The following is a 72,089-nucleotide window of genomic DNA, read 5'->3' on the forward strand; positions in this document are numbered from 1 at the left end:
CTGTTGCCCAGGCTAGAGTACAGTGGTGCAATCATGGCTCACTGCAGCCTCGACCTCCGGGGCTCAAGCAATCCTCCTGTCTCAGCCTCCTGAGTAGATGAGACCACAGGTATATACCACCATGCCTGGCTAATTTTTTTTTTTTGGTAGAAATAGGGTCTTGCTATGTTGCCAAGGCTGGTCTCAAGTTCCTGGGCTCAAGAGATCCATCTGCCTCAGCGCCCCCTAAGTGCTGGTATTACAGGCATGGGCTACTGCACCCAACCAAAATTATTCTTATTCATCAAACATGTACATCAGACAATTGGCTCTTCCACTAATCAGAGCTAAGCAGTGTTTTTCATGGAGTGGATCTGATTCCAGTTGAAGGCATCTAATTAGGCTCTGTATTCTAATTAGGCTGAGTGGTATCATGCTCTGTAAAAACACAGGGGCTTCCATTAGACTTTTGGAAATAAGGGGCAAGACTAAAGGCCCCATTGCTGTCTGTGTGGATGCTGAGGTGGAGCCCAGCTTGGGATAGAAGATGTTAGTGACCCTGAAGGAGAAAACTCCAGAAGAAAGGCTTAAAAGCCAGAGTTATTTTGGGGTTGAGGACTTGAAACTTCCACCAGTAAGCACACTATTTTCGTACAACTGAGTGATTAAGTTCTAAGGTTTAACATCCAACTTCCTGGGTGCAAATCTCAGACTTGCCCCTTATTAGTTATGTACCCCTGACCTCCCTGAACCTCAGTTTTCCCCTCTGTAAAATGAGGCTGTTAATAGTGGCAACTTGAACCAGGTGGGGTGCAGGCGGATGCAAAGAACATAAACCCCGACGCAAACAGAGACAATACCTTGTACATTTCCATTTCTACGCAGTATTGGCTTCATCATGACATCAAATTATTATTATTATTATTTGAGAGGGAGTCTTGCTGTCACCCAGGCTGGAGTGCAGTGGCATGATCTCAGTCACTGCAACCTCTGCCTCCTAGGTTCAAGTAATTCTCCTGCCTCAACCTCCCAAGTAGCTGGGATTACAGGTGCCCACCACCACGCCCAGCTAATTTTTGTATTTTTAGTAGAGACAGGGTTTCACTGTGTTGGCCAGGCTGGTCTGAAACTCCTGACCTCACGATCTGCCCGCCTTGGCCTCCCCAAGGGCTGGAATTACAACCATGAGCCACCATGCCTGGCTGACATCAAATTATAATGTGGTTGTCAACTAGTACTGAAGCTATAAATGTCCTCATAGCGAGAAGGCAAGCATGTATCACTTCTGGAAACCCATACAGAAGATTTTTAAAACTCCTTTCCTAGAAGCTTCCATTAAAACCCTCCTCTGGGTTCATTGGTTCGATTTGCAAAGCTGATGTGGTCATTTCTGAATCCATCACAGTCTAGGGGATGAGACTACATTGGTCAGATTAGGCCTGAGCTATCTATCCCTTCTCTAGAGCCAGAGGTGGAGTTAGTCCCAAAGAATGTGCCTGAATGAAGGTTGGGAGACTCACAAAGATTTAGGAATACTTGCAAAGCATTAGGCACGCAGGGAGCACTCCGTAAGTGTGAGCTAATTACTGGTCATTATTGTCATCCTGGTGAAATCTGGTTAATCAAGAGTCCTATTCTACTGAAAATGTTTATGTCCATATGCCTCCATCATCCTCACCATCACCATCATCAACCTCAGCATCATCTTCACCATTCTGTTCATCATCATCCTCATCATCATAACCACTATCATCATGTCATCATATCATCATATGATCATATCATCATATCACTATCATCTTCATCATCATCCTCACCATCAGGATCATCATTATCATCTTTGTCATCTTCACTGGCACCATCATTGGCCAAGTGCCTACTATGTGCTGCTGGCACCATTTCAGACACTTTGCAAACCTATATCTAATCCTTGGGACAACTTGTGAAACAGAATCTCGCTAGTTGCCTACCCCCAATGCATTCTCCCCCTTGTTCCTTGCCATATAAAATCCTGAGATTTTGTTTAATGTGGCATGATACCAAAGATTTAAAATCTACACTAATAAAAACAAACAAAATCCACTCCTCCAGTTGGGCGTGATGATGCAAAATTGTGAAACAGTTAGAAATAGATGTAAAATGTCCAATGCAACGAACAGACAAAGAAGAAAACCCCATACAGTACCAGCTTCCTTTGCAGTTAGGTATGGTCATGTGGCATAATCTAGCCAATGAGATAAGAGAAGTCTGCCAGAGACTTCTGAGAAAATCTCACCTCCCTCTGCTGCAGGCACCATCCGTTCCTCAGTGCTATTTTCCTCTTCTTCCTGCTCGCAACATGGACTCTCAAAGCTGTGGAAGAGAAACTCTCTCATGATCATGAAGATGAAAGTCACTCACTAAAGGACAAAAAGGGGAAGTCTGGGACATTGAGGCTATTGTGGACCAATTCACCAGCCCTGGGATGCATCCTCCAGACACCTTGTTATGTGTTGAGGAGAAGAAAAGCACCCTCTTTGCTGAAGTCACTGAAGTTGGGTTTTTGCTGCAGACAAGTTAACATAGCTTCTAACAGGAGATTGCTGGACAAAATGAGCCCGTCATAGATGAAGAAACCGAGGCACACAGAGGGAAAGCATTACCCCAAGTGTGAAATTCAGGCTCCCAACCCAATGATCTCACCTTGACAAGGAGGGAAATTCTGACACAGGCTGCCAAATGGATGGATCTTGAGAACATCCATCTTGAGATGGTGCAAAGTGAAACAAGCCAGTCAGAAAAGGACATATAATGTATGAGTCCACTTACATGAGGGACTTGGAGTTGTTATATTCATGGAGACAGAAAGTGCAATGGTAGTTACCAGGGGTGGGTGGAGGGAGACCAGGAGTGGGTGTCTAATGGGTGCAGAATTTCAGTTTGGGAAGATGAGAAGGTTCTGGAGATGGATGGTAGTGATGGTCGCAGAACACCGTGAATGTGCTTAGTGCCTCTGAACTATGCCCTTAGAAATGATTAAGATTGTAAGGCTTTTGTTATATGTATTTTACTGCAATAAAAACATATGATGTGGGAAATTTTTACTAAAAACAAAAATAAAAACAAAAATCAATTCTTCCTTCAGTAATGACTCAGAAAAATTATGTTTTGTTCTGTCTTGCCAAGGGTTTGAAACTCTTGTTTCTATTCCTATCCTCTCCTCCTAGGCTCTCTGGGATCCAGTCAACACTCAGGGTGGCTGAATGAGTGTAGTTGAAGTGGCTTCCTCTACCGGGGCATGCACCTCTCTGCCTATGGCAATGACTCGGGACAGATATGACTTCTGCTCATGGCAGTTGAGATAAAGGCTGAATTTCCAGAGTCTCAGGGGTTAACAGTTACAGGCCCCGAGTCATAAGCTCAGAAGTGAAGATAAGCAGCAGCTCCAGACCAGGAGGACCAGGTCTAACATTTCTCTGGGAATAAACTATTTCCAGAGTGCATATATTAACATTCAAGACTCCTCAAAAATACTCACAGTGCTACCAAGGTCCTGACTGGGGAGATTCTCTCCCTTCCCCTATGCGAAAATGTCACTGCTCAGCTTCCTGAGCAGAGTTCGCAGCTTACATCTCCTTTGCCCCAGTATCACTGAGCATCTTAATTAGGTGAAAGGGTCTACACATCTTTCCTTCTGGACTTGAGGTTGTCCTCTGTGTTGTTGTGTGTGAGGGTTCAAGTGTGAGTCATTTACTTCCTTCTTAGCGGGAGGGGGAGTTTTGTGTAGAAGGCTAAACAAAGACAGTTTCTCTCCCTGGTGTTTAAAACAAATCTCTCTAGTATGGGGACAGGTAGAGAAACAGACCCAGGCTCGTTTAGGACAGTGGTTCTCAACCCTCGCTACCTGTCCCTTAAGTCCCCAAAGAACTTTGACAAATGCTGATGTCCAGGCCAAACCCATGACCAATTAAAGGATAATCACTGGGGACGGAACCTAGGCATGCGCATTTTTTTAAGCTCCTCAGGGGATTCCAACAAGCAGTCCAATGTGAGCACCAGTGTTTTGCAATCTGTGTCATTCCACTTGTGTTCTATGGAGCAGCAGCGAAAGTGTTACCTGGGAGCTGCCCAGGAAAACAGAGTCTTAGGTCCTGCTCCAGGGCTCCTGGGTCACCCAGATCACCTGGATCAGAATCTGCATGTCAGCAAGCTTCTCAGTAGAGCTGTGTGCACCTTAGAGCTTGGAAGCCCTGGGTTAAGTCCCCATTGGAAGGAATCTTGATGACTGCTGACCGTTCCAAGTCTTCTCACCCTCCACTCTTGTGAGTTGCTTTCTGACTCCTCCCACATTTAAGGAGACATGGACCAGTGATATTGTCCATCCCAGGAGTGACGTGGTAACCAAAAGTCAACTCTGACTTCTTCACCATTACATGACACAAAAGGGTTGATTGTATGCAGAGCTTTACAACCATTCTAGTACCAAATACTGCCCATCAGGCTAGCTAATGACAAGATAGTAATGATTAGTAATAATCGTCACATTTATTGATAACCTACTATATTAGACAGGGTTCTCCAGAGGGACAGAACTAATAGGTTAGATGTATATATAAAAGGGAGTTTCTTTTTTTTTTTTTTGAGACGGAGTCTCGCTCTATCACCCAGGCTGGAGTGCAGTGGCCGGATCTCAGCTCACTGCAAGCTCCGCCTCTAAATGGGAGTTTCTTAAGGGGCGACTCATACGATCACAAGGTGAGGTCCCATGATAGGCCATCTGCAAGCCAGAGAGCAAGAAAGCCAGTCTGAATCCCAACACCTCAAAAGTAGGGAAGCCAACAGTGCAGCCTTCAATCTGTGGTCGAAGGTCCAAGAGTCCTAAAGCTGAAGACCTTGGGGTCTGATGGTCAAGGGCAAGAAGCATCCAGCACGGAAGAAAGATAGAGGCCAAAAGACTCAGGCAGTCTAGTCTTTTCCCATTCTTCTGCCTGCTTTGATTCTGGCCATGCTGGCAGCTGATTAGACGGTGCCCACCCAGATGGAGGATGGGTCCATCTTTCCCAGTTCACTGACTCAAATATTAATCTTCTTTGGCAATACCCTCACAGACACACCCAGGAACAATACTTTGACTCCTTTCATCCAATCAAGTTGACACTCAACATTAACCATCACACCTACTGTGTGCCAGGCACTTGGCATAGAGTGCTTCATTTAATTCTTCCGGTAAATGTGTAAATAGTATTGTCCCCAACTTACAGATGAAGTAGCAGAGACTCAAAGAATGAAGTCACTTGTCCAACAAGTTCACACAGCTGGAAAGTAGTGGGTGGTAAGTGGTTGGTTTCCTTTTCTTCACCCCGTTGTTCTTAGAAGGCTAATGGTAGGGTGGTAAGGAAGGAGAGAAGGGAAAATAGCAGAGGAAGTGAGGGGAAGGAGGAGGGAGGAGGAGAAGTGCACTTAGATTAATTAGAAATAGTGAGAGAGGGCCGGTTGCAGTGGCTCATGCCTGTAATCCCAGCACTTTGGGAGGCCGAGTTGGGTGAATCACATGAAGCCAGGAGTTCAAGACCAGCCTGGCCAACATGGTGAAACCCCGTCCCTACCAAAAAAAAAATATATAAAAATACAAAAATTAGCAGGGCATGATGGTGCATTTCTGTAATCCCAGACACTTGGAAGGCTAAGGCATGAGAATCACTTGAGCCTGGGAGGCGGAGGTTGCAGTGAGCTGAGATCATGCCACTGAGTTAGGACTTGTGGTTGCAAGTGATGGACCCCTAACATACTCTAATGCAATCACAAAGAGGTATTGGCTCATTGAACATGTCCATGGGCAGGTGGACTTCAGTTTCTTCCTATCTTTTCTCCATCTTTCAGTTCTCCTTTTCTCTGTGATGACTATTTCCCAACAGGCTCTTTCTCGTAATGGCGAAGACATTCTCTGTCAGTATCAGTCCTATGCTGTATTAGTCAATTCTCATGCAGCTATGAAGAAACACCTGAGACTGGGTAATTTATAAAGAAAAGAGGTTTAATAGACTCACAGTTCCACATGGCTGGGGAGGCCTCAGGCAACTTACAATCATGGTGGAAGGCACCTCTTCACAGGACGGCAGGAGAGAGAATGAGTGCAAGCAGGGGAAATGCCAGACACTTATAAAACCATTAGATCTCATGAGACTCACTCATTATCATGAGAACAGCATGAGGGAAACTGCCCCCATGATTTATTTACCTCCACTTGGTCCTGCCCTTGACATGTAGGGATTATGGAACTACAATTGAAGATGAGATTTGGGTGGGGACGCAGAGCCAAACCATATCATATGCTTTGTCAGCTTAGCAACCTAGAGCAGTAACTCCCTAAAACTCTCCTAAAATCATTCAGATTGACAGTGGTTGGCCAGGCCCTGGTCATCCATTTCTGAAAGCAAGAGGTGATGAATCATATGCCTTGAGAGAGTTGGAGGAGCAGTTCCCCCAAGGACGATTGCAGTACTGTTACCAAAACGGGGGAAAGAATGCAGGCCAGACAGGAATCCTTAAACTGGACATTCAGTGCTTTCCCCTCCAGATCTGCTCTCCACCTGTCTCCTCCCTTCTCTCTGTGCCAAGATTGATTTCTATGGCTAACATATGGCTATTTGATATGGTTTGGCTGTGTCCCCACCCAAATCTCACCTTGAATTGTAATAATTCCTTTGTATCAAGGGCAGGGCTAGGTGGAAATAATTGAATCATGGGGATGGTTTCCCCTGTACTGTTCTCATGGTAGTGAACAAGTCTCACAAGATCTGATGGTTTTAAAAATGGGAGTTCCCCTGCACAAGCTCTCTTGCCTGCCACCATGTAAGATGTACCTTTGCTCTTCCTTCATCCTCCGCCATGATTGTGAGGCCTCCCCAGCCATGTGGAACTGGGAGTCCATTAAACCTCTGTTTTTAAATAAATTACTCAGTCTCAGGTATGTCTTTATAGAGGCATGAGAACAAACTAATACACTATTCTTTTCTTAGCTTTAAGGTATAATTTGCATACCTTAAATTCCATCCTTCACAAGTTTACAATTCAACAATTTTTAGTAATTTTATAACGTGCTGCAACTATCACCACAATCCAGTTTCAGAACATTTCTATCAACCCCTAAAATTCACTTCAACCTGCTTGCCATAGCTCCTGGCAATGTGCAGAATTTGCCTTTTCTGGACATTTCATAAACATGGAATCACACACCATATAGTACGTGTCTGGTTTCTTTCACTCAGCATAATATTTTTGAGGTTTGTCACTACTGGAACGTGTATCAGTATTTCAGTCCTTTTCATTGCTGCATTATATTTCATTGTATGGAGGGACCACATTTTGTTTATCCATTCACCAGCTGATGGGCATCTGGGTTGTTTGCAGTTTGGGGCTATTACGAATAAAACTGTTATGAATATTTGTTTACAAGTCTGTGTGGACATGTGTTTTGAATTCTCTCAGATAGCTTCCTAGGAGTGGAATTGCTGGATCATATGGTAAGTTTATGTTTCAACTCTTGTCCAGTGCTGGTGAAAATGTAAAATGGTAGGATAGGTTTGTAAAATAGTTTTAAGAAACTGCCAAACTGTTTTCCAAACCTATGGTACCATTTTACATTTTCACCAGCAATGGACAAGGGTTCTGAGTCCTCCACATCCTCACCTATGTTTAGTTATTGTCTGATTTTCAAAAATTATAGCCACTTACTAGTACATAATAATATCTCACTGTGGCTTTAATTTGCATTTCCCCAATGACTAATAATGGTGAGTGCTTTTTTTTTTTTTTTTTTTTTGAGACGAAATCTCACTCTATCCCCAGGCTGGAGTTCTATGGTGCGATCTCAGCTCACTGCAGCCTCTGCCTCCCGGGTTCAAGTGATTCTCCTGCCTCAGCCTCCCAAGTAGCTGGGATTACAGTTGCCTGCCACCATGCCCGGCTAATTTTTGTATTTTTAGCAGAGATGGGGTTTTGCCTTGTTGGGCAGGCTGGTGCTTTTCAGTCATTTGTATAGATTGGATATCATATACACACACGAAAAAGTTAGGCCCTTAACTGACACCAAAAATAAAAGTTATCTCAAAGTGAATCACAGACCTAAATGTAAGAGCTACAGTTATAAAACTTGTAGGAGAAACTTTAGTGAAATGTTTGTTCAAGTCTTTTGCTTATTTTTTATTTGGGTTGTCTTATCATCAGTTGCAAGAGTTCTTATATATTTTGGGTACAAGTTCTTCATCAGATACATGACTGGTGAATATTTTCTCCCAGTCTGTAGCTTGTTCTTTCATTTTCTTCATGGCATCTTTTAAAGTTTTTAATTTTAAATTAAAATGACATCCAACTTATAATAGGCTCATACTTTTGGTGTAATGTCTAAAAACTCTTTGCTTAACCCAAAGCCATGAAGATTTTCTCTTGTTGGTTTCTCCTAGAAATTTTATAATTGTAGCTCTTACATTTAGGTCTGTGATTCATTTTGAGATAATTTTTATTTTTGTTGTGAGTTAAGGGCCTAACATTGTTTTGTGGGTTTTTTTTTTTTTTTTTTGGTATATGACATCCAATTGTTACAATGCCATATTTGAAAAGACTATCCTGCCCCATTGAATTGTCTTGACATCATTGTCAAAAATCCATTGGCCATATACACAAGCGCTTATTTCTGTGCTCTCACTTCTATACCATTATCAATATCCCTATCCTTACTCCAGTGCCACACTGTCTTGATTACCGTAGCTTTAAACTTTAGAGTAAGCGTTGAAATTGGGTAGGATAAGTCTTCCAGCTTTGTTTTTTTTCCCCCAAATTGTTTCAGCAATTGTATGTCTTTTGCATTTCTGCATTCATTTTAGAACCAGCTTGTCACTTTCTTCAAAAAATCCTGCTGGGATTTTAACAGGGATTGCATTGCATCTACAGATCAATTTGATCTATGGATTGACATCTTAATAATATTTAATCTTCTAATCCATTAACGTGGAATATCTCTCCGTTTATATTTTCTCTCATTTCTCTGAGCAATCCTTTATAATGCTCAGTGTACCAGTTTTTCACCTTTTTCTTGTTAAATTCATTCCAAACTATTTTTGATGCTATTGTGAATGAACTTTAAAAAGATTAATTCTCAAATTGTTCATGACGAGTATAGAAAATTCCATTCATTTCTATATATTGATTTTGTATCCTGCAAAGTTGCTAAATTTATTCATTGTAGGAGGATTTTTGGTGGATTCCTTAAGATTCTCTACATATAGGATGATGCCATCTGTGAATAAAAAGTTTTCCTTCTTTCTTTCCAATCTGGATATCTTTATTTTATTTTTTTTATATATATATATAGGCCTTATTTTACTGGCTCCAATCTTCAGTAAATTCCCGAATGGAAGTGGCGAGAATGAATGTCTTTGCTTCATTTCCAAGCTTTGGGAACCGCATTCAGTCTTTCACCACCAAGTATAATGTTAGCTGTGGGTTTTCCATGGTGCACTTCATCAAGTTGAGGAAGTTCCTTCATATTCCTAGTTTGTAGATGGTTTTTGTCATGAATGGGTGTTGGATTTTGTCAATTGTTTTTTCTGTGTCTACTGAGATAATTCACTACCTGAACATGCCATCTGTTTCCTGCCAGGACCCTAAAAAATAAAAAATGCTCGCTGCAAAGTGAAAACGTACGGGGTGAAGGTGGGTTCTCTAGTCTCTACTCAATGAATTATTGCACTGACTTGATGCCCATTCTCTCAGCTTTTTGGCTTCAAGAGATTTGGTTTTAAAATATATCCACTAGGCTGGACGTGGTGGCTCACGCCTCTGATCCTAGCACTTTGGGAGACTGAGGTGGGTGGATTGCCTGAGTTCAGGAGTTCAAGACCAGCCTGGGCAACACGGTGAAACCCCGTCTCTACTAAAATACAAAAAAAATTAGCTGGATGTGGCGGTGCCTGCCTGTAATTCCAGCTACTCTGGTGACTGAGGCAGCAGAATCCCTTGAACCCAGGAGGCAGAAGTTGCAGTGAGCCGGTATCATGCCACTACACTCCAGCCTGGGCATCTCCAAAAATATATATCCATATATCTATATCTATATCTATCTCCACTAGTAATTTGATACTGCTTCCTTCCAAAATGGAGGCTTGTTCTCTTCCCTCTGAGTGTGAACTAGACTTAGTGACTTGCTTCTAGTGAACAGAGTATGGCAGAAATGATGGCGTATGGTTTCTGAGACTAGGCCATAGGAGGCTTTGTGGTTTCCATCTGTAACTGTCTCTACGCAATCATTCACTCTGAGAGAAACCAGCCGCCATGTTGTAAGGTCACTCAAGGAACTCTATGGAAAGTTCCACCGAGTGAAGCCTCTGTGACTGAGCCACTTTGGAAGAGAATCCTCAAGTCTTCCGACCGCAGCCCCAGCCAACATCTGACCGCAAACTCACGATACACCTCGAACCAGAACCACCCACTTAACCTGCTCCTGAATTCCTGACCCCCGAAACCACAAGGTAATAAACGACGATTGTTTTAAGCCACTGTGTGTCGGAGTGATTTGCTATGCAGCGTTTGACAACACAAGAGACATTGTCACCTTCTCTCAGAATTTGTTAAGCTCTAAAAATGACAAAGATGGGTCTGAAGGAACAAGGATTTCTGGACCTGGAAGCTCTTTCAGAAGTTAGATCCCATGAGGATGGGGGATTGCTCTAAGAAGAGGTTGGTCAGCATTGTATGTGAAAACACTTCATAGGTGATAAGTGCAGTATAAACGTATTATTGTTACTGGAAGGTTTGTTATAGCCTTCAAACTGACACTCAATGTCATCTTAGCCGGCATCCTTCTTTCTATCCCAACACATCAGGTCTTTGATCATTTGTGTTCTTCTAAGAAAGGACCCCCAGGGTCCTGCCCTCCCAGGACTGACATACTGACCAAGCACTTGATGTGGACACATCAGCCCGCCCACATTCTACTTCTATCAGCTGTTTTTTCTAGAATTCCAGCCAGGAGAGATGGTTTCACTCTGAATTTTGATCTCATGTGGGTGGGTGATCTGCTTTCTAATTAGAGTTCCCTGCCCAGCCCCTTCTGCGGAACGTTTCACCCAGGAGAAAAGACCTGAAGCAATTGTGTCAAAGGGTAGGAAAGCATTTACGCAGCAAGGGAGGTCTTGCTTAGCAATTGAGGGGAAAAAAAGAGAGAAAGATTTGCCTCCAGCTGCCATTCTGAACTGTACCATTTGTACAAAGTGGAATGTAAGTTTCTGTTTTCTGAAAAGGGGACAAGTTGCTGTTGATAAGCAGGAGGTCACATCCATCTCCATTTGCATACAAATTACTTTCTCATCTTCTTTCCAAGGGGGAGAAAGAGCTGCTTTATCATTCTCAGAAGGAGCAAACTCTCCTCGGGTGGCCTTGTATATTTGTCAGAACTTTTTGGATGCAAGTGACAGACACCCAACCCAACTCTGAGTAGCTTATGCAAAACTGGTAACTGTTTTGGGGGTTTCACTCTTGTTGCCCAGGATGGAGTGCAGTGGCGCCATCTCGACTCACTGCAACCTCCGTCTCCCAGGTTCAAGCGATTCTCCTGCCTCAGTTTCCAGAGTAGCTGGTACTACAGGCGCGTACCACCACGCCCGGCTAATTTTTGTATTTTTAGTACAAACGGGGTTTCACCATATTGGCCAAGAAGTTCTCGAGCTCTTGACCTTGTGATCCGCCCACCTCAGCCTCCCAAAGTGCTGGGATTACAGGCGAGTCACCATGCCCGTACATAAAACTGGTCATTTTTGACGTATGTCATCAAATCACAAAAGTAGAAAAGTCTTTCACTTAACAGGGGATGCAAATGCCGTCTTCCACCTTCTCTTTTATCTAATCAACTGCCTTTATTCTCTCCCCAAGAGGCTAAACCCATGGCCACATGGATATCTCCAAACTTGAATTCGAGCCTGCTATATCTGGCTCTCTACGTGCTGTGGCTATTGGGATATCTGGTAGAGCTGTCAAGCTGAGTGTGTTGAAGCTCAGTTTAGGATCTTGCTCTTGTGACCTGCTCCCCCTCCTCCAGTGTTTTCCTATCAGAGTAGATGGCTCCACTTGCCACCTCCTTGGGCAGCTGATAAGCCCCAAACCTGAGCATCACCTCTGACCCCTCCCTCCCTCCCTCATCACCACACAGCCAATCAGTAAATATGACTGGGGTCCAGGTGCCTCTTTCTTACCACAATTTTTATATTTTATCTTATTTTTTTTTTTTTGGAGACAGGGTCTCACTCTGTTGCCCAGGCTGGTGTGCAGTGGCGTGATCCCGGCTCACTGTAACCTCCACCTCGCAGGCTGAAGCAATTTTCATGCCTCAGCCTCTCAAGTAGCTGGGATTACTGGAGCACACCACCATGCCCTGCTAATTTCTTTTCTTTCTTTTTTTTTTTTTTTAGAGGTGGAGTCTCACTCTGTTGCCCAGGCTGGAGTGCAATGGTGCCATCTCGGCTCACTGCAAGCTCTGCCTCTCAGGTTCACGCCATTCTTCTGCCTCAGCCTCCCAAGTAGCTGGGACTACAGGCGCCTGCCACCATGCCTGGCTAATTTTTTGTGTGTATTTTTAGTAGAGATAGAGTTTCACCATGTTAGCCAGGATGGTTTCGATCTCCTGACCTCGTGATCCGCCCACCTCAGCCTCCCAAAGTGCTGGATTACAAGCGTGAGCCACCGCGCCCGGCCGCCCTGCTAATTTCTATATTTTTAGTAGAGACAGGGTCTCACCATGTTGGCCAGGCTGGTCTGGAACTCCTGACCTCAAGTGATCCACCCGTCTCAGCCTCCCAAAGTGCTGGGATTATATAAGCCACCGCGCCTAGCCCAGGTGGCTATTTCTAGTCCCCCTGCCACTCCCTAGTCCAGGCCATCATCCCTGCAGTGTGGACTAGGGTAACTGTGTTCCAATGAGTTCTTTTCCCATCTATTCCTGCCTCCCTCTGATTTGTTCTCCATGGGATTGCCATAGATGTCTGGAATAATGCAAATTAGATCCTGGCAAGCCCCTGCTGCACGCCCTCCTCTCACCATTAGGATAAAACCCCAACTCCTCCCCATGACATGATCCCAGCCCTGCCCATCTGAGTCGGTGGCCACTTTCCTCTCCGCTGTCTGCACTGCAGCAGCTCTGCTCCTGTTCACTCCATGGCCTCGAAGCATACCATTTCCCCTGCCCAAAATGTTCTTTTCTCCTCCTTTACCTGCCTAGTTCCCCTTCACACATCAGAGCTAGAATCCCCTAGGACACTTAGGTGGGAGGATTGCTTGAAACCAGGAGTTCAAGATCAGCCTGGGCAACATAGTGAGAGCCCTGTCCCCCCAAAAAAAAAATTCACTGGGTGTGGTGGCACAGGCCTGTGGTCCCAGCTACTCAGGAGGCTGAGGCAGAAGGATCCCTTGAGCCTGCAAGTTGGAGGCTGCTTTGAGCTGTGATTGCGCCACTGCATTCCAGCCTGGGTGACAAAGCAAGACCCCATCTCTTTAAAAAAAAAAAAAAAAAAGTGTCAGTGTTGGCCAGGCATGGTGGCTCATACCTGTAATCCCAGCACTTTGGGAGGCTGAGGTGGGCAGATCATTTGAGTCCAGGAGTTTGAGACCAGCCTGGACAACATGGCAAAACCTCATCTCTACAAAATATACAAAAAGTAGCCAGGGGTGGTGGTGCATGCCTGTAGTCCCAGCTACTTGGGAGGCTGAGGTGGGAAAATGACTTGAGTCCAGGAGGTGGAGGTTGCAGTGAGCCAATATTGCACCATACACTCTAGCCTGGGTGACAGAGCCAGACCTTATCTCAAATAAATCTACAGATAGGCAATAAATTTAAAATTACATGAATTTGTTGACATTCCTGTCTCCAAAATGGAACCCAATTCACCTCTCCTTACGTGGGGCTGGACTTAGGAACTTCTAATAAATAGAATACTTCTAATAAACTTCTAATAAATAGAAGTGACAAGGTGTGTCTTCTGAAGCTAGATCATAAAAGGCATTGTGTGACTTCCTCCTTGTGTTCTCCCTTGGATTACTTGCTCTGGGAGAAGCCGGCCGCCATGTTGTGAGGACACTCAAGCAGTCCTTTGGGGAAACCTCCATGGTGAGGAGCTGAGGCCTCCTACCAACAGCCATGTGAGGGAGTTTGGAAGTGGATCCTCCAGTCTCAATTGAGCTCTGGATGATGCAGCCCTGGCCAGCATCTTGATTGTATCCTCATGAGAGTCCCTGAGCCAGAACCACTCAGCTAAATCACTTGCAAATTCCTGGCTCAAAGAAACTGACATAATAAACGTGTATTTTTTTTAAGCCATTAAGTTTTCTAGCAATTTGTTATACAGAAATAGACAATATAGCAACTTCCTACATTATTCTTATAGCATTTATGACATTTATATTCAAATAATTAACTGTGGAACACACGGTTTGAAAATGTCTGTTGCAGTCCCTGCTGTGCCCTCAGGGTCTTGACCTGGTAAATGCTTATAGAACTGAACGTCATGCTGGGAGACAGTGATACGCCAGGCAAAATAGACACCTGAAGCCCATCATTTCTAATATGCCTCTCCTTGATAGACAAAATTATTTTCTGTCACCATCATGCAACAGTTACTGTTTGAATTCAGTAAAATATCTCTTGTATACACTAATATTTGCACGTATGGAACAAAACATGACATGTCTCAGTTCGTTTTGCTGTTTTAATTATAAAATTAAAACTCCAAATGGTCACAAGGAAAGCCAGAATTAAAGCAATTCAAATTCTCTTTGTCTTCATAATGACTGTGCTATTGTTTATTCTGAATCTACTAAACACAGTTAATATGTAATATGCAATGCCACAGGGGATGAGGACCTGAACTCCACACCAAGTGAGCCCTAGTGATTCAGAATCTTGGCAGACTTCCTCTTCACATGAGCACGTGCTGCTGGCTCCCTGAGTGCTAGGGGTGACTCTACAATCGGGACTTCTCCAAATTAACCTCCACATCGAAGACTATTTGTTTAGAGGACAAGTCATTCAATGTGCTAATCTGAAGCGATATTATTAAAACTCAACAGTAACTGTGGCAATTGTCTAGAAATTAGACCAACAAAGAGACTGAGGGGGAGACATATGTTATCCCTGGCATTGTGTAGAATCGCACATGGCGAGAATGAAGAGCAGATTGACTTTGAGTTGGGGTGTTATTGTTTTAAAATTCTCTACAGACGACACACTCCCAATCACACCCTGTCCAACCCCGAAGGTAGACGGGCTCCTGCCCTTTGGGAGGACCAAGGAAAGATGGATCCATTTGTGAGCTATGAGCAAGACACTGTGTTGGGCACCTACTTTTTTTTTTTTTTTTTTTTTTTGAGACGGAGTCTTGCTCTGTCCCCCACACTGGAGTGCAGTGGCCTGATCTCAGCTCACTGCAACCTCCGCCTCCCGGGTTCCCGCCATTCTCCTGCCTCAGCCTTCTGAGTAGCTGCGACTACAAGCACCTGCCACCACACCTGGCTTTTATTTTTAGTAGAGATGGGGTGGGCACCTGCTTTTAATGAACAGGGCTGGCATCAGCCACATTTAGTGATTTTTGTGGCATTCTTGCAGACATACTCAAGGACAGTGGTCCGGGTAGCAGTTCCTCTGGGATAACACAGGGCCCCCCCAGTGACAGCCCAGGGTGGGGCAGGTCCATCCTCCGATCCAGCTGTAGTTCTGCAGCTCCTGCTGCTCTGATGGAGCCTGGGCCCCGAACGGCGGAACCCTCCCGGAGCAGAGCACGGGCTTGTGAAAGACACTTTGGATCTTGTAGGTTATAGCTCCATTTCCCACGCACAGGTTTTAAAATGTATTTAAATATTTCAAATAGTCTCTAAATTTTTCAGAATTCATAAATCTGGAATAGTAACAAGATCATAAAAGAAAAAGCCCGCTCCCAACCAATAGGAAACAGAACTGAGGTATTTGTATGTTTATCATTTATTTCCATTTCCCACCTGGATAGTCCCCGGAGATTTGATTTCTCGTTTCCTGGAGAATCTAAAGACAGAAAGCAGAACTCCGTGTTAAATAATCTTTACCCTACACCTGTTCAAACTACTGGCAAGACACTAGTCATTTGTCCTGATGCACAAACATCAATCCAGGGGACATGAAATTTTAACTATCAATAAATATTCCGACATCCGCACACATGAAGCATCTAATTCCAGCATCAAAACGCAGATGAGCACGAACAGATATTTGGATTTATGGCAAAAGGAGTCTCATCTGGAAACCCCTCCCAGGAAGGTCTGGCAGGTTGGATGTAAGGAATTTGGGACGATGCCTGCATTTCCTCTGCCCATTTCTACCAAGTCGGTCCTGTAATCCTGTTTAATTAATAATAAACATTGCAGGATTTTTTTCCCCCGCATTTGAATTATGTTTGAAATGTGACGGCTGGATGCTTCTTCTAAAAATGCTTTGAAAAATCAACCGTGTCAGAAATGAGTGATTTATCATCACTCAGAATGCTGGCAGGGGTTATCTCAGAAGAGGGGAGAATTCATGTTGCTTCCTGCTGGCATTTCTGCTACAGAGCCGGTCCGATTTGTTTTCTTCCTGTGCTCATGCATGGGGCAGCTTCTGCATGAGGCACTCCCCTCACTCGTTTTGTGTCTTTTTTTTTTTTTCTTTCTCCCAGGATCTGGCCAGGCCTTTGGAGGCCAGACCTCCCTGATGGCACAGCGGCAGGCAGGGGGAGGAAGGAGAGCCTCTGGGTCCTCGGGGCACTCCCTATGGTGCGCACCAGCCACCAGCCAATGTCAAAGGTAAGGAGAAAGGAGCTCTTGTGGTCTGGATGACTTCAAATAAGCTGCATCACACTGTGAAACGTTCAGTCTGCTGAGCTTCCAGGCCAAGGTTCCTGATCAGATTCTGTTCAATCACAAGGTACAGCTCTGCCATTCATAGTCTGCTCTGTTAGGAATATAAGCAATTGAGCACTTGCTATGGATCATACTTTTTTTTTTTTTTTTGAGACAGAGTCTCGCTCTGTCGCCCAGGCTGGAGTGCAGTGGCGCAATCTTGGCTCACTGCAAGCTCCGCCTCCCGGGTTCACACCATTCTCCTGCCTCAGCCTCCCGAGCTGGGACTACAGGCGCCCGCCATCACGCCCGGCTAATTTTTTGTATTTTTAGTAGAGACAGGGTTTCACCATGTTAGCCAGGATGGTCTTGATCTCCTGACCTCGTGATCCACCTGCCTCGGCCTCCCAAAGTGCTGGGATTACAGGCGTGACCCACTCCGCCCGGCCCTGGATAATGCCTTGTTCTAAGACCTTTATATGCACAATCGCACTTGATTTTCACAAAAGTTGGTATTTGTTGCATCCCCATTTTGCAGATGAGACAACTAAGATACACACACAACAAGCAAGAGGCCAAAGCCAGGAAAGTAACCCAAACAGTCCGATTCCAGAACCCAGACTCTGAGTCATTTCACTGTATTATTTATCATTATTAATAAAACTGGGTGTGGTAGATCATGCCTGTAATTGCAGCACTTTGGGAGGCTGACACAGGAGGATCTCTTGAGTCCAGGAGCTCATGTCCAGCCTGGGCAACGTAGTGAAACCCTATTGCTACAAAAAATAAAAACACGTAGCCAAGGATCTCCATGCCTGTGGTCCCAGCCTTGGGAGGCTGAGGTTGGAGGATCACCTGAGTCCAGGAAATTGAGGCTGCAGTGAGCCATGATTGTGCCACTGTACTGCAGCCTGGGCAACAGAGGAAGGGCCTGTCTCAAAAATAATAGTCTTTCTCAGCACTCTATACCAAGTGATGTGCCGAGCCCTCATAGATAACTGCATCTTTTACTCTTATATGATTGAGATCATTGTCCTTCTTTGACTGCTGAGGGAACTGAGGTTACCAGAGTGAAGTCAGTTGTCTAAGGAAAGTCTTGAACCAACACAAGGACCCAGGTCCTCCCAGACCCACAGCTCATTTTCAAAGTACTTACTTAGTGTTACTCTGCTCAAGTGACATGACAGATGGGTGGTGGGGGCTGCAGTCTTGATGGTGAGTTCTCTGGAGATCCAGCCTTTGGAACAACATAGATGCTCCAGTTTCAGATTTCTCACATCCAGTGTCTGTTCTGGGTTTTGTCCCCTTTGCTGCATTTAAGTAGCCCCAGTAGAGAAAGCCACAGAATGGTGATGTGAAAACAGCCGTGTGCACCGTTCCTCTCCATCACCCGTCAGATGGTTTCCAATCAGGAAGAAAAGCTGGCCCGTAGTAAATGCTGGAGAGTATGTGGGGCAGAGGGAGCGCTCATGACCTGCTGATGCAAATGCAGGTTGATCCCGCCTTGGAGCAACTGGGCAGTACCCGGTGAAGTTGAACCTGTGTGACCCCATGACCCAGAAATTCCATGGGTACATGTAGACCAGGAGACACACATGGCAGACTCATGGTTTGTAAGTGGGACACAGTGGGAGACAACTCCATGTCCATCAATGGGGGAAGGTGGACCAGACGCGGTGCATTCATAAGATAGACTTCTACAGGCAATTGAAATGGATAGACTAGATGTGCATCGATAACACAGGTAATTATAAAAAAATTCAATGTCGAGTGACACAAAACAAGTTCTAGGAACCTCAAAGCAGCCCAAACTATATTATAACAATATTATAGATTGTTCATGGGTACACCTATAAGAGGGTAGAGACACATCCCCGACTCAAGAGAGGGGAGAGGGGCTGACCTTGCATGTGGGGCTGAAAGGGACTTCACTTGATCTGTGATGTTTTGTTCACTATATATATATATTATTCATTTATTTTCTATTTATTTTATTTTGAGATGGAGTCTCGCTGTGTTGCCAGGCTGGAGTGCAGTGGTGCAATCTCAGCTCACTGCAACCTCCACCTCTTCAGTTCCAGCGATTCTCCTGCGTCAGCCTCCCAAGTAGCTGGGATTACAGGCACGCACCACCACGCCCACCTAATTTTTGTATTTTTAGTAGAGATGGGATTTCACCATATTGGCCAGGATGGTCTCAATCTCTTGACCTCGTGATCCACCTGCCTTGGCCTCCCAAAGTGTTGGGTGTGAGCCACCGAGTCTGGCCCACTTTATATTTTTGTAAATATAAATATATGAAATACATGAATTACAGGCTCCTGCCTGTAATCTCAGCACTTTGGGAGGCTGAGGCAGGAGGACCACTTGAGCCCTGGAGTTTAAGACCAGCCTGAGCAACAAAGAAGATCCTATCTCTACAAAGGAAAAAAAAAACCCCACCAAAACAGAAACTCAGCTGGGCATGGTGGTGTGCACCTGTGGTCCCAGCTACTTGGGAGGATTGCTTGAGCCCAGGAGACCCATGTTGCCATGAGCTGTGATCGCACCGCTGCACTCCAGCCTGAGTGACAGAACGAGACCCTGTTTCAAAAACAAAAACAAAAACCCAAAGACAGAAAATGTTGGCATTTGTCAGTTTTGGGTGGTGCGAACCTGGGAACATGTTCTGTTATTCTCCGCACTTTTTGTGTTTTGAACATTTCTAAAAAAAATAAAATAACCCATGTGAAACTACATACTGAATTTCTATGGTCCTCTTCTCCCGTGAATAGGGAATCTGTTTTGGAGTGGGTCTGGTGGCAGAAGGGGGCTGAAGCCAGCTCCTTGAACAAGTGAATTTCCTGCCAACACGCTTTCCTCGGCTGTGGCACAGAGGGAAAGCAGAGAACTGGCTGTGTTTGCAGTTGCATCTAGACCTTTTAAAAAAAATCGGGAAATGGAAGGAAAAACAAACATATACACGGGGGCGGGGGGGGGGGGGGGGGGGGGCGTGGAGAAAGCAAATCAATCAATAAATGCATTTCTTCTGTTCCTGACCTTAGATAATGTGCACGGATTAAGGGGCATGTCACTTGTTTTTAAAACCAGTGTTAAATATTAATTACGAATCATATGGCTTGACCCCAGCAGAGGCCACTGTCCCCCCTCCCTCGGGGCTCTCCCGGAGCTCTGAAAGCAGCCCAACCTCCTCTGCCACCGAGAAGCCAGGCAGATTTACATTAGGAATCACCATGATTCTTGTTCTTTCTATGGTGGTTACCGTGGACAAGACAATTATGGAAACAGAATTCATTGTTCGAACAGGCTGAGCTCATAATATTAGTGTGGATTTATAAAAACTCTTTTCTTGGCCAGGAATTAAAAATAGCTCATTCTCTCCCCACACACCCGTCTCTTTCTCTTGCCAGATTTAGAATCGAGGAACCTTGATAGTTTTCCTCCTAGTTAGTATTCCTGAGGCAACTCGCATTTGCAACACTGTTGAGAATCATTTTATTTTAAACACCAGTTCTTTCCACTATTCCTGCGAGGGAGTTCCAAGTTATTAGCTCAGTTTTAAACACAAGGAAAGGGGAGTGGAGAGGCTTGGGGCCTCTCCCAGGGACCAGGTCAGAGAAGTCTGCATGCTCAAGGAGAGTGGAATTTCAGTCCCTTCTCATCAGCTGCCTTTTCATCTGTCCTCAGTGTGTTCTCTGCCACTTTAGCATGTAAAAGATTTCAATGACCGGCCAGGCACGGTGGCTCATGCCTGTAATCCCAGCACTTTGGGGGGCTGAGGTGGGTGGATCACAAGGTCAGGAGTTCGAGACTAGCCTGACCAACATGGTGAAACACTGTCTCTATTAAATACACAAAAATTAGCCAGACATGGAACACACCTGTAATTTCAGCTACTCTGGAGGCTGAGGCAGGAGAATCGCTCGAACCCGGGAGGTAAAGATTGCAGTGAGCCGAGATCATGCCACTGCACTCTAGCCTGGGTGACAAAGCAAGACTCTGTCTCAGAAAAAAGGATTTCGATGATCATTTTTTTTTAAATGCACATGGAAACAGAACCCCCTGGAGTAGCCCCAGCCAGGAGCTGAACTCAGGAGTCCCAATGCCCTGTCTGTGGTTCTTGCAAGTCTTCTCCTCTGCACTGGGTTAAATGCTGTCCTCTCCCAAATTCATATCTACTTGGAACCTCAGAATAAGATCTTGTTTGGACAAAAGGTTTAATTGCAGGTACTATGAGCTGAGACAAGGTCATGCTGGTCACAGCCTCACATTCCAGGGCCACCTCTTGCAATTCCTACCCCTCTCTTGGTTTGATTTCTCCCAAAGCTGTTTCCTAAACCTCTGCTTCTCAAACATTAATGAGCACATGGGTCACCTGTGCATTGGCAGTTTTGTTTTTTTTTTTTGAGATGGAGTCTTACTCTGGCACCAAGGCTGGAGTACAGTGGTGCCATCTTGGCTCACTGAAACCTCTGCCTCTCGGGTTCAAGCGATTCTCCTGTTTCAGCCTCCTAAGTAGCTAGAACTACAAGTGTGTGCCACCACACCTGGCTGCTTTTTGTATTTTTAGTAGAGATGGGGTTTCACCATGTTGGCCAGGCTGGTCTCGAACTCCTGACCTCAAGTGATCTGCCCACCCTGGCCTCCCAAAGTGCTGGGATTACAGCTGTGAGCTGCCGTACCCTTAGCAGTTTCTGATACTACAGGTCTGGGTGGCCTCATTCTGCACCTCTCACAAGCTCCCAGGTGACGCCAGGCACCTGGTCTGGGGACCATACTTTGAGTAGCCTGGGTCTCACCATCACCTGTGACTCTAGCCCTGGCCCATCAGTGACTTCCTGGCTTCTGGGCTCCCCTCCATCAAATCCACAGGTTGCTAACACCACCTGATGTCCTCAGAGCAAAGTACCTATTGATGGCCGGTGATGGAGTAGGCAAGCACTTCGGGCTTGGGGAATTTAAGCTCTTTTATTGCCATGACTTTTATGTCCTCTCTGCATTTGAGAGCTTTGCAACTTCATTAGTGTACAGAGCACTGCTGAAAAAGTTTCTTGGTGGCCCCTCAGACCTTTTGATAAACAAACATTGTGAATGTAATCATCAGGTTGCCACCATTAAAAATTATAATTAGAGATGATACAAGCTGCCTGAACCTTTGATGAACACACTGCTTTTGTTTGGAACTGTTGTTAAATGAATAAGTAGGTATTTTTCTTGCAAAGCAATGTTCTTCCTGCTTAGATGATTTTCTTTTCTTTTTTGTTTTTTTTTTTTTGAGACGGAGTCTCGCTCCATTGCCAGGCTGGAATGCAGTGGCGTGATCTCTGCTCACTGCAACCTCCGCCTCCCAGGTTCCAGCGATTCTCCTCCCTCAGCCTCCTGAGTAGCTGGGACTACAGGTGCACGACCACGACCAGCTAAATTTTTGTATTTTTAAGAGAGACGGGTTTCGCCATGTTGGCTAGGATGGTCTTGATCTCCTGACCTTGTGATCCGCCCGTCTCAGCCCTTAGCTGATCTTTCTATAAGCTTTTCCTATGATCTTCTTATTTGCTTTCTTCCTAGAAGATCTTTCTACAAGTTTATTCTATTCTGCTGATGTCATTCATTTTGCATGGAACATTGCTAGTGGCGTCCAGGGGAAATCTTTATGTTTAAGGGCTGGGGGACGATGTTAGAAGCTATGATACAACTCAGAAATTATAAGAGGAAATAATTATTACAAGAGAAGAAATATCACACTTGTCTACACTAATGCACTTGACTGTCAAACAAAGAGATCTTTAAGATGATGCAGCACGCACCACGCAGGAGAAAAATGAGCAGAAAAAACTCGGCTACAATTTGTTCTGAGTCATATCTCTTATAGAAGGGACTGCATTCTGCTCTGTAATCATTTACTAAGAAAGTTGTTTGCAAATTAGAGAGGAAGGATTCAGGCTATGGAAACCAGCTCGAGGTCAGGTGTTGTGGGGTTGCCAGGGTTTGAGTTTTACAAAAAGAGTCTCACCCAGTTCGCACCCAGCGCGAAACAGATTCAAGGCACAATTTAGACAGAAGGTGAAAAGGAGATCCTCACTCTGGCATGGGCTGAATATTTGATACCTCCAAAGTCAAAAATAAGAACGGCTATAAGAAGAAAGGCAATAATAGCCCTATCAGAGTAATTTCATTGGGCCCTAATACACGCCGCGGGATAATTTGTATTGTATTTTAGAACTGGGAAAACAAGCTCAGAAAGGATATCTTCATGAGGTTGCTCAACTCATATGGGCAGACTTTTTTTTTTTTTTTAAGATAGGGTCCTGCTCTGTTGCCCAGGCTGGAGTGCAGTGGCACGATCTCGGCTCACTACAACCTCTGCCTCCTGGCCTCAAGCAATTCTCCTGCCTCACCTTCCCAAGTAGCTGAGACTACAGGTGCATGTGTCCACACCTGGCTAATTTTTGCTTTCTAATTTTTTTTTTTTTTTTTTTGGTAGAGACTGGGTTTGGCCATCTTTCCCAGGCTGGTCTCAAACTCCTGGGCTTAAGTGATCCTCCCACCTCGGCCTCCCAAAGTGCTGGGATTACAGGCATGAGCCACTGCGCCCAGCCTAGAGCTTTCTATCTCACATGTGCCTCTATTCAGGATTCCACCCTAGTTTTGGAGAAATAGATTCACATTCTGAGTAGTAAAGTTAAAACCAAGGATCTCATTCATGAATGTTACGTCACCTACAATTATTGCCAGGTTCTCCTTAATGTCATGTGTAGGCTGCCCAATACTTGATGCTCAAAACATATCTTAGGGAGGAGAAAAGGAGAAAAAAGAAGACAGGGAGACAGAACTGGAGAGACAGGAAGTGAGTTTTTTGATGAGGTTGACCTACATTGGTGAGAATACAGCACGGGTGATTTCAAGCTTTCCCTTCACTAATTTCAGCTTTTGCTGAGATGGAGTTTTGCTCTTGTCACCCAGGCTGGAATGCAATGGCACAATCTTGGCTCACTGCAACCTGTGCCTCCTGGGTTCAAGCAATTCTCCTGCCTCAGCCTCCCAAGTAGCTGGGATTATAGGCGCCCGCCACCATGCGCGGGTAATTTTTGTATTTTTAATAGAGACGTGGTTTCACCATGTTGATCAGGCTGGTCTCCAACTCCTGACCTCAGGTGATCCACCCACCTCGGCCTCCCAAAGTGCTGGGATTACAGGTATGTGCCACCATGCCTGGCATTTTTTTTTTTTTTTTGAGACAGTCTCACTTTGTTGCCCAGGCTGGAATACAGTGGTACGATCTCAGCTCACTGCAAACTCTGCCACCCAGGTTCAAGTGATTCTCCTTCCTCAGCCTCCTGGGTAGCTGAGATTATAGTTCCCTGCCACCAATCCCGGCTGATTTTTGTATTATTAGTGGAGACAGGGTTTCACTATGTTGGCCAGGCTGGTCTTGAACTCCTGACCTCAGGTGATCTGCCCACCTCGGCCTCCCAAAGTGCTGGGATTCCAGGCATGAGCCACCGCACCTGACCTTTTTGTTGTTTTGAGACAGGGTCTCACTCTGTCACCCAGGCTGGAGTGCAGTGGCTCAATTATAGCTCACTGCAGCCTTAACCCCTGGGCTCAAGCAATCCTCCTGCCTCAGCCTCCTGAGTAGCTGGAACTACAGGCATGCACCACCATGCCCAGCTAATTTTTTGTTGTTGGTGGTGTTAGTTTGTAGAGATGTAGCGGTCTTGCTATATTTCCTAGTGTATTAGTCTGTTCTTGCATTGCTATAAAGAACTACCTGAGATTGGGTAATTTATAAATAAAAGAGGTTTAATTGACTCACCGTGCCACAGACTATACAGGAAGCATGGCTGGAGAAGGCCTCAGGAAACTCACAATCATGGTGGAAGGCAAGGGTGAAGCAAACACGTCTTACACGGCCGGAGGAGGAGGAAGAGAAAGAGTGGGGAGATGCTACATAAACAACCAGATCTCGTGAGAACTCACTCAGTATCACGAGAACAGCAAGGGAGAAGTCCTCTCCCATGATACAATCACCTCCCATCAGGCCCCACCTGCAGCACTGGGGCTAACAATTCAACATGAGATTTGGGTGGGAACACAGATGCAAACCATATCACCCAGGCTGAAGTTGAACCCCTGGGCTCAAGCAATTCTCGTGCCTTGGCCTCCCAAAGTGTTGGGATTACAGGTGTGAGCCACTGCACTGGGCCAGGCTGCCTTCTTCTCACAAGGAGTGTCTACTCCCAAACCCAGTGCTGACCTTGTGGCCCTGCTCATGAAATGCTCCAACACCCACCCACCTTCCAAGCCAGGACCAGGGGAGCTTCCTGGCTCATTGCTCTCCCAACACACACACATTTCGGCCACCAAGCCCTGGCTCCAAACTTGTCCCTTCACTTTATCCCAGATGCAACATCTGCAAGCGGCAGCCATCCATTGATCCCGACAAAAAAAACTGAGGCATTGATTTCTCCCAATCTGCCCCCAGCCACAGACCAGATTCAGCTGAAACTGGCATCAGCTGGGCGGGATCTTCTTGAGTGGCTCCTTTTGCCTAATGGGCAGGGTCCAGACAGCCTAGCAGGTTTCATCAGGATTGCCACAACCAGGCCCTGTGGATGTCAGAAGCCTTTCGTATTCTCACTGGCCAGTCTCTGGACCGGCCCTGGTCTCCCAGCCACAACGCTTCCTCCTGCATCACCTTTGTGGGTGCCCTTGACAGACGTCTGCACTTTCCCCACCATGTACTTGCAACCTCCCTCCTCCGAGAAGCCCTCAGACCTCACTCTGGCCTGCAGCGAGGGGCTGTGGCTCCTCTAGGCCCCCAGGGCTCCTGCAGCTGCCCCTCCCCTGTTGCAGTCTCCACCTCACCGTGCTCCACTTGCTCCTTTCCAAGCCTCTTGTTCCCACGGCCCTGTGAGTGCCAGGAAGGATGACACACATCTCCCGTCTCTCCCCACCCCGGCCAAGACTCTGCCCCACAGACAGGCCTGATGTTTTCACACACATGGGAATTGCTTTAATCTGAGATGCTAAGACTTTGCAGACACAGGAATGACTGCCAGGAAGAAAGGAGTTTACACTCACTGACTTCTGAAAACTGGAGGCAGCCCACGCAGGGCTTCAGGGGGAAGCACCTGGGTGGGCCAGGAGTCAGAGAGATGGGGGACTAGTGGGGCTGTCCCCTCATTCAGATAATGCTCCCATCAGGAAACCACCATTGTTAAAAGTCCCCTTGTTTATTTCACTTTGCTAAGCCTTCCTTGCATGCATCGTGTATCTTTCAGATAACATTTCCCCATTTGCTTATGTCACAGAGTTCGCTAATTCCAGGCGAGGAAGAAAACATTCCCAATGAATGCAGACACACGTGCCCTCTATTGTGTTCATCCCGGGCTATTTAGTTATTTAATTATCAATTTATTATGCATTCATTATTAATTATTACTAGATATTATTAATTATTATTGCTAATTATTAATAACATAATCATTTAATTAGGTTATCAGGGTTCTCTGTTTTTGTCTTTGCTTTTTTTTTTTTTTTTAGAGACAGGGTCTCACTCTGTTACCCAGGCTGGAGTGCAGTGGCACAATCACAGCTCACTGCAGCCTTGACCTCCCTGGTCTCAAGGATCCTCCCACCTCAGCCTCCCAAGTAGCTGGGACTACAGGTGTGCACCACCACACCCAGCTAATTATTTTGTTNACAGGGTCTCACTCTGTTACCCAGGCTGGAGTGCAGTGGCACAATCACAGCTCACTGCAGCCTTGACCTCCCTGGTCTCAAGGATCCTCCCACCTCAGCCACCCAAGTAGCTGGGACTACAGGTGTGCACCACCACACCCAGCTAATTATTTTGTTGTTTTTTTTTTTTTTTTTTGTAGAGACAGGGTTTCGCCATGTTGCCCAGTCTTCTGGTCTCGAACTCCTGAGCTCAAGCAATCTGCCCCACTCGGTATTGGTGTTTTAAATGCTCAATGTTATGCAAAAATGCTTGGTGGATTGTCATACGGGGGTTGGAGACAACTTTAGTACTTTTTGGAAATTGCTGAGGGTGTTTGAATGGGTTGGGAATGCAGTTTGGTATTTCCCCCCCAATACAATGAAACATGGTATCTCATTATTCAAAAGCGTTGTCTACTTGTGACACGTTTCAAGGAGTAGGTTGGATTGATTTTTCACTCAGCAATCCAGCAGTAGAGTTTCAATTCATTATTTTAAACTGCTACATAGTATTCTATAATATGGATATGTCTAAATGAATCCAGCTACTCTATAGATGAAAATTTACTTTATTTGTTTCTATTTTCCCCCACTCCAAACAATACTATACCATCCTTGGTTGTTGCTTTTTCCTCCACTACAAACCATGCAGTAAAATTCATTCATTTGCCGGCCAGGCACAATGGCTCACGCCTGTAATCCCAGCACTTTGGGAGGCTGAGGTGGGAGGATCACCTGAGGTCAGGAGTTCAAGACCAGCCTGGCTAACATGGTAAAACCCTGTCTCTATTAAAAATACAAAAATTAGCCAGGTGTAGTGGCGTGCGCCTATAATCCCAGCTACTTGGGAGATAGAGGCAGGAGAATTCCTTGAATCTGGGAGGCAGAGGTTGCAGTGAGCTGAAATCGTGCCACCGCACTCCAGCCTGTGCAACAGAGCGAGACTCTGTCTCAAAAAAGAAAAAAAAAAAAAAAAAGAATCATTCATTTTCCTTGTCCCAAACAGTGCTACAATAAACATCCTCCTCTATGTTTTTCATGCGTCGTTGGTTTTACTTGCGTAGGATAGATTCCCAAAAGTGAGGTTTCTTGCTCAAAGAGCATGCATTTTAAATTTTAATAGACATTGTAAGGTTAATTTGTGTAAAGTTTAAAGCAGTTCACACTCATGAACAAGGAATTTGAGTACCCGGTTTCGCATTTTCTTGTGCCATTGCAAGTTACCTACTGTTCTTTTCATTTTCTAGACTAACAGATGAAAAATAGTATCCCATAATTAATTCGCACTTCCTTGACTGTTTGTGAGGCTGAGCAACTCTCTCTAAGCCCAAAAGGCAATGTTGATGTCCCCTTCTGTGAATTGTCTGTTTATATCTTCTTGGACTACTTTTCTCTAAAGTCTCGGTTTTCTCATCCATAAAATGGGGAAATGAGAGTATGTATCTCGCGGGAGTCATGAAGATTTAATGAGTCATTGGCCATAAAGAGCTCTGCAAAGCAGCTTGCAACAGAGAAAACATTATCATTGTCATTACGTGCTGGGTGCCAGACACATGGTGGCTATCAAATCTTTTATCTTTTTTCTCCTTCCTCCCTTCTGTGTGTGTGTGTGTGTGTGTGGTGTGTGTGTGTGTGGTGTGTGTGGTGTGTGTGTGTGTGTATATGTGTGGGGGTGTGTGTGGGTGTGTGTGTGTGTGTGTGTTCTCCATGCAGAGGGTTGGGCTTGGGAAAGAAAAAGGCCCACTTAAGATAAGAGAAAGACCGTATCTTGGGCTGGCTGGAGGCCGGAGCCAGACAGGACCACAGGGGCAGTGGAAATTGTCAGGAGCTAAGGTTGGGGAACGCAAAGTGGGAGTCACTTTGGCAGGAGCAGTTTTGGGGGTTGAGAAAAGAGGGTCTGGGCTGGGCACAGTGGCTCCTGTCTGTAATCCCAGCAATTTGGGAGGCCGAGGCAGGCGGAGAGTTTGAGCTTACCAGTTCAAGACCCGCCTGGCCAACAGGGCGAAACCCCATCTCTACTAAAGAAAAAAAAAAAATACAAAAATTAGCTGGGTGTGGTGGCACGTGCCTGTAGTCCCAGCTACTTGGCAGGCTGAGGCAGAATTGCTTGAATCTGGGAGGTGGAGGCTGCAGTGAGCCAAGATCACACCTCGCACCACTGCACTCTAGCCTGGGCGATAGAGCGAGACTCCATTGAAAGAAAGGAAGGAAGGGAGGAAGGGAGGGAGGAAGGAAGGAAGGAAGGAAGGGAGGAAGGGAGGGAGGAAGGGAGGGAGGAAGGAAGGAAGGAAGGAAGACAGGGAGAGAGGGAGGGAGGGAAGGAAAGTCAGTCTGATCTTGAGTCTTAACCATGGGAATAGTGAGGATGGACCACTTCCCGTGTTCCCAGCACTTTGCCTGGACAACATCCCAGTGATACGGGACGCGTCATTTCTCTCCATCTTACGGCTCAGAGGGGCTAAGCGATTTGTCCAAGGTTGCACAGCATGTGAATGGCAGAGCAGAAATGCAAACGTAGGATTTTCTAACCCCCAACCCCCGCATGCTCCACTACCCCATCTTAAGAGATTGCCTGACTTCTAAGCAGCCCTGCCCTTTGGCGGAGGAACCTCTGAACACCTAGGTCAGGCCGTGAAGCCCGACCGTTGGCATTTCTAGATTTCTCTGCTAGAATTTTAGGAAGAAAGTTGGAAGCCCCCAGAGTCATTGTGCAGCCTTCTGTATTTCTATATCAAGTAGGAGATGCATTTGTTACCACACTAATTAGAGCAGAAATTAACTGAAATGCTGAGTTTTAGCAGAGAGTGAATTGGCTGCAGGTGTCAGTAATTAGCAAAAAATGAGTCATTTGATGTTTGTAGACACACAGCCTTCTCAACTTTGATTCAAAAATAAACTTCGTGGGCACATTGTTCTGAATCACTCCTGCTAATGCATGTGTCTATCTTAATGTGGCAATTCAGTATAAATATTTTAAATAAATCAGTAACGTTGCTTTTCAGTGGCAGTACACACATGACATTTTCTGTACAAAAATGGAGTAAGGATAAAATATTTTTAGTAAGATCGGCAGAAACCTGAAAAACAGCCATACAGAAAGTACTGTTTCCTTGCTCTTGCTTTTTTTCCCTCTCTCTTTCTTTTGGTTTCTTGGAGTATAAATAATTCACCTTCAATATCCTGTCCTGAGCAGGGAATGAGCAAATAAAATAAACAGAATACTGGTGAGTACCTGTAGGGTTTGGGAATGGCATTAAAAATCTCCCTTAAACTAGACATTCTCCTGTTAGTTCACTGCTTGGGAACAGCGTGAGTTCTGAGGTGGGTGGAGTAAAAAGGAAACTTACACAGAGGTAGACGGAGCTGTGTCTTCTAAAGCAAAATCTATTTACTTATCAAACTAGATAAGTTGGCCAATTATGAGATACGAGAGCATCTGTGTGTAGAGCAGGTGGGAACAGAAGCCTGGAAATTATTTTTCCTCATGAACAGCAGTTGTGTGCACGTTGGGGTGTGTGTGTGTGTGTGTTTGATGTGTATGTTTGTGTGTGTGCATTTTAAGGCTTAGGATCAGTGCTTGCATTAACTGTAGCCCAACAGGGGACGTCCCCACCATGAAAAATGGAATACAAGTGTCTCACTCTCTCCTTTTTTTTAGAGACAGGGTCTCACTCTGTTTCCCAGGCTAGAGTGCAGTGGTGCAATCAATCACAGCTCTCTGCAGCCTCAAATTCCTGGGCTCAAATGATTCTCCCACCTCAGCCTCCCAAGTAGCTGGGACTATAGGGGCACACCACCATGCCCTGCTGATTTTTAAAATTTTTTGTAGAGATGAGGTCTTGCCTGTGGTGCCCAGGCTGGAGTGCAGTGGTGCGATCGTGGCTCACTGCAGCCTCAAACCCCTGGCCTCAAGTGATCCTCCTGCCTCAGCCTCCTAAAGGGCTGGGATTACAGATATGAGCCCCTGCATCCTGCCTGGTGTCTCACTCTTGAGCAAGAGAGGTGCCTGGCCCCTCCCACCCCCTGGCTTGGTTCTAGAGCATCCTGCTGCTCTGTCTCTGAAGCATGCATCTGCACACGAGCAGGTCTTGGGTTGACCAGGGTGGGGTGTAGGAGGAGACTCTCCTATGGCCTGTGAAAAGGTGAGGGGACTCTGGCCCCAGCCAGCCTGACAGCTTTTGTGCTTAGAAGTTGGCTGGTCAGTGATGTAGGAAGAGTTGACTCAACACATTCTCTTCCACACCTTGGCATCCTTGAGGTTGACTAGTTGAATGGATTGAAACAAAGTGAATGGGTTTAAGTCCATGAATTCATGATTCGTAAAAAAAGAAGAAAAAAATCCCTCATTGGTCACCTTTGGAGGATAGTAGGATACCCCCTCATTATTTTGAAAACTGGTCAGTAAAAGGGAAAAAAATTTAAGCATTTATCCTACCTTTCTTACGGCAATGATACATCAGCGTGACCAAATGGTTGATAAGGGGAAGGTCCTTGTTATAGAAGTATTCTAGCTAATTAAGGAAGAGGAATGTAGAATTTGAATATCAGCATTTTACATGTCCTAATGAACTAACGGATCTAAGCAATAACCATTAAAGAACGTGAACAACCTCTAAAAACGACACAAACCAAGCACTCTGTGCCCCCCAGTGGAAGGACAGGACACTACACTATGAAATATTCTTGCCAAACCCCAAAAACTGAATGTGATCAACACTAGATCCAACTACTGAGCTACAGAAAATGAAGAGGACAGAAGAACCTGTCAAATGACACCATGGAGATGTCATCATCGAAATCCAGACTGTGGCCTGTAATCCCAGCTCTTTGGGAAGCCAAGGTGGGTGGATCACTTGAGGCCAGGAGTTGGAGACCAGCCTAAGCAACATGGCAAAATTCCATCTGTACAAAAAATATAAAAATTATCTGTGTGTTGGCATATGCCTGCAGTCCCAATTACTCTGGAGGCTGAGGTGGGAGGATCACTTGAGCCCAAAAGGTTGAGGCTGTATTGATCCATGACTGTGATACTGCACTCTAGCCTGGGGCACAGGGCAAGACCCTGTCTCAATAATAATAATAATCGCAGACTGTGCAGGCTGTGGCTAGCTCTATAGGACAAATAATCCAATTTTTTCATTAAGTGAATTGTAAGGAAAAGAGGGAGAGGGTAATAGGTTAAAGAAGGCAAACAGACCCAACTGCCCATCACAACATATGGATCTGATTTAGATCCCAAAGCAGATTTTAAAATAATACGAGAAAAAATATCTATGAGACAAATCAGGGAACATTGAACACTGCACATATGATTAAGGAATTATTGTGAATATCTTTAGCTGTGATACTGGTATCGTGCTTGTGTTTTTGAGAGATGCATACTGAAATATTTACATATTAAGTGACAGAATGACTGAAATCTGCTTCAAAAGAATCGAGGGCTCATCTAAAGTGGGTAGAGGAACAGATGAAATGAGATTGGCCCTGAATTGAAAATTATTAGGGCTGGGCGTGGTGGCTCATGTTTGTAATCCCAGTACTTTGGGAGACCGAGACCAGAGGATCACCTGAGCCCAGGAGTTCCAGACCAGCCTGGGCAACATAGAGAGACCCTCTTCCTGTACTAAAAAAAAAAAAAAAAAAAAATTAACCAGGTGTGATGGCTTGTGCCTGTTGTAGTCTCAGCTACTGGTGGGGCTGAGGCAAAAGGATCACTTGAGTATGGAAGTCTAGGAGGTCAAGGCTGCAGTGAGCCCCGATCACATTACTGCACTCCAGCCGGGGAAAGAGAGTGAGACCCTGTCTCAAAAATAAAAAAAATGAAGAACTACATTTCCTTTCTGGAAACACACACACAGGCAGATGTGTTCCATGAATCCCAATACCTGGGACAGGGAGAGGCGGGATCTCTGCAGTGTGGGATGATTCTGCGCCTCTGAATGACGCTGAGTGGTCTGGGTGGAACTCTGGAGATTTTCCATCTTCCAGAGCGGAAGTCGGCATGCCTTCCGTAAAGGACCCGACAGTGAATATTTTAGGTCTTTCGGGCCTTATCATCTCGGTCACAGCTACTCAGATCTGTGCTGGTTGCCTGACAGGGGCCAAAGACAATATATAAATAAATGGGTGTGTCCCTGTTCCCACGAAACTTTATTTACAAAAACAGGCAGCAGACTGCATTTGCCCTGAGGCTGCAGTTTGACCAGCCCTGTCCCGTTGCTGGACAACAGAACGTTCTGTGATGACAGAAATGTTATTTCTGTGCCATCCAATATGGGAGCCATTAGTCACATGCAGTTACTGAGCACTTTGGATGGGGTTAGTCGGACTGAGGAACCAGTTTTTAATTTTTATTTAGTTTAAATTAGTTTAACTTTAAAAAGTCACATGGAGTTAGTTGCTACCATGTTAGACAGCACAGTTCTAGAGAGCCCAGCCCAGCCATTAAAAAAGAGGAGAGGCGGGGTGCACTGGCTCACACTTGTAATCTCAGAACTTTGAGAGGCTGAGGCAGGAGGATTGCTTGAGGACGGGAGTTTTAGACCAGCCTGGGCAATATAGCGAGACTCCGACTCTATAAACAAATTTAAAAATCGGCCAAGTGTAGTGGTGTGAGCCTGTAGTCCCAGCTACTCAGGAAGCTGAGGTAGGAGGACTGCTTGAGCCTAGGAGTTCCAGATCAGCCTGGGCAACACAGTGAGACCCTATCTCTACAAAAAGTATAAAAATTAGCCGTGTGTGGTAGCATGCAACTGTAGTCCTAGCTACACCCCACCACAGCCCCCTGCCCAGCCCCATCTGCCCTCCCTGTGGCTGAGCCTGACTGAGAGTGAAGTCCATTAAATCAGTGGCCACCTCGTCCTGCGAAGGGAGGTCATTCTCATCCTGGCTACTCTGGAGGGTGAGACAGGAGGATCACTTGAGCCTGAGAGGCGGAGGTTGCAGTGAGCCAAGATCGTGCCACTGCCACTGCCCAGTGAGCCTGGACAACAGAGTGAGACCATCTCAAAAAAAAAAAAAAAAAAAAAAGAGGAAGAGGAGACACAGCCCAGGAGAAAGAAGTGATTTGTCTAGACATGGCTCCAACGTTTGGGTTCATGCTTCTCCCTACACCACGGTGTGAAGTTGCCTGAACTCCAGAACCACCGAGGAATGAGGCGGGAGACCTGGGCTCTGATCCTCAGGCTGGGACCTGGGGAAAGTCATTCACCTTTAGTGTTCTGCTGTGTCTCCATTTGTATGAGGACCACACCCCAACCTCCTCTCCCCGTTCACCTGTAGGGGCTGCCAGGGGGATCACAGGAGACAAAGTAGGCAGAGGCCCTTTGAAAACTTCAAAGGGTCCCGGGAGTTTCCGGATGTTCTGCATTAATTTATCTAATCCAAGGTAGGAAAGCAAAACGTGGGCTGCGAAAGACGAAAGACGGGAGGGAAGTCGGGTGATTCATTGTTTGGCTGGAACTCTCGCGGGTTAAATCTCTCTTTCAGTGAATTTCCTGGGGAGAATTCAGGGCCCTGTTCCAGCTAACAAATTCATCCCTTTGCTTTGACTCTGAACCAGATTCTGGGATGGTATCAAAGCCAGCCTCCCAGGAGTCGCCTGAGAACTGTCTGGTTCCCGAGCTCTCCGACCCTCCTGCCTCCACTCTGCAGATGCTCCTGCTCCCATCTCCCCGGAGCAGACCCCACCACACACCCCTGCTCAGCCCCGTCTGCCCTGCTTGCAGCTGAGCCCGATTGAGAGTGAAATCCTTCATTAAATCCGTGCCCACCTCGTCCTGCAGAGGGAGGTCATTCTCATCCTCATTCTCCTTTCCAGAGAAGGATGTGGGGGAAGGCAGGGAGGGCAAAGGCAGGGAGGCATCCTCCTGTCCAGAACTGATTCCCCTTCTGAAAGAAAGAAAGGCAAAGATGTCCCTGAAGGGGACATTAAAACTCTCAACAAGACCCTCAGCCTGGGAGTCTTCTTCCCAAGGTCACGGTCAGGCCTGAGAGGTGTTCTCAAAGACCCGGCGTGAAATCCTTTTCCTAGACAAAGATGATTCCAAGCGGGAAGGGGAGCGGGGGGCCTTGCACAAGGCAAGTAACTAGGCCTGTGGGATCAAGTTTGTACTGTCTACCCTCCGTCAAACGCTGTGCTTGAAACGGTTCATGTTTTTTAAAAGGATGGCACTCTGACTCCCTCCATTCCGCTCTGCCCCATGATGTAATTTAGAAATCACGAGAGCTCCCAAAAAAAAAAACAACAATGAAAAAAACCAGCAACAAAAATCCCCAGCAAGATGTGCTCAGAGACCTTCGTCTGCAAATGTTTTTGCCAGATGCTGAGAATCTAGGCAGAATCCGGAGCAGTTTTTATAGGGATTTGATGTTTTGTTGTTGTTGTTGTTATTGTTGTTTTTTGAGACAGAGTCTCGCTCTGTCGCCCAGGCTGGAGTGCAGTGGCCAGATCTCAGCTCACTGCAAGCTCCGCCTCCTGGGTTCACGCCATTCTCCTGCCTCAGCCTCCCGAATAGCTAGGACTACAGGCGCCCACCACGTTGCCTGGCTAGTTTTTTTTGTATTTTTTTTTTTTTTAGTAGAGATGGGATGTTTAACTCACCACGGAGAGGTCCCTGAACTCTCCCTGGAGAAAAAGGAAGTCGATGGAGTTGTTTGTAGGGAGAAAACTACAGCATGATGTTGGAGGGATCGGGGATCCTCCTTCAAGGGTTTAGGGGGCTCTGGGTGAGGGCCTTTCTGGACAGTTTCTTCCCTTGGCAACAGGAAGCCAGGATCACAGAGGAAAAGGGTCCAGCCCAGACTTGGAGCTGGCCCCTTTGGAGGAGCCTTAGGGGGTATCTGTTAAACAGGAGCAGGTGAGCCTGTGTTACAGGACCCGATCCGGACCCCAAGAGGGGGTTCTTGGATCTCATGCAAGAAAGAATTCGGGGCGAGTCCACGGAGTAAAGCGAAATCAACTTTATTAGGAAAGTGAAGGAATAAAAGAATGGCTATTCCGCAGACAGAGCAGCCCCGAGGGCTGCTGGTTGCCCGTTTTTATGGTTATTTCTTGATGATATGCTAAAGGAGGGGTGGATTATTCATGCCTCTCCCTTTTAGATCACATAGGGGAACTTCCTGACATTGCCATGGCATCTGTAAACTGTCACGGCGCTGGTGGGAGTGTAGCCGTGAGGGTGACCAGAGGTCACTCTGGTGGCTGTGTTGGGTTTGCTGGGGTATTGCCAGCTTCTTTACTGCAACCTGTTTTATCAGCAAGGTCTTTAGCACCTGTATCTATCGCCGACCTCCTATCTCATCCTGTGACTTAGAATACCTTAACCGTCTGGGAATGTTGCCCAGAAGGTCTCGGCCTCATTCTACCCAGCTCCTCTTCAAGATGGAGTTGCTCTGGTTCAAATGCCTCTGACATCGGGGTGGCGGGGTTGCCCTGCCTGGCTTCTTAACTTCCTGGCTCAGAACCCAAACCTGTTGCCTCTGGCTACCCAGCCAGTGGGACTGTGACAGCTGGGACAGGAGAGCCACTCAGCTTATAAACACCTGTGAGCAGGTATCCAGTAGCTAGGGGGAGAAGCGGTGGGTAGCCACAGGGTTTCCCCGCTTAGGCAGGAAAGGACTGGCTTCCCCACCCACCCCACCCCCACCACCACTTTCTGGAACTTTCCTTAAACAACTGCTGGGCTGTTGCTATTTGCTGCTTCCCTTCTTTTCTTGTTAAAACATTTTATATTTTAAATTTGTTTGCAGACCATTTCCAGAAAAAAAAATAATATGTGTGTGGGCCACATTTGTCATCTTGCAAATCGTATTTATTTTTTATTATTAGAGATTGCAACGTGTGCCTCACCGTGCCTTTTTCTTCTTAGTAAAACTAAACAGTTTAGTTTAATTTGGCTACTTAAAAAACACGTAACTCACATATCTGAGGCACTTAGAGTTACCAAAGTCATAGAGATGGAAAGTAGAAAATAGGTTACCAGGAGCTGGGAGGAGGGTGCCATGGTTCATACTGAGTGTCAACTTGATTGGATTGAAGGATACAAAGTATCGACCCTTGTGTGTCTGTGAGGATGTTGCCAAAAGAGATGAACATTTGAGTCAGTGGCTGGGAAAGGCCGACCCACTCTTAATCTGGGTGGGCACCATCTAATCAGCTGCCAGCATGGCTAGAATAAGAGCAGGCAGAAAAATGTGAAAGGAGAGACTGGCCTAGCCTCCCAGCCTCCATCTTTCTCCCGTGCTGGATTCTTCCTGCCTGCCAAGTTCTTCAGTTTTGGAACTCGGACTGACTCTTCTTGTTCCTCAGCCTGCAGACAGCCTATTGTGGGACCCTGGGATTGTGTAAGTTAACACTTAATAAACTCCCCTTATATATATTCCATTAGCTCTCTCCCTCTAGAGAACCCTGGCTAATACAGAAGGGGAGATGAGAGGTGGCTGAATGGGGACAGAGTTTCAGTTTGGGAAGATGAAAACATTCTGGAGGTGGATGGTGGTGATGGTTGCCCAACACTGAATGAGTTTAATGCCACTCAAATGTGCACTTAGAAATGGTTACAATGGGCTAGGCACAGTGGCTTATGCCTGTAGTCCCAGCTACTCAGGAGGCCGAGGCGGGAGGATTGCTGGAACCCAGGAGTTCGAGGCTGCAGTGAGTTATGATTGCATCACTGCACTGCAGCCTGGGTAACAGAGCAGGATCCTGTCTCTTAGAAAATGGAAATAATAACAATAATAATAATATAAAGAAGAAATTATTAAAATGGTAGATTTTATGTTATGTATATTTTAGCACAATTAAAAAGAGCATAAACATAACCAGTAGGCATTTTGGTGCCTTATTAAGATGCTGTGTGTTTAAGCTTTTGTGAGGCTGGTGTGTGTGTGTGGGTGTGCGTGTGGGCATGTGTGTTTGTTGTTGCTGTGTTTTATTTTCCCTGGCTGACTTGGTGAGCTCTTCATTGAAAAATCAGTCTTTCCAAGCCCATTAATATATTCTTTAAGTCTGAGGGAGAAATTATCTTTTTTAACATTGTATTTTTTAAAAGGAAATTTTTCATGGCTTTCATGAGCTGGACAGTCAAAATTCACACGGGGGCTCTTTGGACCACTCTCCTTTATTTTTTTTTGAAATAGAGTCTTGCTTTGTTGCCCAGGCTGGAGTACAGTGGCATGATCTCAGCTCACTGCAACCTCCACCTCCTGGATTCAAGTGATTCTCCTACCTCAGCCTCCTGAGTAGCTGGGATTACAAGCACCTGCCACCACACGTGGCTAATTTTTGTATTTTTAGTAGAGATGGGATTTCTCCATGTGGGCTTGAACTCCCGACCTCAGGTGATCCACCTGCCTCGGCCTCCCAAAGTGCTGGGATTACAGGCGCGAGCCACCGCGCCTGGCTGCTGGACCACTCTCCTTGAAACAGTTTTGTTCAATCCCTTTTCTCCTCTTGGCAGCGGCCACAAAATGGAGTCAAAACGTTCTTTACTGCCTGCCTTGTTGATTCACACCTGTAAACCCACAGCTTTGGGAGGTGAGAAGATGGCTTGAGGCCAGGAGTTTGAGACCAGCCTGGGCAACATAGCGAGATCTTGTCTCTATAAAAAAATTAAAAATTGGCCGGGCGCGGTGGCTCAAGCCTGTAATCCTAGCACTTTGGGAGGCCGAGACGGGCGGATCACAAGGTCAGGAGATCGAGACCATCCTGGCTAACACAGTGAAACCCCGTCTCTACTAAAAAATGCAAAAAAAAAAAAACTGGCCGGGCGGGTTGGCGGGCGCCTGTAGTCCCAGCTACTCGGGAGGCTGAGGTAGGAAAATGGCGTAAACCTGGGAGGCGGAGCTTGCAGTGAGCTGAGATCCGGCCACTGCACCCCAGCCTGGGCGACAGAGCAAGACTCCGTCTCAAAAAAAAAAAAAAAAAAATCAAAAAAAATTCCAAAACAAAACAAAACAAAACAAAAATGAAGACCCCAGAATAGAGTGCCTGGAACAGAGTTGTCCTCAGTAAATGTTGGCTATGATGATTAATCATAGTCTTTATTGTTATTGAAATTATCACTGCGACCGGGCGTGGTGGCTCACACCTGTAATCCCAGGACTTTGGGAGGCCAAGGCAGGAGGATCACTTGAGCCCAGGAGTTTGAGACCAGCCTGGGCAAGATAGGGAGACCCCATCTCTACAGAAAAAAGAAGAAAGAAAAAATTAAAAAGAAAAGAAATACTGGCCAGGTGCAGCAGCTCATGCCTGTAATCCCAGCACTTTGAGAGGCCAAGGCAGGCAGATCACCTGAGGTCAGGAGTTCGAGACCAGCCTGGTCAACATGGTGAAACCCTGTCTCTACTAAAAATACAAAAATTAGCCGGGCATGGTGGCGGGCGCCTATAGTTCCAGCTACTTGGGAGGCTGAGGCAGGAGAATGGTGTGAACCTGGGAGCTGGAGGTTGCAGTGAGCCGAGATTGCGCCATTGTACTCCAGCCTGGGTGACACAACGAGACTCCATCTCAAAAAAAAAAGAAAAGAAAAAAGAAAGAAAAAAGAAATGCTGCGCCGTCACTTCAGACCTGGTGATAATCTCTTTTCTTCTCCACCCACCCACCCACCCACCCAGTTGTATTTCCCATGGAGCCCAGTAGAGGGCAGAGGGTAGCATCTTAAGCATGTCCCAGGTGGGTAGGAGGATGACAGGGGATTAAGGAGCTTCTCTTATTTTTTGTCTTGCGTTCTCAACACACTTGCTTTCTCTCCTGGAGGGTGTCATCTCTTACCCACGCTGTGGAGTACATGCCTTACTTTACCCTGTAAGTAGCCCAGCTCGAAAAGCCGCCATTTCTTTCCCATGAGCAAGGGGCCTCCCCTTTTGGGGCTTTTCCTTTAGATTGGGCAGGTCTGGAGATTCCTTCCCTTCTTCCCTCCTTGGGAGGGGGTGCTGTTTAGCTTGGGTTCGTGAACCCCAGTGATATGGTTTGGCTGTGTCCCCACCCAAATCTCATCTTGAATTCCCACGTGTTATGGGAGGGTCCTGGGGGAGGTAATTGAATTATGGGGGCAGCTCTTTCCCATGCTGTTCTCGTGATAGTGAATAAGTCTCACAAGATCTGATAGGCTTTTTTTTTTTTTTTTTTTTAGACAGAGTTTCACTCTTGTCACCCAGGCTGGAGTGCAATGGCACCATCTCAGCTCACTGCAACCTCTGCCTCCCAGGTTCAAGTGATTCTCCTGCCTCAGCCTCCCAAAGTAGCTGGGATTATAGGCACCCACCACCATGCCCAACTAATTTTTTTGTATTTTCAGTAGAGACCGGGTTTCACCATGTTGGCCAGGCGGGTCTTGAACTCCTGACTTCAGGTGATCCACCCGCCTCGGCCTCCCAAAGGGCTGGGATTACAGGCATGAGCCACCACGCCGGCCAAGATCTGATAGTTTTATAAGGGGGAGTTTGCCTGCAGAAGCTCTCTTTGCCTGCCGCCATCCATGTAAGATGTGACTTGCTCCTCCCTGCCTTCCACCGTGATTGTGCCTCCCAAGCCGTGCGGAACTGTGGGTCCATTAAACATCTTTCCTGTATAAATTACCCAGTCTCAGGCATGTCTTTACTAGCAGTGTGACAATGGGCCAGCACACCCAGAGAAGCTCTTCTCAAGTCATGAGAAGCACACAGATCACGTGAAAGTCCCAAGGGCATACGTGGATTCTGACTCAGGAGGTGCAGGTTTTGAACCAAGTTCCAGGGAATGCTTGCCAGTACATGGACAACCACCCCTGCTGCAAGTCTAAGACCTTCAGAGTATCATTGGCCAAGACCCCACAGAACCTTGTGTGTGGGGAAGACACAAGAGTGGGCTCTGACCCCAGACACTACTCACTGGGCCCGATAGGGAATGTGGCAGGCTTGTCACAGCTCCCAGTCAGCGGAGAAACCCCTCTGGCTACAAGAGCCATATGCTCTGGTTTTATGGTGAGAGAGGAGCTGGTAACCACAGAGGATGGAGTGGACTGGCTCAGAAGCATGCAGGACCAATTAGGAGCACTCCTCAGATTCTCTGCAATGCAAACTGCCTAGGGCATCAATAAGGCCCCAGGGAGTGCTCCGGGCGAGAGAAGGTTCAGGACACACCTCACAAAGTCCTGTCTGCTTTCTGTTCTTTGAAATGTTCCCTTCTAACAAGGAAACAGAAATGACTTTTGCCTTCTCTCTGCTCAGTCCAAGTATAACCAGAACTTTTTCTTTCTTTCTTTTTTGAGATAGGGTCTTGCTCTGTCACCCAGGCTGGAGTACAGTGGCGTAATCACAGCTCACTGCAGCCTCTACCTCCCAGGTTCAAGTGATTCTCCTGCCTCAGCCTCCCAAGTAGCTGGGACTACAGATGTGTGCCACCACACCTGGCTAACTTTTGCATTTTATTTATTTATTTATTTTTGGTAGAGATAGGGGTCTCACTATCTTGCCCAGGCTGGTCTTGAACTCCTGGGCTCAAGTGATTCTCCTGCCTCGGCCTCCCAAAGTGCTGGGATCACAGGTGTGAGCCACCATGCTCGGCCTAACCAGGACTTCCTTGGATTCACATATGCCTGGCTCCTGGGAGGAATGAAGTGAATTCTTACCTGCTGGGGAATAGAGGAGGGGCACAGAGCCTGTGTTTTTACACCAACGACTGTGTGGTGCCCTACAGACCTGCCTTTCCGTGCCCAACCTCCTTCTTTGACCAAGACAAAACTGCAGGTTCACTGTGGCAGGTGATTGCAATGGACAGAGGGTTTGTTCCTGTCCTCCATCTACCAGTGGTGACACTTCCTTCCCCCCTCAGCTCACCTGCTCCCCCAGCTCTTTGAAGAAATCTCAGTAATTCACTGAGATCAGAGTCTATCACCCAAGCATCTGAAATTGTAGCACACCAGGGAGCCTGCCAAGAAGGCCTACAATCAGATAACACATTCCAGCCGGGAGACCAGAGACCGTTCCAGAGGAAGGGTTAAGCTCCCCAGGTAGTTAGTGGAAATCAAAGAACTTCATGCTCTCATTATCTCATAACAAACATATCAGGTTAATAGCTGTCGCTGCTGCTCTAAACCACGTGTGTTGTGTTTTATGAGTGCTGACATGGGACGTTCTTTCTCCCACCATATCTACAACTTGACAGTATCGTCGTGGTTCGGTGCTGGAGTCTCCTAAAGTGTTTTGCATACTGTCTCCTGCATGTTGCCTAGAAGGATTTTAAATAATTGCTGTGTTTAATGGGAACTCCTTCCTCTCTCTAATCCCCTCCTGTAGAAAAGCTGGCCAGTGTGCCCGGGGGCCATATTTAGAGTAGGAATGAAAGTGGAGCGTGGAGCATCCCAAAGACTGTCCGCTTGTCCTGAGCTGGCCGGGAGTGACAGTGGATGTCCGGCTGTCCCGGACCACCCCTTCCCATGGCTCCTCCAGCTTCCTCTCTCCTGCTTGCACCCTGGAGCTTCCTTCCAAGCAGGATGGGGGTGGGGGTGACAGAGATGGCCCTGGAAGGCAGGGACTGACTGTGGGGGACCCACAAGTCTTGTCAGGCCCCTCCCTTCCCGTCAACCCCTGAGTGATGCTGGGGCCCCTGGGCAGGTGCTTCCAGGGCTTAGGACACAAGGACATGAGTCCTGTGTGAATTTTGTGAATTCTGTGTGAATTTTGGCTGTCCATCTCAGGACCACTTTGTCTTATCCAGGGACAAAGTGGTTGTGAGGACAGGTGTGAGCAAGGCAGTCGGTAGACCTGGAGGCGGGGGGTAGGCAGCCCCCTTGACAGGACCCCATGAAATTCTTGCACGTGGAGATTTTATTTGCACAGGCCCTGAAATCCCACAAAATAGCGGTGACAAAGATGGTAGCACCTCTGTCCATGAGAGAAGGCTGAAGCTTCAGGCTCCTGGGTGTCCATCACGTCTGGCCAGCACCTGTCATGCTTGGTCTGGGTGGCTCTGGGCCTGCCTGATGTCCTCCTGCTGACTGGTCTTGGCCGGCTCCAGGACTGGGACCCTCCTGGGGGTGGCAGAAGCCCCTGAGCTTGAGGCCTAGAGGGCTCACCTCTGACAGCAAGGCAGCAGGAGCCTGCGCTGAGGTCGGACTGGGCAGGAAATGCAGCTCCCATTTTTACCAGCTGTGTGGCCTTGAACTACCTTCCAAACCTCTCCTTGCTCTTGTTATGGGTGGAATTGCTCTGCCCAATAAGGTAAGCTGGAGTCTTAACTCTAAGACCTTCCTTGGAGACAGGGTCTTTATAGAGGTAATTCAGATGAGGTCATTTGGCCAGGCGCGGTGCCTCATGCCTGGAATCCCAGCACTTTGGGAGGCTGAGGAGGGAGCCTCGATTGACCCCAGGCGTTTGAGATCAGCCTTAGCAACACAGTGAGACCTCATCTCTACATAATTTTTTAAAAAGTTACCTGGGCGTGGTGGCATGCATGGCATGTACCTACAGTTCCACCTACTTGGGAGGCTGAGGCAGGAGGTTTGCTTGAACCCAGGGCTTGGGGCTGTAGTGAGCTATGATCATGCCACTGCACTCCAGCCTGGCTCACAGAGTGACATCCTGTCTCAGAACAAGAACCACAAAAAGATGAGGTCATTAGGATGGATGGACATTAACCCAACATAACTGTAGTCTTACAAAAAGGAGAAATTTGGACAGAGACGGCAGGCTTAGGGGAGAGGGCGTGGAGACACAGGAAGAGTGTCACATGGAGATCGGAGTGATGAGGGTGCAAACTAAGGAAGGTCTGCGGTTCCCAGCAGCTGGAACAAGCAAGGGACAGTCCTTCACTGCAGGCTTCAGAGGGAGCATGGCACTTGACTTTGGACTTCTGGCCTGCAGAACCATGAGAAAATAAGCGTCTGGTTTTTTGGATTTTTTTTTTTTTTTTTTTTGAGACAGAGTCTTTGCTCTGTCGCCCAGGCTGTAGTGCAGTGGCACCATCTCTGCTCGCTGCAAGCTCCGCCTCCCGGGTTTACGCCATTCTCCTGCCTCAGCCTCCCGAGTAGCTGGGACTACAGGCGCCGCCACCTCACCCGGCTAGTTTTTTGTATTTTTTAGTAGAGACAGGGTTTCACTGTGTTAGCCAGGATGGTCTCGATCTCCTGACCTCGTGATCCGCCCGTCTCGGCCTCCCAAAGTGCTGGGATTACAGGCTTGAGCCTTTTTTTTTTTTTTTTGAGACAGTGTCTTTGCTGTGCTGCCCAGGTTGCAGTGCAGTGGCACGATCTCTGCTCACTGCAATCTCCGCCTCCCAGGTTCAAGCGATTCTCCTGCCTCAGCTTCCTGAGTAACGGGGATTACAGGCACCTGCCACCACGCCCAGCTAATTTTTGTATTTTTTTTTTGTATTTTTTTGTTTCTTTGTTTTTGTTTTTTTGTTGTTGTTGGTTTTTGAGACGGAGTCTCGCTCTGTCACCCAGGCTGGAGTACAGTGGCAAAATCTCACTGCAACCTCTATCTCCTGGGTTCAAGCGATTCTCCTGCCTCAGCCTCCCGAGTAGCTGGGATTACAAGTGCACGCCACCACGCCCGGTTAATTTCTGTGTTTTTAGTAGAGACAGGGTTTCACCCTGTTGTCCAGGCTGGTCTCAAAATCCTGACCTCAAGTGATCCACCTGCCTTGGCCTCCCAAAGTGCTGGGATGACGGGCGTGAGCCAACGGGCGTGAGCCGCCGCGCCTGGCCAGTGTCTGTTGTTCTAAGCCACCAAGTGTATGGTACGTGGTGATGGGATCCCTAGGAAACGAATACAGCCACAGGTGGGTCGTGCTAAGGAGATGATAATACAAACCCCAGGGTGGTTGTGGGATGACGTGAGATCACAGGATGCACTTAGCATGCTGCTGGGCACCAGAGACAGGCTCTGGAACTGACAGTGTCTCTTCCCCAGGGACCGGGGGCCCTTTTCGCAACCTGCTGAATATTAGCTTGACCTTGGAGCTGCACTACTTCCATTTTATTTCATGATATTTTATTTTGCTGACTGGGAGTGAGAGAAGGGCAGGGAACTCAGAGACCCTGCATGTAAATGTATGTAAAATTTGAAATGCAATTTAGAATGTGGAGCCGAGAGCCCTGAAACTTGAAAAGCATTCCGCTCCACACCCATCCCTGTCCCCACTCACAGGGGTTGCCATTCTGGGTAGGAATCTGGCTGTGGCTGCCAGCCAAAGCTCATGAGAGAGGCACGGAACAGGACCAGGTAGGTGGCTCTGATCACAGGCGGCAAAGCGGTTACAGATTCCTTTGCAAATAAGCCACCCCATCGTCTTTTGCTATCTCCTTTCTGGTGCCTCTTCCCTCCCCCACTTCATCCACCTCCCCTTCCTAACAGATCCAACTTGCAAAGATTCCTGGCTTCTATGCACCTCTTGCAGCATACTAATTAAATGTTTGAAATGCTTCTTATCCATGGTTAAGTGAAGATAAAATTTTAATGATTTAATTAGCAAGCTCTAGGAAAAAAAAATCATAATGAAGAAAGGCATTTGCAACTGTCCTGGGTTTTAAGCGTTTCTGTGTAATGCTGCAATGGAGTTGGATGAGGCTGGGCCTGCAGTGTGCTTTGCCACACTGTCTGGAAGCAGAGACACCCCCAACTTGCTCCCCAGAGAGAAAGGGTGTCTCTAGCCAGGCTGGCTCTCATCTTTTGAAGGGAAAATGGCACCCTGGAAACGAGGAACCCATTAACTCAGAAATGAAGTGGAAATGCTTGAAAAAGGATGCTGTTTTCCAAAGTAGACTCTCGAAGTCGGTCCATTTTTCACACGTCCTCATGACTTTTTTCGTTTTCCTTTTAGTGTGTGGCTCTCTTCTTTTCAGCACGGGTACCTGATTTACTTCCAGCCATGTGAATGTTCAGAGTTTACTAAGAGAAAACTCTCATGGCTTCAGGGAGGATGGGATTTAAATGGAAAAATTAATTGCCTTGTTTGAAGACTTTTGGTGTTTGGAGCCTCGGGAGGCTCCCACCATTCGAAGTATTTTTTTGTTGTTGTTGTTATTGTTTGTTTTTGTTTTGTTTTGTTTTTTAATACAAAGTGGTTGACATTGAGAGACCTTATGTAGACCGATCCTTCTCCAAGAGGCGCTAGCCTTCCCTGAGTGCCCCGACTTCCACCATCGGGATCCTCTATGCACCCTGTTCTGTTCACTGCCAACTGGCCTCCTGTGCAGATCCACAAGTTCCCCAAATGGCCTTGGAAGACACAGGGTGTGCCATGTTGGTTCAGCAGAAAGTATCATGTCCCGAGAAGCCAGTGGATGGCGCCACCCTGGTCAAGCTCTGGCACAGGGAACTGCAATATGTGTGCCAAGTTGCTTGGAGAACTGGCTCTGGAAGCAGAGCCCCTGGTGCCCGGACTAGATTCGGGACCAGAAACACGTGCTCCTCGTCCTCCAGGGCGTAGATGACGCCTGTACGCACCGGGGCTCCTGCTCCACCTGCCCTGTGCTGAGGCCCCACGCCCACGTGCCACGCACCACGAAGGCAGCAACAAGTATTTACCCCATTTCCCCTGCATGTGGGACAGGACTTTCTAAACAGGTTGCTAATAAGTAGTTGAATAAAGGTGCAGCAGTTGCTGTCAGTGCTCGCCCCTCAAGCCCCCTCTGTCCTGACCATTTGTACTCACGACGACTTTCCTTTGCTATGTTCTGACTCTTTGATGCCTCGGGTCTTTCTGACCCTGGAGGGACTGTGCCTCCCTCCCAGGGCTAGCCGATCCCTAGAGATAGTAAATGACTCACCTGTGAGTATAGCTTTCATCTGCAAACCCACCAACCCATCTCCGACCACCTCCTCTGTGGGGCTCTCACACTCTGGCCACCCATCCAACCTGCCCTGACCACTCCAGGGCCAGGTACTGGATAACAAGGGGCAGCTCCTGGGCCCCGGAGCCCACTGAAATGATCCAAACAGCCAACCTGAAGCATGCTCGCCCTGCCTCACCTGTGCCTTCCCTTGGAAACCACCACAAAGGCTCTCACACACTTTCTCCCACCCCCTCTGTCTCTCGACTGACCCTGGGCCTGCTTTTTGCGGCCCCGTGTGACATGTCCTGGAATCTGTGAGTATAAAAAGCCTTTTTTCATGACCATCATTTCTGTGTCTATGTGTCTTACCATACCTGAATTAAGACAAATCCCAAGAAACCTTAAAACACCGGCCAGGCACGGTGGCTCACGCCCGTAGTCCCAGTGCTTTGGGAGGCCAAAGTGGGGCGGACTGCTTGAGGCCAGGAGTTCAAGACCAGCCTAGGCAACATAGTGAGACCCCGTCTCTATAAAACATTAGAAAATTAGCTGGGCATGGTAGCACGCTCCTGTTCTAGGTACTCAGGAGGCTGAGGTGGGAGGATTACCTGAGCCCAGGAGGTGGAAGCTGCAGTGAGCCGAGATGGCACACCACTGCATTCTAGCCTGGATGACAGAGTAAGACCTTTTCTCAAAACAAAACAACAAAAAAACCCCACTAATATAGGTATGTACAATATAACTGCTATATGTATAACATATATCAAAATACAGTGTAAGACCGGGCATGCTATAATCCCAGCACTTTGGGAGGCCAAGGTGGGTGAATTACCTGAGGTCAGGAGTTCGAGACCAGCCTGGCCAACATGGTGAAACCCTGTCTCTACTAAAAATACAAAAATAAGCCAGGCACGGTAGCAGGCGCCTGTAATCCCAGCTACTCGGGAGGCTGAGGCAGAAGAATCTCTTGAACGCGGGAGGTGGAGGTGGCAGTGAGCCGAGATAGTGCCACTGCACTCCAGCCTGGGAGACAGAGCAAGACTCTGTCTCGCAATAAAACAAAACAAAACAAAAAACAATATAAATATAACTATACATATCCACACACCACACGCCACACACCACACTGGAGTTGGAGTCACTCTGAGGACATGGTCTACACTGAGTCACCAATTCTGAACCCAGCAGGATGAAGCCCAGGTGCCTTGGTGGTGGTCGGCTCAGTAACACACTCTCTATTAGAGGTTCCTCCCCTCCCACCTCACTTCTCTACTCCCCTATCTATGCTTTCCTGGGCCACCTCCCAAATAAACTACCTGCATTGGCATCAGCATCTCAGGATCCGCTCCTGGGAAATTTCAAACTCAGAATGAATGAATAAGAATACATCATTCCCAGATACGTATCCCCTCATCTCCCATGGAAGGAAGCGTGCCACCTGCCAGCCTGGTCCGAGCAGCCCAGAGGCTCTCCAGCTTCCTCTTGTAGTATGTATTTTGGTTCCCAAATCTGAAATTCTGTCAATCAGATTCTCTCTTTCTTTGGAATTCAAACAAAGAAACAAGGACTTGATCTGACACTTGGCGGTGAGACCAAAGGCATGGAGAGCGGCTGAGTCATGGCCGTGGTGGTGCTGTTACCAGGACCCCTTCTCAGATCAGACTGTGTGGAGCCCGGCCCCAAGAGCTGTGCTGGGTGTGCTTAAGAGCTACAGATATCCAACCCTGCGATCCACCTGCTCCTTTCAACTCTCAGCCCAGGAGGCTGATCTTCATGGACAGTATCAATGGCCTACTCTGGTTCTGGCTTCCCACTTGGTTCACCCAATGAGGATGCCCAGAAGCAATTCAGAGGGACAGAGGAGCAAGGCCAGGGTGTTGATGCCCAGCTCTTTCCTCGTGGGGTCGCCTTGGGCCTACCAACCACGGGCCCCGCCAACCATGGGCCCCACCAACCACGGCTCCACCAACCATGGGCCCACCAATCACAGGGCCTGCCAACCCTAGATCAAAAATATTGTAAAAAAGAAAATACAACAATAAAATAATACAAATTGCTAAAATAATGCAGTATAACAACTATTTACAAAGCACTCACATTGTATCTGGTACTATAAGTAACCTAGAGGTGATTTAACGTATACAGGAAGATGTGTGTGGGTTACATGTAAATAATACACCCTTCTATATCAGGGATTTGAGCATCTGCAGATTTTGGTACCTGTGGGGGATGCTGAAACCAATCCGCCGTGGGTACGGAGAAAGGACTCTGATCTCTTTCTTCAGCCCTTTGTGGCTATCTTAACCCAAGTTTACCATCTTTCCTGATGGATCCTGGTGGAGACATCCCTTTTGCTTGGGCAAGCCTGTGTGGGTCTCTGTTTCTTGCAATCAAAGGCATGGCTTTGGGGCTCAAGAGATGAGTGTCATGCCTAGAGAGCCCACATTCCAAGACAGCTTGAGAACGGGGGATCCTCTCCAGGGCGTCTTGGCTCTTTTTTGTCTGCTTTAACTCCCCAAAGAACCCCATTCCTTTTTTTCCAGAGAGGAGGACTCAAGGATGAGATATTTCTGCCAAAAAGCCTTTTTCTGTCATTAATATGTTAACAAATGCTGTCAAGTAACAGTCGCGGTCGACAGAATTTGCTGTTGGCAGAGGCTGCGCGCTGCCAGACAAGGCTGTGTCTATTCCACACAAGCCCGGCTCCCTCCACCAGGAGATCTTGGCATCGGAGGTCACCAGGGCCCACAGGGGGACCTACCTACCCTGTCAACAGTGACAATGTCTCGTGTATGAATAATGCCTTCATGGAGCATTTCTAAATCCCTTTTATCAAAGGTGGCAGCGGAGATTCCAGGAGTAGGGCAGTGGGAGGGAGGCACCTGCCCATGCCCGGAGGCAGGGAGAAGTGGGGACAGGAGGGACGAAGAGTGGATATGAACACCAAGCACAGGGGAGAGGGGATGAGGGCAGGACAAGCCAGATCCAGATGCAAGAGGTGACATGGACTGAAGAAAGATTCAAAGGAGATGAAATAGGTGGCCTGAAAAATCAATGGTGGTGCTCAAGGGTCTTAGGAATCAATACTAGAATCACATGTAGAGAAACAATGGGTGGGGGTGTTGTGGGAGGTGCAGACGAGCCAGACATGTGCACCAGGGAAGACTGAACCATCCACAGGAATGGGGTGTATTGGTTAGCTACCACTATAAAACTGCTGCGTAACAAATGACCCCAAAACTCAGTGGCTTAAAACAGTAGTTATTTAGGTTGGGTGTGGTGGCTCTTGCCTGCAATCCCAGCACTTTGGGAGGCCAAGGGGGGGCGGATCACAAGGTCGGGAGATCGAGACCATCCTGGCTAACACGGTGAAACCCCGTCTCTACTAAAAACACAAAAAATTATCCTGGTGTGGTGGTGGGCACCTGTAGTCCCAGCTCCTCTGGATGGAGGCTGAGGCAGGAGAATGGCGTGAACCCAGGAGGCAGAGCTTGCAGTGAGTTGAGATTGCACCACTGCACTCCAGCCTGGGTGACAGAGCAAGACTCCATCTCAAAAACAAACAAACAAACAAACAAACAAAAAATAGTAGTTATTTATTCTCATTGGTCAGAGGGCCAGCAGAGGCTTGGATGCTTGGATGTGCTAGACTGGGCTTGGCCAGAGAGGCTCTGATCCACGCATCTCTTGTCTTCCTCCTGAGACAGTGGGCTGGTCAGGCATGCTTTGCTCATGATGATGGCAGAAAGATCAGAGAACAAGAGCAAAGGCGTGGGTGCTCTTAAAGCCTAGGTGCACCATCACACCCACCTCATTCCACTGGGGAAAGTGAGTCCCATGGGTAAACGCAAAGCCAGGATATGGAGAAACAGATCCCATCCCTTTTATGAAAGAACTGCAAAGTCAACAGCGGGCAGAGATGTAATCTGTAATGATGGGCAAAGGGGAGAGAGGCAGGCATGAAGATGGCAGCTGGGGGTTCGTTTGCAAGCATGGATTTGCCTGGTTAGCTGTGGTTCTCTGTTCCCTTCTTTCTGGCTCTTTCTTTTTCTGGTCACTGGGCTATAAATTCACAGAGCAGTACTTGATGACATCCTCCTTATGGCCAGTCTTGGCACCCCAATGGGCAGCTGTTCAGGCAGTCCACAGGTATTTACTGTGGACCTTCTGGGTGCTAGGTTCTGTGGAACAGGAGGACAATTCCTCATTCCTTTATTGGTTCAATTATTTAGTATTCCGTAAGTGTGTGAATGACCAAAGGAAGGAAAGATGGGGTCATAAGTTTTAAATTCTTTTAAAAACTCTCAGGGCTGGGCACAGTGACTCATGCCTATAATCCCAGCACTTTGGAAGGCCAAGACAGGTGGATCACTTGAGTTCAGGAGTTGGTGACCAGCCTGGCCAACATGGTGAAACCCCATCTCCACTAAAACTACAAAAATTAGCCAGGCGTGGTGGTGCTTGCCTATAATCCCAGGTACTTGGGAGGCTGGGCAGGAGAATAACTTGAACCTTGGAGACAGAGGTTGCAGTGAGCGGAGATCGCGTCACTCTACTTCAGCTTCGGTGAAAGAACAAGACTCTGTCTCAAAAACAAAACAAAACAAAACAACCCCCAAACTCTCAGTATCTGAAAATGCCTCTAATTTATTTACTTACTTATCTCTCTCTTTTTTTTTTCCATAACCTGTGACATAGAAGGCAAGGGCCTCTAAATTCTAAAAACAAAAACAAATACAACCCAAAACCTTGGTGTTTGTGGAAATTGGGAGGTGGGGGAAATCAATCTAATTTCAAATTTAAACCTTCAGACTTTTCCAGGGGAGGTTAATATGGCTTCCTCAATTTACCGATTACTCTGAGACTTTCCACCTAAAATATCCTGTCCCCCTACTGTGCATACTCCCAGAAAACACAGATCCGGTTTTCGTGCTCTCTCTACAACGTCTCTCTGACTTGCATTTGTATTCTGAGACCCAGAATAGCTCAAGTCAGATAAGGCTCAAACCACGGACTTCACAAGCCCAGAGCCAGGAGGTCACAATGTAAAACGCTCTCTGCCCAGGTCCACGCTGGGTACAACACATTTGCACCAGAATCGGGATGCAGCCCCCCAAATGCAACCCAAGTAACTCCCCATTCCCCACAGGGCTCTGTTTGAGTCACGTTGTCAGAAACCATCCATTACATGACAGTGAAAAATAATGCCAACGTTGGATTTTTTTCTCTTAAAATATTAAAGGAGATAAAATTGCAACCAATAACAGGCCTTTAAAAAAGAATCAATAACAAAAACCTTCATTTTTGCTTCCCCGTGTGAAAAGAAGTCTCCTGTTTTCCTACCTGTCAGCTCACCTTCCTTTCCCAGGCTTGCCTGGGCTCTCAGCCATCAATAGTTCTTCCCCCCATCAGCAATGGTGGCTGCCTTCCCCACTCTCCCACTGGCCTGCTGGGTGGCTCTAGGAAGGCTGGAGGACTCACTCAGATGCTCCCTGCCCCCTCTCCTCCCTCATCCCCGGGAGTCCTCCCGGGAAGGATTGTTCTTCCCTCACTCTGACTCACATCACCCTCCCCACCTCACCCCCTTTAAATCCTCCAGGGAAACTTCTGGCTAATAAAATTCCTCACCTTGGCACATTGATCAAGCGCTGGTTGGGAGCCCTGAGTGTGTTTGGTGCTTCGGATCCACCGTAAACACCCCGCAGTAAATTCTGCTCGGGGATTTGTATCCGGGTGTTGCAATGTATTCCAGGGATGACACCCTGTTTTCTGAGCATCATTCGGAAGATTTTCGCACGGCTTCCAATCTGTTCACCTCTCGCTTTGCAGCCCCATGTGGCTCCCTGGCGGGAAATTGACTGGGAGAAGTGAGTCAATAAATCAGGGATGGCGCACCACATTTTTGTTTACTCCACTTAAACCGATATTTACTGGGGAGTCCACCTCCCGGGGCCCCTACCTCCTCTCACACAAGGGTGGGTGTTTAAATGGCACTCACACAGGGCGAAACACTTAGGATCCTCATCATGAGAAAGGATAATGGGACGGAGCAGATGGGGAGATTTCCCAAAGCAAACCTCCTCAGTCCATTATATATTTTATCGATCTGACCCAGGGGCTCTCTGCCTCTCTGTTAGAGCCCCGAGGAGGGGCTCATTTTTCCTGCTTTTAGACTTCCCTAAGTCACCGTCATCATCTTTCTGGATTAGCACAAAGGCTGGCAGCCCTGTTCCTCATTTTCCTCCTCGGGAAGGCTGAGGACACAGGCCTCATTATGGGGGCTACTGGCCCGCAGAAAAATTCTTTGCCCCCACTGATAGAAAATGAAAAGGGGGTTTTAGAGGCTGCCCAGAGAATTGGAGGCATCCACTGTGTCCCTAGGGGTCACTGGTCATCTCTGCACCATTCATCTTGCTGACAGACCCCAGCTAGGGTGTCTATGTAGGCTGAGTCCACATGCCCAGGGAGTTGTGCGATTTCAGATCTGTTCGCTTGCAGGCTCTGCTGCAGGGAAGAAGGAAGGCTGGGGCTAGAGAAAGGGGGCTAGAGAGATTGTGCTACCTCTTGTGAGGCAGAATTCAGGTTCTCAGGGCTTCTCTTGCATGAGAGGGTCCTTCCCTAAGTGCAGGGGAAAGGTATCCCAAAGCCCCGGCCACACAACACAGGGGCTGACACAGAGACCCCAAGCTAGACCTTGACCTCCGCTGTCCCTGAGAAAGCCCGCCCAAATGCAAAGACAAACAAAAGGAATTGATCGTTGGTTTTTGAACTTCTTAACGTCCCTTCCAAGCATTATAGTGACTGTACGTGATTTTTACTTTGCAGAACTTTAGTTTATAGAATCTGAACTCCAGTGAAATGTTGCCTGGGTGTGGTGGCTCACACCTATAATCCCAGCGCTTTGGAAGGCCAAAGCCGGAGGATTGCTGGAGCCCAGGAGTTGGAGAACAGCCTGAGCAACATAGCGAAACCCGATCTCTACAAAAAAACAAAAACAAAAGCAACACACACACACACACATAAATTAGCCAGATGTGGTGGTGCATGCTTGTAATCCCAGCTATTTGGGCAGCTGAAGTAAGAGGATTGCTCAAGCCCAGGAGGTTGAGGCTTCAGTGAGCTATGATTGCACCACTGTACTCCAGCCTGGGTGACAGAGCAAGACCCTGCCTCAAAAAAAAAAAAAAAAAAAAGAGAGAGAGAGAGAGAAAGAAGTGTGACTTTACTATACTGGTTATTAGTTAGCAAGCAAAGTCTCCTGAAGCGGTGCCCTGGTCGGAGAAATGTGGGATAATAGCTTATGATATCCTCAACCTATCCCCCACTCCCTAATCCCCCACCCCCACCAACAAGTGTGCTTTGGAATTCTCTGATCAGGGCTCACAATCGACTCCAGGTGTCAGCAACAGGGGATGAGGCAGCTGGCGGGGTGTAGTGGGAGCCGCCGACTCCCACCATCAGCCTGACGATTCTGCTATGCAAAAGCCTTCAGAACATTCGATAACATCTGTGTCATGGGTTAAATGGTGTCCCCTCGAAGGGGAAGTTGAAGTCCTCACCTCCAGTACGTGTGCGTGTGATTTCATTTGGAAACAGGGTCTTGCAGATGTCATCGGGATAAGATGAGGTCACACCGCATTGGGGCAGGCCCTAAATCCGATGACTGATGTTCTTATGAGAAGAAGAAAATTTGGACACAAGGACACACAGGGAGAATTCCAGGTAGAGAAGGAGGCAGAGATTGGAGTGATGTGTCTACATGCCAAGGAACTCCCATGACAGCAATTACTGGAACCCAGGAGAGAGCCATGAAACAGCTTCGCCCTCACAGCCTGCAGGAGGAACCAGCCCTGGCAGCACCTTGACTTTGGGCTTCTGGCCTCCAGAACTGTGAGAGAAGAAGTTTCTGTTAAGCCACAGCCCTTGGTCAATTGTTTCAGCAACCCCAGAAACGGATACAATCTTCCTCTGGGGAGTTCCAGCCCCCATGCATTGGGGGCAAATAGACTCAGAGACTATTGGGAAGGTGATCTGGGGGGACCCGTCCAGATGTCACATGCTCCTACCTTCTGACCCTGCTGTTCCTCTACTAGGAATTGATCCTACAGATGGATTCACAGAGATACTCAGAAGCATTTCACAGCATCTTCTTTCCAGCATTGTAGAGATTAACAAAACAACCCCAAGTCCATAGGAATACACTTAAATAACGATGGTATGTTCACTCCGTGGAATATTATGCAGTCATGAAAAAGAATAAGAAAGTTATTTATGTGCCAATAGGGAACAATATCCAAGACATATTGTTAAGTAATAAAAAAAACCCACATAAAACAAAAAACAAGGTACCAGAGTACAGCATGTTAACCATTTTGAAACTAAAATAATTATACCCAATAGATTTGTGTTATTTCTAGTAACTATGTTCTACAAAGTCACTATGATCACTGAATTAGCAAATCCTGAACCACTGCTCCTTGGGGAAATACAGGGTTAGCTTATTTCAAGCCTCTGGTCACATTTTTATCAACCTAACAATACAGAACCTCGCTTTATGTGTGTTTCTCTTTAATGACACCTTATTTTATAGATATTGTTGGTTCATTCACACTGAACTCATGGCCAGCAACACTATAACTCACGCCTGAACACAAATAATTTCTCCGTGGGGCACATCACAGCCTTTCTGTGTGTAGGACCCTGGACAGCACTTCAATGCTATGCCTGGGGGGCATTAACACAGCAAAATCGCTATCAGAAAACATGAAAATAAGAAAAATGTGGCATTAAACGGGCCTCAAAAAGGACACTGAACAAGAAGGCAGGGTGTCACCTTGCTCAGCCTCAGCTGGGACCGCATATGGAGGATGACTCAAATCTTTCATTTCTTTGTGCGTGTTTCCGATTAACCTGGAAAACCCTAAGAGTATTAATTTCAGGGTTGCAAATAAATATCAGTGAGTAGGTGAATTCCCAAGTACGAAATCCACAAATGTGAAAGATAGACTGTACGTGCACATGTGTATAAGCAGGACATGAAGGCATAGTTACAGGTACAGATAGCTCTTCTGGAAGGACACACACATTGGTAACAGTCTCTGCTTCCTTGGGCAGAAGGAAAAGGGGTCAGGAGAAGGAGAGTGACTTACCTCTTACTGTATTTCCCCTTTCGTACTGCTCCAAATCTTTACCCTGTGCAAGCATAACCTAACTTTTTAAAACCTAAATGTTGTAGGCTGGGCGCGGTGGCTCATGCCTGTAATCCAGCACTTTGGGAGACCAAGGCAAGTGGATCACTTGAGGCCAGGAGTTCAAGACCAGCCTGGACAACGTGGTAAAACCCTGTCTCTACTAAAAATACAAAAATTAGCTGGGTGTGGTGGTGGGTGCCTGTAATTCCAGCTACTCAGGAGGCTGAGACAGGAGAATCGCTTGAACCCGGGAGGTGGAGGTTGCAGTGAGCCAAGATAGCGCCATTGTGCTCCAGCCTGGGTGACAAGACTGAAACTTCATCTCAAAACAAAACAAAACAAATAAAACCTAAAATTTTTTAAAAAGTTCTTGCATTCTACAGTTGGTCATATTCTCACTTTATGAGCTGATTTTTCAGCTTTCGCAGTTTGAAGATGACTTTGGTGATTGTTAAAGGAAAAAGAAAAAAACCAATTTCTTAATTTCTTGTAAGTCGCTAGCTGCAGGGTTTGGGGAGTTCTGGGCGCATCAGGGGGACATTCCTGGGTGAGAATAGCACTCAAGTCATCCGTCTCGTGATATTGTCCCTGTTCAGCTTTATAACTCATAGCTCCACACACGTTCCAGATGGTGCCTTGTGTTGGATGACCCTGGATGCTGTCTCATCTGGCATTGCTAGCTATCTCCTGCTGGCTGCAGGCCTGTGGACCATACCCCGCCCCAGCTTGCACTAGGGGATCCTGGGCGAGGAGTGTCGACCTCATCCCCCAGGACCTAAAAGCCTAAGAGCATCTTTACTTCCAAAGTCTTGCATTTCCGTCATCTTATCTCATGCTCAACACAAGTGAGGGAGGGAGGGAGGACTGCCGTGACTGCCCCCATTTGACAGATAGGAAAACCGAGGCAGGGGGGTTTAGGTGGCTTGTCCACGGTTTACAGGCTGTTGGTGTCAGTGTGAGGGCTTCCGGCCAGGTCTCCTGGCTATGACTTTGTACTGTCTCTACAGGGTCCTAAACGGCACTGGCAAAGAACACTGAGGCAAGAACTCACTGAGTTGGAATTCTTTTTAAGGTTGTCTTCACCTTTCCTCTGGTGCAGAATATCCTCCAGCAAACAGCAGAGCGGGCCTTGTAAAATGTAAATCAGATCGTGCACTGCTCTGCTCTGAACCCCTCCACGGTTCCTGTCTCACCCAGAGTCAAGGCCAAAGTCCTTGCTGCATGCTTTAGTGTCCACATAACCTGTCCCTGCTATATGGTCTGACCTCATCTGTCCTCTCTTAACTTTACTGCCCCGTCACTCCCCAGACACCTGGTCTCCTTGCTGCTCCTCAGCAGGCCTCAGTCTGCACTTTCAGTCCCTGGTCCTGGAGCTCCGTTCCCAGATACCTGCATGGCTGCGTTGGCTGTGGGCTGCAGTCTGCATGGCTGCAGGGCTCTCTCTCCAAATGTCACCTCTCTGTGAAGGCTTCTTCCAAGTCTTCGCCTGGTTGTCATTATAAGGTCATTCTCTTTACAGTGTTTCAGTGAGCTGAGCAATTGTTTTCTGTATGTTCTGCATGTTAATATTTGTAGGATGAAGTGCAGTGGGCCACACCTGTAATCTCAGTTCTTTGGGAGGCTGAGTAGGGAGGATCACTTGAACCCAGGAGTTTGAGATCAGCCTGGGCAATGTAGCAAGATCCTGTCTCTGTAAAAAAAAATTTTTTAATGAATAAAAAAATAAATATTTGTAGTAAGTTTCCAGAATGCAAACTCCATACACAAATCTCAGTGCCTTTAGTCCAGCTAAGTCAAAAAACAAAACACAAAAACAAAAACACAAACAAAAACAGATGTTAGTGTATTCTGAATTGCTAGCCACAAGCCATCGGAAGTAATTTTTTAGAAGACAGCACAGCCTGAGAAAACTAATTTTCTTAAGCCACGCATGCTGGCTCATGCCTATAATCCTAGCAACCTGGGAGGCTGAATCAGGAAGATCTCTTGAGGTCAGGAGTTCGAGACCAGCCTGAGCAACAGAGCGAGGCCCTGTCAATCCATCAACTGACTGATCCATAAATGAATAATTTAAAAAACGAAAATTTCACAAAACAAATGTTACCTCTCAGCAAGGCCCTCCCAACCAGGCTCATTAACTCTGCAAAACCACCCTGCACTCCTCATCTGCTTCCTGGCAGTGTCCTTCTAGAATTCAATACCACAGACTTATTATTTCGTTTATCTCTCTCTTCCATCACCCGGGTCAGAGTGTCAGTTCCATGGACACAGGCGTTTGTATGTCTTTTGTTTGCTTTTGTATAAGTAACTCCGACAAGAGTACTCCATATGTATTTGTCAATTTGGGTCTGGCTCTCTTGGGACACACAGAGAAGCATCTTGCAGCTTCTGAGTGTGTCTGGGCACCATGGGGACAGAGTCAATAGCAGGTTGTGATAGTTGTTCCTTACTCCTCTTCCCTCCCTGAACAGCGTTAGTGGGTCTGGCCTAAGACCCCATGTTTATTATGACGATTTATACCCCTGCTTCCACCCTTGCACAGTCAGTCTCTGAGTTTCTGAGAGCAGCTGCGAGTTTGTAGCTGTGTTACCAGATGTAACTAGTTACCCTTTTTTTTTTTTTTTTTGAGACAGAGTCTCTCTCTTGTGGCCCAGGCTGGAGTACAATGGTGCGATCTTGGCTCACTGCAACCTCCGCCTCCCTGGTTCAAACGATTCTCCTGCCTCAGCCTCCCGAGTAGCTGGGACTACAGGCACATGCCACTGTGCCTGGCTAATTTTTGTAGTTTTAGTAGAGACGGGGTTTCGCCATGTTGGCCAGGCTGGTCTCGAACTCCTGACCTCAAGTGATCCACCTGCCTCGGCCTCCCAAAGTGCTGGTATTGCAGGCGTGAGCCACCGCGCCTGGCCTGTAACCAGTTACCTTTGAAGCGGCTCAAAGGTTAAAACTTCCGAGGGCTGCCAGTTACCGCCCTGGTGAGTGCCCCTTCCCGGGTCCTATTCCAAGGGCTCCTCTGCAGGCTCTGGTATGTTCAGATGCAGCTCCTGGAGGAGCGGCCCTGCTGGCTCTGAGCTGGGAACCTGCCACGACGTGCAAAGTCGAGATTGCAAAGACGGCGCAGGTCACACATCCTGCCTGACTCCAGATTGCACGTCGCCGTTTATTTTCTGTGCCCGGTGCCAGAACACGAGATACGTGCCATATGCTCACTTACTTGTGAAGACTCAGGGATTCTACACACATTGCTGGCGTTCGCACACATAGGGAGGTGTGATCGTCACTGACACACGGAGCTCCCGTGTCTGTGTGCCAGGAGGCTCCGAGATCTTTCCTGGCCACATCCAGCACTCACATATGGTGTTGAAGGTGCTGTAATTCTAGACACAGAGCATATGTCCTCGGAGCAGACAGGGTGCTAAATTAATTCTAAATGCCAGTTGTAAGTTTCTTGCCGAGATGCTCCCTCCCTGTATAAATAGTGCCTGTGTTGCACTTGCCTACAGCAGGCTCCACGGAAGCCCAGATAACCTGATTTCAGCTTTATTTTATAGCATTGAACATTCTTCAGAATAGCCCATCTCCATAAAGGGAAATTGGGGGGGAATGATGATATGCTAAGCTGAGGGACATTCGCTAACTCCAACTGGGTGTTCTCTCCTCTTGTTTCAATAGTGGGCCTCTCGGCCCCTGAACCCTGAAGGATGCTCTTTGGAATCTTTTTTTTTTTTTTTTTTTCAAGACAGAGTCTTGCTTTGTTGCCCAGGCTGGAGTGCAGTGGTGCAATCACAGCTGACTGTGGCCTCGACTGTGGCCTCAACCTGCTGGGGTCAAGCAATCCTCCTGTCTCAGTCTTCCAAGTAACTGGGACCACAGGCACATGTCGCCACGCCTGGCTACATTTTTGACTTTTTGTAGAGATGGGGGTCCCACTATATTGCCCAGGCTGGTTTCTAACTCCTGGGCTCAAGCGATCCTCCCACCCTGGCCTCCCAAAGTGCCAAATCTAAGGAGGAAAATCTCATCATGGTTCGTTCATTCTCTCCTCTGGGAGGGGCTGTGTCCCCACTGAAACTTGGAGTCTGGGCTTCTCAGATGAGTCCTGCCTCTTCTGCTGCTGCTTAGGTCTGCTCCATATTTATACTGGCCCCATGAGTCATACTGGGGCCTCCTCTATGAACTTGGAAGACACCAGCTTGGGGACTAGAACAAACTAGAGTCCTGGCCTGAGGATGCTAAAATGAGGTGGAAAGTGTGTGTTTAGAGGAGTGTAGAACTGACAGAGGGGCAGGACTCTTAGGGCTCAGCCTGAGTCTCAAGGCTTAGCCCCCCTCCTCCCCTCTCCTGACCTACCGTTCTAGCCTCTAATTCTCACTCATCTTCCCCAGGATGGGATCAGCCAGGACCACAGCTTGTCCATGTGGATATCTTGTGGGAATTAGAAAAAGGCATTCTTCTGGTTGGACACAGCTCTGTGGATGCTTAGCCTAGCAAGTGGACAATGCTTTTTGCAAAGGAAAAGTCTCGCCTTCCTCTTGTCAGATGCAGCTTCATGCAGGAACATAGAACTCAGTGAATGGAGAACAGGCTGGATTTCAGTTCCTATTTGCCTTCTTAGCTGGATGCCTTTGCACAGTGCACAACTTGGACAACAGTCCAAGGCGGGCCAGGGAACACATTACCTTCCTCTGAGTTTAGAAGAGACATTTCCTACTTGCTACAGGCCTTTGCAGCAAATTATTTTCTCCAAAAAATGACAGCAACAATATCTCCCATTTCATATGACTTTACAAGGACACTCCTTTCCTGTGGAGCTAGGGTCCACATTCCACGCCCTTGAATCTGGAAAGTGTGTGTGACTGTGGCAGAAGTAATGTGTTGTGACTCCTGAGGCTGGATTATAAATGGTGATAAAGCTTTCCCTTCGTTCTCTGGGGGGCTCACTCTTGGAACACAGTTGCCATGTTTCAAAGAAGCCCAACTAACCTGTGTGGAGAGACCATAGGGAGAGGCCTCCCGTGGTGTCCCAACTGACAGACAGCACCAACTTCCAGCCAGCAAGGTAAAGAGGCTTCCGGCTCTTTCCAGCCCCAGCCATGGAGTTGGACCCACCCTTCAAGTCTACCCAGCTGAGGCCCTAAATATTGTAGGGCAGAGACAAGCCAGTCTGCTGTGCTTTGTGCAGATTCCTGGCTCACGGGTCCATGAACACAATAACACAGTTCTTTTGTGACACTAAGTTCAGAGTTTTAAAAATGACACAGCAACAGTGAACAGGACAGCCTTCAGAACTCACTGCTCCCTCCTTCAAGAAGTCCTTCCTGATGCCTAGGCTATGTCAAAATATTCCTTTTTCTTTTTTTTAATTAACTTTTTAAAAATTTTTTATTTTTGAGATACGATCTTGTCATCACCCAGGCTGGAGTGCAGTGATGCAATCATAGCTCACTGCAGCCTCTAATTCCTGAATCCAAGCAATCCTCCTGCCTTAGCCTCCTGAGGAGCTGGAACTACAGACACATGCACACTTGGCTAATTTTTAAATTTTTTTGTAGATCTGAGGACTCTCTGTGTTGCCCAGGCTGGTCTCGAACTCTTGGCCTCGAGCAATCCTCTTGCCTTGGCCTCCTAAAGTGCTGGGATTATAGGTGTGAGCCACCATGCCCAGCCAAAATATCCCTTTTCTGTAGCCTCCTTAATCCCCTCGACCAGGTGACCAGGTCACGGCCCTTTTCACTGTGCACTGTCTCACTGAGTCCCCACATCACTCTGTGAGTGGCTGTTACTATCCCATTTTACAGATAAGGTAAAGGAAGCTCAGGCTGGGGATGTTCCCAAGGTTCACAGGTGCTGAGTGGCAGGGCCAGCCTCACAGCTGCTGTGACTGAGAAGCGAGGAGATGCGTAAAGGGAGATACATGAAATCCCCCAAAGCCCAAGTCCTGGCCCTTCCTACTGGCACCTGTGGAGCTCTTGGTGAAGACCCCTGACAGAAGAGCATGAAGCCTACAGCCCCTCCTGAATGTAGCACCCTTCCTGCGAGGTTAGATCTCCTCCCAGCTCCAGAGCTGCCCGATGCCAGTGAGGAGAAGGAGAAATGGATGTGCCGCGTCGAAGTCCTCCACAAACAATCAACACAGCGAGAAGGTGGGTTTCCAGCCACGCAGCAGCAAGCTGGGAACGTGGCTTCCACACGTGGCTGAGGGGCTGGGACCTTCTGGTCTCTCAGGACATCTGGCTCCAGGAAAGGCCAGAGCACCATGAGAGAGGCCAAGGAGGAACAAATGGGGAAGGGGAACGTGGTGACGCTGGACAGGTGCAAAGCCTGGGGCTGCTGGGCTGCCAAGGCCTGCAGGTCCCCGAGAGACATGGCCCCATTTTCAGGCTCCTCTGGGTGTCAGGCTGAGAAAATAGAACCCTGGCCTTTGGCTGTCAACTTCAGTCTCTGAGCTGCTACAGGGTCTTCCCTGGCTGGGAAATGCGTGCAGCTGTGGACTAGGCTTGGGCGCCTTAAGGTGGAACCTCAGACAGAACCATCCCTCAGACAATGAAACCTTTTTTTCCTTAACACATCCCTTTTGTTTTTGTGTGTTTGCTCTGTTTTGTTTCGAGATGGAGTCTTGCTCTGTCACCCATACTGAAGTGCAGTGGTGCGATCTCTGCCCACTGCAACCTCCACCTCCCGAGTTCAAGCAATTCTCGTGCCTCAGCCTCCTGAATAGCTGGGATTACAGGTGCCTGCCAACACGCCTGGCTACTTTTTGTATTTTTAGTAGAGACGGGGTTTCATCATATTGCCCAGGCTGGTCTTGAACTCCTGACCTCAGGTGATCCACCCACCTTGGCCTGTCAAAGTGCTGGGATGACAGGCGTGAGCCATCGTGCCTGGTCTAACATACCCCTTTTGTATATTGACTTTCAATGTCTTAAGTGGCTTGCATGTTTTTTGTGAAGTCACACAATACAGCAATATACTGTAAGAAAAAAATTCAAACAGAGCACAAAATAAAAAGTTAAGGCCAGGCCCATTGGCTCACACCTGTAATTTCAACACTTTGGGAGGCTGAGGTGGGAGGACCGCTTGAAGCCAGGAGTTCAAGGCCAACCTAGACAACCAAACAAGACCCCATCTCTACAAAAAAATAAAAAATTAGCCAGGCATGGCAGCACACGCCTGTAGTCCCAGTTACTCGGGAGGCTGAGGCAGGAGGATTGCTTGAGCCCAAGAGGTGGAGGCTTCAGTGAGCTATAATTACAACACTGCATTCCAGCCTTGGTGACAGAGCAAGACCCTGTCTTGTAATAACAACAACAAAAAGAATAAAAAGCTTAAATTCCAGCCAGGTGCGGTGGCTCACACCTGTAAAAATCCCAGCACTTTGGATCACAAGGTCAGGAGATTGAGACCATCCTGGCTAACATGGTGAAACCCCATCTCTACTAAAAAATACAAAAAATTAGCTGGGTGTGGTGGCAGGCACCTGTCGTCCCAGCTACTCGGGAGACTGAGGCAGGAGAATGGCGTGAATCCGGGAGGCGTAGCTTGCAGTGAGCCGAGATTGTGCCATTGCACTCCAGCCTGGGCGACAGAGCAAGACTCCATCTCAAAAAACAAAAAAAAGAAAAGAAAAAAGAAAAAAGGCTTAAATTCCTCCCATATGCCCACTTTCCCTTCATAGAGACAACCACTGGTAATACTTTAATCTGCACCATATGGTCTTTTTTCTATGATTGTGCATAGGTATATGCACACATATGTGTACGTTCAGATAAAGGGTTTTATGTAAGTCCAATTATACTATTTGCATTCTCACGACTTTTTTTTCACAGAACTTTTATTTATTGTCTTGGAGGCTTTTCTTTGTTTTCACGGACAGCTACAAAGCTCATTCTCTTTATAGCTGTATAGTTTTCCATAACGCGATTGCATTGTGATTGATTTAACCAAATCCTCCTTGGAAACGGATTGGATGGTTTCTAGTGTTTTGCTATTCCCATTGCTCCAAATCGACATCTTTCTACTTACTCCTTTGCATATTCATGCAAATATTTCTTTTCTTTTTTTTTAAATTTTACTTTAAGTTCTGGGATACATGTGCAGAATGTGCAGGTTTGTTACACAGGTATACACATGTCACGGTGGTTTGCTGCACCTATCAACCTGACATCTAATGCTCTCCTCCCCTTGCACCTCAATCCCTGACTGGCCCTGCTGCGTGATGTTCCCCTCCCTGTGTCCATGTGCTCGCATTTTTCAACTCCCACTAATGAGTGAGAACATGCAGTGTTTGGTTCCTGTGTTAGTTTGCTGAGATTGATGGCTTCCAACTTCATTCATGTCCCTGCAAAGGACATGAACTCATTCTTTTTTTTATGGCTACATCAAGTAAATGTTTCTACAAAAGAGGCTGAATTGGCGTCGCGAGGCTAAGGGTGTGTGCATTTAAATTCTTTTTTTTTTTTTTTTTGAGACGGAGTCTCGCTCTGTCGCCCAGGCTGGAGTGCAGTGGCCAGATCTCGGCTCGCTGCAAGCTCCGCCTCCCGGGTTCACGCCATTCTCCTGCCTCAGCCTCCGGAGTAGCTGGGACTACAGGCGCCCGCCACCACGCCCGGCTAGTTTTTTGTATCTTTTAGTAGAGACGGGGTTTCATCGTGTTAGCCAGGATGGTCTCGATCTCCTGACCTCGTGATCCGCCCGTCTCGGCCTCCCAAAGTGCTGGGATTACAGGCTTGAGCCACCGCGCCCGGCCTTAAATTCTTATAAAACCGCCAAGTTGTCCTCTCCAGACGCCGTGCGGATGAACACCTCCTCCTGTCCCGTAGGAGAGCACCTTGCACTCCACACTGCCCGGCATCACACGTTCTCAATCTTTTCACGCTTTCCCAGGCTAATGAAGTTACGTCCCTGTTATTGCAGTTTGCAGTTCCCTATTTCACTGCTTAGGCTGAGCATAGTTTCTTGTGTTTATTGGCCACTCGTATCTCATTGACAACACCTCTTCGTGCCTGTATTAATTAGAGTGCTTTAGAGAGCAGGGAACAAAAAACCATGACTCAATTGGCTTGTACAATAAGAAATGTATCTGCTTTTTTTTTGTTAGGCACAAGGTCTCACTCTGTTACTTGGGCTGCAGTGCGGTGCCACGATCATAGCTCACTGCAGACTTGACCTCCTGGGCTCAAGTGATCCTCCTGCCTCAGCCTCCTGAGTACCTGGGACTACAGGTGTGCACCACCAAGCCTGGCTAATTTTATTATTTTTTTGTAGAGATGGGGTCTCACTATGTTGCCCAGGCTGGTCTGGAACTCCAGGGTTCAAGCAATCCCTACACCTCGGCTTCCCAAAGTGCTGGGATTACAGGTATGAGTCACCACACCCAGCCTCAGTGTCTTTATTTTTTTGGAGATGGAGTCTCGCTCTGTTGCCCAGATTGGAGTGCAGTGGCATAATCTCGGCTCACTGCAGCCTCTGCCTCCTGGGTTCGAGCGATTCTCCTGCCTCAGTCTCCTGAGTAGCTGGGACTACAAGCGCGCGCCACCATGCCCGGCTAATTTTTGTATTTTTAGATAGAGACAGGGTTTCATCATGTTGGCCAGGCTGGTCTCGAACTCTGGACCTCAAGTGATCCTCCTGCTTTGGCCTCCCAAAGTACTGGGATTACAGGTGTGAGCCACTGCACCCAGCATCAGTGTCTGTTTTGAAGAATGACAGGCTTTCCTTGCCACCCCCTATTCCTCCAGCAGATGGACAAGACAACATCACTGCCTATGACCCAACCTATCCCACTGTGGTGGCCACGGTGAACCCAGACTTCTCAGCACAGGAGCTGGGCACTCTCTTGCAGCAAGCATCTGTAGCACACTGAGGACCTGAGAAATCAGGGCTCCCCTGGGAAGGTGAGGGGGGAACGGCCGCTGCCATCAGTAACAAACGTGCTTGCTACCACGGCTGTGGCATTTTTCTGTGGCATTGTTTGTCTTTTTCTTTTTGATTTGTAGGAGCTGTTTATATATATTTGAAAGGAAATATATATTCCTTTCGAAATATGTGTGTTGAATCATATACATTTTTCTTTGGTAAGTGCTAACAATATTTCTCCTGGCCTGTTGCTTTACTTTGAGTGAATTGTATTTATTTAAGGCCAAACCTTAACTGGAAGGATACTTTTTTTTCCTCCCCAAATCTTGACTTCATGAATAATACAGCTGCTTCTCTCTTGCTGGAAAACAAAACTGGAGGTGGCAGAGGGTGGGTGAGGTCATCGTTGGTTTGCAGGCTTGGAGGCAGAGAGCATCTGCAGGTAGAGGCAGCTGCAGAGATCATCTAGGGAGGCTGCAGGGAGCGCGGTGCTGCTGGAACCTGGAGCAGGGAGACTATTAAGGGGTCCAAGCCATTGCAGCCCCACGAGGAGGGGCCCACGCAGGAAAAGAAACTGCCCTGTCGGACCCTCAAGTGCCGCTGAGATGGTTTCTACCTGGGTTCAAGAAGAAGGTCCCAGTGACAGGTTCATTAGATGATAAGGCTGACTCCCAACTGGTGATCGCAAACACGAAGACACATCTCAAGCCACAGGGGCTTCTGGGAGCCACACAGGCTGAGGTTGGCACGATGGGCACAAGATCTGCCTTTGCAGAGGACGCCCTCCCTGGCGGGGGCTGAGGAAACAGCCCATCGCCTTCCTGAGGCTCTTGGCCTCTTTGCATGGCTCTGGGAGGCAGAGGGACTTAGCTGACAGTTGCGTAGTGGAACGGAGGGGATGCTTGGATCCCTCATTGGTCTCGTTCAACTGGTACAGAGCTCAAGTGAGCAAGAGGGGCATTGTTATTTATTTATTTATTTTAGTGGAGACGAGGTCTTGCTGTGTTGCCCAGGTTGGTCACGAACTCCTGGGCTCAAGTGATCCTCCCACGTAAGCCTTCTGATAACCGATCCTTCCCAGAACGTTAGGATTACAGGTGTGAGCCAACGTGCCTGGACCAAGAGGGGCATCATTTATTTAATGGGGTTTCATCTGTAACCCCAAATCCCCCTTGCCAGTGCCCCGATGTTTCTGGACACAGAGATCTCCCTTCTGGCAGCCGGGCTGGAGTCAATAACCACAGCTCCCAAGTGTGTGCTGGTCTCGCTGCTCCAGGTACAGTGCTCTGTGCCTTGCAGGTGTAACAACTCTATGAGGCTAGAACCACTGTTGCCCCCATTTTGCAGTTGGGAAAACTGAGGTATGGGGAGGCCAAGAAATCACCAAGCAACGCTGCTGCTTTCTCCCTAAGCCCTGGTCTCTCCTCCTATTTGTGGAAGCCTTTTAAAATTTTTTTGAGATGGTGTCTCACTCTGTTGCCCAGAGTGCCATGGCGCAATCTCGGCTCACTGCAACCTCTGCCTCCTGGGTTCAAGTGATTCTCCTGCTTCAGCCTCCCGAGTAGCTGGGGTTAGAGGCACGCAACACCATGCCCAGCTAATTTTTTTTTTTTTTTTTTTAGTAGAGATGGGGTTTTCATCATGTTGCCCAGGCTGGTCTCGGACTCCTGACCTCAAGTGATCCACCTGCTTTGGCCTCCAAAAGTACTGGGATTACATACATGAGCCACTGTACCCGGCCAGCAGAGCCTTTTTGCCAAAAGCCAAGGAGGGTCTCCGGAGTCCTGGTTTCTCTGCAGCTGGGGGTTATTTTTCTCACTTTGGGCTGGAGCACAAGTTTTCTGAAATGAGGACTGTATCAGCCAAATCTTAGAATGAGAAGATCATGAAAAAGGGTCTGCTGAAAGAGAAGAAAGGGGTGGTGCACTACGGAGGAGAAAGGTCTGCTCCAGAGGCTGCAGGTGACACCCGGGACCTCCTCCATGGATGGTGCTATGGTTTAAGTATATATGTCCCTCCAAAATGCATACATTGGAGCCTAATACCCCATGTGAAGGTATTAAGAGGTGGACCTAGCCAGGCCCCGTGGCTCATGCCTGTAATCCCAACACTTTGGGAAGCTGAGTTGGGAGGATCACTTGAGCTCAGGAATCCAAGACCAGCCTGGGCAACATAGGGAGACCTCGTCTCAACAAGAAATTAAAAAGTCAGCTGAGCATGGTGCTATGTTCCTGTAGTCCCAGTTACTTGGGAGGCTGAGGTGGGAGGATGGTTGGAGCCCAGGAGGTTGAGGCTGCAGTGAGCTGTGATTGCACCACTGAACTGCAGCCTGGGTGACAGAGTGAGACCCTGTCTTAAAATTAAAAAAAAAAGAGGTGGTCCTTTTGGGAAGTGATTCAGTCATGAGGACCCCACTCTCATGAATGGATTAATGCCCTTATAATAAAAGACACTTCAGAGAGCAACCCAGCCTTTCCATTCCTTCCGCCACATGAGGACACAACATTTGTCCCCTCTCAAAGACACAGTAACAAGGCACTGTCTTGGAAACAGAGAGAAGACCTTTGCCAGACACCACATCTGCCAGCACCTTCACCTTGGGCTTCCCAGCCTGTAGAACTATGAGAAAAAAATTTCTCTTATTTATCAATTATGCAGTCTAGGATATTTTGCTATAGCATCATGAATGAACTGAGATGCTCCCAGTCAGGGATGCAGACAGGGTCTAACATGGGGGTGGGGAGGCCAGACTGGAGCCGGGATCGTGTCTTTGGTTGGAGGATGACAGGCACATTAAACAAAGATATGACCCTTTGATTTCTTGCCCAGGGGTCTCGCTACTTCCTCTCACATCTTGATAAAGTTTCACTGTGTGCCCTCCCAAAATCTCATCTTGAATTGCAATCCCTATAATCTCCATGTGTCAAGGGTGGGACCAGGTGGAGATAATCGGATTATAGGGGGCGGTTCCCTCAAGGTGTTCTTGTGATAGTAGGTGAGTTTCATGAGATCTGATGGTTTTATAAGCATCTGGCATTTCCCCTGCTTGTACTCACTCCACGAAGAAGGTGCCTGCTTCTCCTTTGTCTTCCGCCATGATTGTAAGTTTCCTGCGGCCTCCCAAGCCATTCAGAGCTGTGAGTCAATTAAACCTCTTTCCTTTATAAGTTATCCAGTCTTGGGTGTGTCTCCATAGCACTGTGAGAATGGACTAATACACATCTGTCTACCAGCACTTTAGCCATGGGTGTGTCAACATATTACCTTAAAATTTGTTTACAAGGTACCAGGTTGGGAAGAAAGTGCTTCGCCTGCCCCTGACAGCTTTTCTTCCATTGGGGACATCTGCAAATATCTTGAAGTTGTAGGCAGAACCCAGGTGTGAGTGAACACATGCAGGTATGTGCATTTTTTCTGCAAAAATAATCCACAGCTTTCATCAGCCTTTCAAAGGCATCCTCTGAGAGGCTAAGAAGCATTGTTCTAGGTTAATGATAGTTTCCAAAATGGGCAAGAAATGAGACTTTTTTTTTTTTTTTTTTTTTTTTGAGACTGAATCTGGCTCTGTCACCCAGGCTGGAGTGCAGTGGCCGGATCTCAGCTCACTGCAAGCTCCGCCTCCCGGGTTTACACCATTCTCCTGCCTCAGCCTCCCGAGTAGCTGGGACTACAGGCGCCCGCCAGCTCGCCTGGCTAGTTTTTTGTATTTTTTAGTAGAGACGGGGTTTCACCATGTTAGCCAGGATGGTCTCGATCTCCTGACCTAGTGATCCGCCCGTCTCAGCCTCCCAAAGTGCTGGGATTACAGGCTTGAGCCACCACGCCCGGCGAGACTCTTAATCTAGAGATCACAGGGTTGGAGGCTGGGCCTGTGATGGGTAACAGCAGGAGAAAGGTCAAAACCACCCATCAACATCCTGTGTGACTTCAGGCTAGTTTCCTACCCTCTCTGAGCATTCTCATTTATAAAAATGTAAACAAACACAATACCTCCTTCCAGAGCAGGTGTGGGGAGTAAATGAAGTTATGTGCTTAGAGGCCCCTGCCCGGGTCTCCATCTCTCCACCTGCCTGCTTCCTCTGCTGTCTCCAGCAAAACCTCTCTTCTCCTTTCGGTCTGATCCTCCAGCCTGTGCATTGTTTCTGTATCTTTGGGTTTTTTCCTTCCTTCCCAGTGCGCCCACCCTCTGGTCAGTATCACTGCTATTTCCATTTGCAACAGGGCAGGAGAAGGAAGTGGTGAAACTTTAACTTTACAACCTTGGAGTAGCCGTGGTTGATATTTAGGGAGAAAGAAAGCTGAGATTATCAGCACATCCAGGTCTGTGCTTCCCAATATTCCCGGTGCTTCTTCCTCTACTGACTCTTCCCTGCTCATGAATAATCAAAACTCTGGCCATCCTCAAATGGCCTAATGCAACCACTACAAGAAAACATTGGGGAAAATATCTTACAGGCTCCAGAGACACCACACCCAAGGAAGATATTTGCAAGAGCAGATGGTAATAGACACAGGTTTCCTCTTCAGCCTCATCCTGGCTTAGACCAGCCATGCCCGCACGGTTCCCATCTGCGTCTGGCACAGGGAGGTGAGGGGAGGTTAGCTTGCTAGGCCTGGGCCCATTAATCTCACTCAGGGCCCTAATGCTGGAGCACATTTATGAGCCAGTCAGTCCTTGGGTCTTTTTTCCTTTGAATCTCTACTTTGTTAACATTCAGCTCCTATATTTCATGGTGACAAACTAGGTCATATCTATGGCAAAGCGTCCTCTGAAAGCATATCGTGCTGTGTTGATATTAAGCTAAACATATTCTGATCTCAGGTTGGTTATCTGTTCTTGATTCAGATGGGAAGAACAAGACCTGAAGTAGAGATAGTTAAATCCCCCACCCCCAGTTTCCCAGCCACATCGCTTAGGTACCCCCAAGTGGCACCGTGTGACTGATTCTGGCTATGACAGAGTGAACCCCAAAATTGGGGTTCACCCTGAGAGGCCGCATGGGTTCTTGGCTTCATGCAGGAAGGAATTCAAGAGTGAGCTGACAGAGTAAAGTGAAAGCAAGTTTATTAAGAAAGTAAAGGAATAAAAGGGTGGTTACTCCATAGGCAGAGCACTGGCATGGGCTGCTTGACTGAGTATACTGTCGGTTATTTGTTGATCATATGCTAAACAAGGGGTGGATTATTCATGGATTTTTTGGCAAAGAGATGGGAAGTTCCCCAAACTGAGGCTTCCTCCCCTTTCTAGACCATATAACATAATTTCTGAATGTTGCCATTGTGTTTATAAGCTGTCACAGTGCTGGTGGGAGTGCCTTTTCCCATGTGAATGCATCATAATTAGCGTATAATGAGCAGTGAGGACGACCAGAGGTCGCTTTCCTCACTGTCTTCATTTTGGTGGGTTTTGGCTGGCCTCTTTACTACATCCTGTTTTATCAGTGCGGTCTTTGTGAGTTGTACCTTGTAAAACCAGTCCTGCCAATTCCCAGCTCATTTATTCAAGATGGAGTCACTTTGGTTGGAAAGTCTCTGACATGGCCACTGAGTAGGGAGCAGACATGGCAGGTGCCACTTCTGGGTGGAAGTATTTTAGAGCTGGTGCAAGATGTCCCTGGTCTGTGTTCCCTGCCACGACAATTGTGGGGGCCGCATGTTGAGGTATTAGTGTTGTGGGAAACTGAGGACCAGAGAGACCGATATGGAAGACAGGAGGATTGTTTATTTTAGGTACACACTGGCTCAGTGGATTCGCATCCAAAAAGCTGAGCATTGAACAAAGACTGAGTGGGGTTTTTATAAACGGACTTACCAAAGTAAAACAAAAGCGGTTAATCATATAGTATATAACTTGTGGCCTTGTAGCTGCATCAAAAGAAAAACAAGAACTGGCTAAATACAGACATTTGTAAAACATAATCATGTTTAAGAAGCCTGGGAAAGGAGTAACAGTAAAAGAATTTGTCTTTCTCCTTTTGTTTTTTCCTTCAAACTTGCCCTGGAGGGGAGGGGTGTCTGAAGCCCATTCCTTTGGCCTTGGCTTCTCAAACAGCGTTATCATCTTACAACTGTCCTTGAAGTGGGCTTGCTAGGCAGAGGAAAACTTGTTATTTTCTTGTTAACCCTTGCCTGTTACATTTCTTGGAGTGAATGAATGCATATTTATTTTTGAATATCTGCCTCATTAGAGCCACCTATGAAAGCTGCCTGGATCACTGAGTCACTCGATGGAAGCCTATTTCAAAACATAGCACATCAGTAGAAAATTTGAGGTATAGTGAAGCCAAGAGATCAGGAGATGATTGCTATTGAAAAAGTAGTTTGTTACTCACAGTTCCCAGGAGGACGGGACAACAACTGCCACGCCACACAGAGCCACAAGGGGAAGCACCAGGGTCAGTTAGGAGGTGGAGGGAAAATAACGCTTTGTTTGGTTTGCATTGGTTATTTGCATCTGAAAAGCGCTCTCATGGCAAGTTGCATCTCTAGAAATCAGCTAACTCTAGGGGGTCAGCGAGACCCCAGATATCAGAGCATTGGAATGCAGGAAATAAAAGATGTGGTTAATACCAAGACAACTGTTCCACAGGACTGCACAATCTGCACTGGACTTTGTGGGAGGGGAAATTAAACTTCATTCTGTGAAGCATTCAGACTTGGGGATTCATTTACCACCAGCAGTGTACTATTGCAGGAACACAGGAGAAGCAGGGGCACGTGG

At 47.3% G+C, this 72,089-nt stretch overlaps 1 long non-coding RNA gene across 2 annotated transcripts; it reads right to left on the minus strand.

Annotated features, from left to right (window-relative positions):
• Positions 1-16,671: 16,671 nt before the first annotated feature.
• LOC112621484 lies at positions 16,672-51,723 on the minus strand. Of its 2 annotated transcripts, none has more exons than XR_003118735.1 (4): positions 34,679-34,760; positions 34,338-34,455; positions 24,659-24,746; positions 16,672-16,957 (listed from the first exon to the last, which is right to left on the minus strand). It is a non-coding gene; the product is annotated as an uncharacterized LOC112621484 (long non-coding RNA). The 2 variants fall into 2 exon arrangements; XR_003118736.1 differs by lacking the exons at positions 16,672-16,957; positions 24,659-24,746; positions 34,679-34,760 and adding exons at positions 22,674-22,950; positions 43,025-43,125; positions 51,666-51,723.
• Positions 51,724-72,089: the final 20,366 nt, after the last annotated feature.

Source organism: Theropithecus gelada, chromosome 3 (genome assembly GCF_003255815.1).
Source record: "Theropithecus gelada isolate Dixy chromosome 3, Tgel_1.0, whole genome shotgun sequence".
Classification (NCBI taxonomy): domain Eukaryota; kingdom Metazoa; phylum Chordata; class Mammalia; order Primates; family Cercopithecidae; genus Theropithecus; species Theropithecus gelada.